At 41.4% G+C, this 72,089-nt stretch overlaps 1 protein-coding gene and 1 non-coding gene across 3 annotated transcripts; one reads left to right on the top strand and one right to left on the bottom strand.

Annotated features, from left to right (window-relative positions):
* Nucleotides 1–34,989: 34,989 nt before the first annotated feature.
* OLIG3 (oligodendrocyte transcription factor 3) lies at nucleotides 34,990–40,482 on the bottom strand. 2 transcript variants are annotated; one of them, XM_012805451.1, is made up of 2 exons: nucleotides 40,358–40,482; nucleotides 34,990–35,875 (listed from the first exon to the last, which is right to left on the bottom strand). In XM_012805451.1, the coding sequence occupies exon 2, from the start codon at nucleotides 35,854–35,856 to the stop codon at nucleotides 35,086–35,088; it is 771 nt and encodes a 256-aa protein (XP_012660905.1). In that variant the 5' UTR covers nucleotides 35,857–35,875; nucleotides 40,358–40,482; the 3' UTR covers nucleotides 34,990–35,085. The 2 variants fall into 2 exon arrangements, with proteins under 2 accessions (XP_012660905.1, XP_012660906.1); XM_012805452.1 differs by lacking the exon at nucleotides 40,358–40,482 and adding an exon at nucleotides 36,005–36,131 and having other exon boundaries at nucleotides 34,990–35,872.
* Nucleotides 40,483–54,712: 14,230 nt separating this feature from the next.
* Nucleotides 54,713–54,817, top strand: LOC111725506. Its single transcript, XR_002773558.1, has one exon. It is a non-coding gene; the product is annotated as a U6 spliceosomal RNA (small nuclear RNA).
* The last annotated feature ends 17,272 nt before the right edge of the window (nucleotides 54,818–72,089 follow it).

The raw sequence follows: 72,089 nt of genomic DNA, 5'->3' as shown, positions 1-72,089 counted from the left end.
CTGAGTTGCTTTTAGAATAAATATAGCATTAAGATTAATTACCAAAAGATGGACCTTTTTTTAAATTTCAGGTTAATTTGAAGATACAAAGAAATAGGTTACAATGTTTGCATTTGTTAGGTAGAGTCCCTCTTATAATTGTGTCCTGCCCTTAAGACGTGAGTCATACACCCTAACATTGTGCCCATAAGTGGAAACACATCCATCCTGTCCCTCCTCTCTCTCTCCCCCACCCCTCACCTGGAATTGATTTAAGTTTTTCTCTTATGTGGGCATGTATTAGATTGTGTACTGACTTCATATTAGTATTGAGTACATTGGATTCTTGCTTCTCCATTCTTTTTTTTTTTGAGACAGAGCCTCAAGCTGTCCCCCTGGGTAGAGTGCAATGGCATCACAGCTCATAGCAACCTCCAACCCTGGGCTCAAGCGAGTCTCCTGCCTCAGCCTCCCAAGTAGCTGGGACCACAGGCACCTGCCACAACCCCCGGCTATTTTTTGGTTGCAGCCATCATTGTTGTTTGGTAGGCCTGGGCTGGATTCGAACCTGCCACCTTAGGTGTATGTGGCTGGCACCTTAGCCACTTGAACCACAGGTACCGAGCCAGCTTCTCCATTCTTGTGATACTTTACTAACAAGAATGTGTTTCAACTCCATCCAAGTTAATACGAAAGATGTAAAGTCTCCATCTTTTTAAAGGCTGAATCGTATTCCATGGTATACCTATATCACAGTTTGTTAATCCATTCCTGAGTTGGTGGGCATTTAGGTTGCTTCCACATTTTGGTGATTGTAAATTGAACTATGATAAAGAATCTAGAGCAAATGTCATTATTATAAAATGATTTTTTTCTTCTGGATAGATGCCTAGTATTGGGATTGTGTAAGTACAAGAATACAAATTCTGCTGCAAAGAAAAACAAGTATAGGAGAAAGCTTGTTTCTCCATCCTTTTGTGAGGAATGCTGTCTTGTGGAGGAGGCTTTATCCTGTTCTATGTCAGAGACACACAAAAGGAGAGAAATTGTGGTTATTTTTTATTTATGTGAACCAAGTGTCAACTAAGCCAGGCAATCCCTGCCCTGAAGTAGAGGTATGCTTTTTAATCTCAAATAACTTGAGGTGTATATTTTTTAAATAAAATTAGCTAAGTGATTTATAGATGTCTTCATTTGTTTTTTGCTGTTCATTCATTATTTTATTCACTTATGCATTGCTAAATTATTAATTGATTGGTTCATTCAGTCATGTGATAAATAAATATATAATGAATACTATACTAGATAGATAGTATTTTCAAATGGTTAAGAACATGCATCATTGAACCAGACAGCCTGGAGTTATAGTCTCTCTCTACTTAGTAGCTTTCTGTCTGAATTTCTTCTTCTATAAAATTAGGATAATTTAAAAATTAAAAATGGGAAAATAATGGAACCATTATGTATGGGTTCATATATGTTAAGGGATTGGTCTTCCATGGGCTGTTATTGTCAGTGTACTTAACAGCTATTTTGACGTGCTAAGTTGTGTAGACTCAGATAGTACTCACTACTCAGTAAAATACTAATTCAAATTTTTAAAAGGCATTTTCAGTCCACCTTATACATTGTAAATTTGTAAAGATTTCACTTATTCATTATTAATCATTCTCATGTTGTTTTTCTCCCATAAATTTATTCCTGTCTTCACCAAAATGCATGGATTCATTTTATAAAAGAATTTTTTTATCATTCTTTTCTACTAGATTATGGATTTTTTTTTTACTTTCTTCGTTCTCCATAGTTGACCATCTCCTTAAGTAGACCTAATTTTCATAGACCAGATCAGAACTTCAATGGAAATTTCTTAAGTTGACCACCTCTGTATGTTGACCACTTTGTTACAGTCCCTTGGGTGGTCAATTTATAGAGGGTCTACCATTTCAAAAACATCATCTAAGAATGTTATTTTTAGTATGTTCATGGTTTTATTTTCTCTGATTTTCCATTTTCCTTTACTATGATTTTCAAACATCTGCATGTCACTTTAGTATATTTGGCATTGAGCAGATTCCATTTTAATAAATATTCCTTAATTTGAAAATGACTGTAAGAAAATTGATGTTACTCAGTTGGACACCCTATGGAATGCTTTGAATCAAAGAACAAACCAAAAATTATTCAAGAATGTTCTGGCTAGGTACAGTGACTCACACTTGTAATCTCAGCACTCTGGGAGGCTAAGGCGGGTGGATTGCTGGAGCTCATGAGTTTGAGAGCAGCCTGGACAAGAGCAAGACCATCTCTAAAAAATAGCTGGGCACTGTGGTGGGTGCCTGTAGTCCCAGCTACTTGGGAGGCTGAGGCAAGAGGATCTCCTGAGCCCAAGAGTTTGAGGTTGCTGTGAGCTATGATGCCATGGCACTATACTGAGGACACAAAGTGAGACTCTGCCTCAAAAAACAAAACAAAACAAAACAAAACATTCTGAATAACCAAATAAAACTAGACTGATATGATAGTAGTTTGTTCCACTCATGTTGTATTTCTAAAATGTAGTGATAGTTGTCAAGAATCTTGCTATTTGATGAGGTATATTTTAGAGGGAGTCCATGTGAAACTTTCCAATCTTCTTATTAAAATGTTGGTAAAGAAGCCATGAATGACCATTATACTGAGACATTCATACTATTTTTGTGGAGGTACTCTGTGGTTCTGTCTCATTCAGTAAACTAATAAACATAGTATTAAATGTGGTTGGCTAAAGAGTTTCACTTTCTGGAAAATATTTTAAGATTAGTAGTGAATTAGTCAGTGTTCTCCAAAGAACCAATAGATTATCTATCTATCTATCTATCTATCTATCTTTCTATCTATCCATCAATTGTGTGTGTATGTATAGAAAGAGAGGGATTTATTAAAAGTTATTGGTTCACATAATTATGGAAGCTGAGAAATCATCTATCTGCAATCTGAAGACCCAGAGAGCCAGTGTTATGGTTCTAGTCCAAGTTCAAAGCCCTGAGAACCAGGAGCACTGATGGTATAAGTTCCAGATCAAGAGCAGGAAAAAAACTAATGACCCAGTTTACACTAACAAGCAGAGAATAATTGTCCCCTCCTCTGATTTTTCATTCTATTTAGGCCTTTAAGAGATTAAACAATGCCGATCCATGTTTTGAAGGGCAATTTTTTTACTCAGTTTATTGATTGAAATGGTAATCTCATCCAGAAACATTCTCAAAGACACATCCAGAAATAATGTGTAGCTGAATACCTGGGTACCTTATGGTCTAGTCAAGTTGACACATTTACTCAGTCATCAAAGGCAGATAATAATAGATACCTTGACATTTGCAAATAAGCCTTTCAGTAAAAGGCTATTAAGCAGGACATCAGATAAGGAGTACATTTTATTTGTAATAACATCCTGATGGGAAAGATAGATTGAACTAATCATTTATCTTGAGTAATTCACAGAAGTGTTGGAAAATAATTGAAGAATTATATAAAAAGTAGTCTCTCTAAATATTCAGGTATGCCTTAAAAAGATTACTTTTGCACATGGGAGGTGGATCATTGAGGGGATCAATTGTAGAAAGAAAGAAATCAATTAGGCAACTCTTGAAGGTCACCCAGGCAAGAAATGTTTGAAGCATCATCCAAACATTTTCACTGAGGTTGGCAAACTTTTCTGTAAAAAGCCAGATGGTAAAGATTAGGTTTTTCAGGCCACATAGTCTCTGTTGCTGCTGCTTAACTCTACCATTGTGATGTGAAAGTAGCCATAGACAACACATAAATGAATGAGCATGGCTGTGTTTCAATGAAACTGTATTTATAAACCCTGAAATTTAAATTTTATGTAATTTTAATGTTTCACAAAATGTTCCAAAAATTTTTTTCAACCATTTAAAATGTAAAAATCATTCTTAGCTTTTAGGTCATATGAAAATAGAAAGTCAAATAGATTTGGCCAATGGTTACAATTTCCTTTGGATCTGAAAGTATGGCAGCAGTACTAAAGAAGAGAGAAAAGAAATTGAGTGATATTTAGGAGATAGAATATATAGGATTTTGTGGCTAATTTAACACTGGAGGCTGAGGGAAAGGCCAAGGTCTTGGATGGGTTTCTGTATTCTGGTAAAATAGTGATGTTATTCCTTAATACAGAAATCAGAAGATGTAAGCTGGGCCATAGAAGGGAGCTAAACTTTGCTAAGTTGACATGTCAATAAGATGTACAAAGGGAAACACACTTGAATTTCTTCACCTTTTGCTCATTGGCTGTGAAGTAAAAGAGAAGTAAAGTCATAGAAAGCAAACCTCAAATTGTGAACTTTTTATTAGAATGACTCACAAACATGTAGGTAAAATCTAGAAATTTTATAATCCCTCTAATGATATGTTTTTGATGTCCACTATCACAAGTTGAAGCTTTCATACTTGAGCTGGATAAAATCTTAATAATGAAACCACCATATTTGAAGACAATAAGAAACAATGCTGTATAGCAAATGATGTCATCAGTTTATCTAGGGAGAAACAGAGAACAAACCAGGGGAACACAAAGGTGTTTTGCAAAGGAAGGCAGGACTGGCATACTATTGCTATCAGATGACCTAGAGAGCAGACAGACATGTGGCAAAACAAAAATCACCTGTGGCATCCCAGACCAGGGCTACCACAACCCTTTCCTAAGCAAGGTTTGCAGGCCAAGGTCAGTTAATAGCTGGCCTTTCATTACTTCCAAAAGCTCTCCAGAGCTGCTGTTAGTTAATTAACTATGGATTAGGTTATACTATCCTTGTATACCTAGAAAGAATTTAAATTGTTTTTTTTTACATATACATGTGTTTATTAAGTTTCAAGAATTTAAATTGTTTTATGTATTAATTTATTTATATGAAATATAAATGACTCTTTATATCAGAATTTACATATCTGTGATTGGAAGAGAGCATGATCACCTAGTGAGCTAGCTCAGTGATATATATGTATGTGTGTGTACATACGTATGTACATAAGTACACATATAGTATCAGTAGATTCAGATGACTAATTTTTCATCTAAATTTATAAGTAAAATAAAACTATCATTTTTCTTTCTAAGATTCTTCTTATTTGGTTTTCCCATCAAGGTTTACCTCACTCATAGAATAAATTGAGGAGCATTACCTTTCATTCTATTCTATAGATGAGTCTGTATTATGACTAGAGACAGATTTTATTTGAACATGTGGAACAATTCACCAGAAAAAGCAAACTGATTGGATTATTTTTGTGATTGAATTATTTTACCAGGCCAGAATATGAAAAACCAAAACAGAACAACTCCCCCAAGGGACCATAAGGCAGAGACTGCAAAAGACTCCACCTATAATTATAAACTATTGATTGAGCTAATGATCTTTACAATTGCTTTTTGAGTGAGCTTTGGTAATTTATATATCAAAGAATTAAAAAGATAAAAAAAATTAAAACCTTATAAAGTAGAAAGGGCATAGAAAGCTAAGGTCAATTATTATTGAAGAAAGAAAAATTTTTAAATTTCATGTGCTCTAAGTATACAGTGTTTATAAAGTCTACAATAATATACAGTAATGCCCTAAGCCTTCACTTCACATTTATTCACTGCTCACTCACTGACTCACACAGAACAACTTCCAGTCTTGCACGCTTCATTTGTGGTAAGTGCCCTATAGAAGTGAACCACTTTTTATCTTTTATACTGTATTTTACTGCACTTTTTCTACATTTAGATACACAGCTGTTACCAGACAAAGTGGTCCAGCCATCTGTCACTGTCAGCAAATATGCAGAGTCCAGGATAGGTCCACCACACTTTTTCAGAAGGGCAGTCATTCTGGATGACAGTGAGAGTAACCTCTCCAAGACTGTTCTGGTCTTCCATTTCTGAAATCACAGTTTTATACATAAAGTTAAAAGCAAGAACCATACTAACCCTTATCTTAAACAACAGTAATTAACACTTATCCTAAACAACAGTAATCTCCATAATCCATGACCTATAATAAACAATAACTGACATACCCATGACCTAGAACAACATTTTTAATTCAAAAGTTAATCTTCTAGGAGGTGGAACAAGATGGCAGACCAGAAGGATCATTCAGCTGATCTCTCCTAGTACAACTGAGGAAAAAGAGAGAACCCAGCCATACCTGGTGTGAGGACCTTGCCCAGAGTTGTAGCTCAGGGAGCACAGGAAGGAGGTGGTGAGCTGGATACAGCATGTGATCCAGAGCAATGGAAATCTGATGCATTAGAGCAAGGACTCTTGTATTTTTGGTCATGAGGAAGAGTTTGGCTATGCTCAGGCTGCTCTGAGACAAGGTAATTTAAAGCAAAGGAGGAAGCAAGAAGGAAAAAGGAGGACAAGGAGGTGAACAAGTAGAAAGAACACATGAGGAAGAACTAACAGAAAAATTCAGGCAACATGAAAAACCAAAACAGAGCAACTACCTCAAGGAACCATGAGGCAGTGACCGTAGGAGACTCCACCTACAAAGAATTAATGGGTTTGGCACAAATGAAATTTAAAATATGGATGATAAAGACAATAAAAGGAATGGATGAGAAAATGGAAGGACAGAACCAAAAGTTGTATGAGAGATATGTAGACGTAGAAAGAATATGGCAGAGTTTAAAGAAATGAAGGAGATAATCAGGGAGTATAAAGATACAGTGGAAAGTATCAAAAATAGGTCAGACCATAGAGAAGAAAGAACCTCAGAGCTAGAAGATAAAGTTTTCAAGTTAACCCAGGTAGTCAAAGAGGCAGAAAAGAAGAGACAGAAAGCAGAACAGGCACTTAGAGAACTATAAGACTCCATGAAGCATTCAAACATATGAGTAATAGGGATCTCTGAAGGGGAAGAAGATTGTCCCAAAAGAATGGAAGCCTTACTAGAGACTAGCATAAATGAAAACTTCCCAAGTTTTGCTAAAGATACCAACTCACTCCTTTCAGAAGGTTTTCAAACCCTGGGTCATCATAACTCAAACAGAGCTTCTCCAAGACACATTGTAATGAACCTGTCCAAAGTCAAGATGAAAGAAAGAATTCTGCAAGCAGCCAGGAGTAAGCGCCAACTGACCTACAGAGGCAGAACCAGTAGGATGACAGCAGACTTTTCAACTGAAATTTTGCAAACCAGAAAAGCATGAATATCCACCTTCAAATTCTTAAACAAAACAATTTTCAGCTCAGATTTCTGTACCCTACTAAACTAAGCTTCAGAATTGATAGTGAAACCAAATCGTTTGCAGATATACAAACACTGAGGTAATTCACCACAAAAAAGACCATCTCTACAGGAAATACTTAGACCTATTCTCAACACCAACCACCGCAATGGACCACCAGCAAAGTAAACATCCAGAAGCTAAAGGTCAAACTTAGCTTCCACAATGGCACACAGGATAAAACTATACAACGGACTTTCACAAAATAAGATGAATAGAACCCACCACACTTATTAATTCTCTCAGTAAAGGTCAATGGACTGAATTCACCACTGAAGAGGCATAGGCTGGCTGATTGGATAAAAAAGCACAAGCCATGTATATGTTATCTCCAGGAAATACACCTAGCCTTGAAGGACAAATCAACTCAGGGTTAAGGGATGAAAAATAGTATTTCAAGCAAACAGAAATCAAAAGAAAGGAGGGGTTGCAATCTTATTTTCAGATACAATCATATTTAAATCAACTAATGTTAAAAAAGACAAAGATGGACACTTTATACTGGTCAAAGGAACAATACAACCAACAGACATTTCAATTTTAAATATTTATGCACCCAACTTAAGTGCTCCCAGATTTATGAAACAGACCTTGAGGGGTCTGGACAATATGATATCCCATAACTCCACAATAGCCAGGAACTTTAACACCCCTCTGACAGAACTGGACAGATCCTCTAAACAGAATTTAACAAAGATACAAAGGACTTAAATGTGATCCTAGAACAAATGGGATTAACAGACATATACAGAACACACCATCCCAAAGCTAAAGAACTTACATTTGTCTTGTCAGCCCACAGAACATATTCCAAAACAGACTATATCCCTGGATACAAATCAAATCTCAGCAAAATTAATAGACTAGAAATTACACCTTACATCTTCTCAGACCACAAGGCAATCAAGGTGGAATTCAACTCCAACAAAAACATTCACCCACACACAAAGACATGGAAATTAAACAATCTTATGCTGCATGATAGCTGGGTTCAGGAAGAGATAAAAGAGGAAATCATTAAATTCCTCAAACATAACAACAATGAAGACACAAGTTACCAAAACCTATGGAATACAGCAAAAGCAGTTTTAAGAGAGAAATTCATTGCTTTAGACACCTACATTTGAAAAACAGAAAGAGAGAACATCAACAAACTCATGAATCATCTTATGGAACTGGAAAAAGAAGAACAATCTAATCCCAAACCTAGCAGAAGAAAATAAATTTCCAAAATTAAATCAGAGATTAATGAAATTGAAAACAAAAGAATCATTTAGAAAATTAACAAAACAAAAAGTTGTTTTTTTGAAAAAATAAATAAAATTGTCTCAGTGCCTGTGGCTCCAGCGGCTAAGGCACCAGCCACATATACCTGAGCTGGCTGGTTTGAATCCAGCCTGGGCCCACCAAACAACAATGATGGCTGCAACAAAAAAAATAGCCAGGCATTGTGGCAGGCACCTGTAGTCCCAGCTACTTGGAAGGTGGAGGCAGGAGAATCACTTGAGCCCAGGAGTTGGAGGTTGCTGTGAGCTGTGATGCCACAGCACTCTACCCAGGGTGGCAGCTTGAAGCTCTGTCTCAAAACAAATAAATAAACTTGATAAACCTTGGGCCAGATTAACTAGAAACAGAAAAGTAAAATCTCTAATAACCTCAATCACAAATGATAAAAGGGAAATAACAACAGATGACACAGATATACAAGAGATAATTTCTGGGTACTACAAGAAACTCTATGCTCAGAAATTGACAATGTGTAGGAAATGGATCAATACCTAGAATCACACCCTCTCCCTTGACTTAACCAAGAAGAAATAGATCTCTTGAATAGCCTAATTTCAAGAACCGAGATCAAAGAAACAATAAAAAAAACTCCCAACAAAAAAATGCCCTGATCCAGATGGCTTCACCCCAGAATTCTATCAAACCTTCAAAGGAGAGCTTATACTCATTTTTCAGAAATTATTCCAAAAAATTGAGAAGGAAGGAATCCTCCCCAACACATTCAACAAAGCAAACATCACTCTGATACCAAAACCAGGAAAAGATCCAACTAAAAACTTCAGACCCAATTTTACTAATAAATATAGATGCAAAAATTCTCAATAAAATCCTAGCCAATAGATTACAGCTGCTTATTAAAAATATCAATCATCACGATCAAGTAGGTTTCATCCCAGGGATACAAGGCTGGCTTAATATACACAAGTTCATATATGTAATTCACCATATCAACAGAAGCAAAAACAAAGACCATATGATCCTCTCAAGAGATGCAGAAAAAGTATTCAATAAAATTCAGCATCTTTTTCTAATTAGAAGACTTAAGAATATAGGCATAGATGGCACATTTCTTACTGTGAAGCCATCTATGACAAATCCACAGCTAATGTTATACTGAATGGAGTAAAACTGAAAGCGTATCCAATTAGAACTGGAACCACACAAGGTTGTCCTTTATCACCACTACTATTCAACATAGTGCTGGAAATTCTATCCAATATAATCAGGCAATAAAAGGAAATAAAAGGCATCCAAATAGGGGCAGAAGAGGTCAAACTCTCACTCTTTGTTGATGATATGATCTTATATTTACAGAACCCCAAAGACTCAACCACAAGACTCCTGGAAGTGATAAAAAAAATACATTAATGTCTCAGGATATAAAATCAATCAAATCAAATCAGTAGCCTTTGTATATATGCCAATAATAGCCAAGATGAGAAGCTAATCAAAGACACAATTCCCTTCAGAGTAGCCTCAAAAAATAAAATACCTAGGAATATGCCTAACAAAAGAGGTGAAGGACCTTTACAAAGAAAATTACAAAGCCCTAAGAAAAGAAATAGCAAAAGACATTAACAAATGGAAGAACATACCAGGATCATGGCTGGGGAGAATCAACATTGTCAAAATATCTATACTTCCTAAAGCATTCTACAGATTCAATGCAATCTCCATTAAAATACCATCATCATACTTTCAAGATTTGGGAAAAACAATTCTTCATTTTGTATAGAACCAGAAAAAAACTCATATAGCCAAGGCAATTCTTAGTAATAAAAATAAAGCTAGGGGTATCTCCCTACCAGACTTTAGGCTATACTACAAGGCCATAGTGATCAAAACAGCATGGTATTGGCACAAAAATAGAGACATTGACATTTGGAACTGAATAGCAAACCATGAGATAGAACTAACCTCTTACAGCCACCTGGTCTTTGATAAACCAAACAAGAATATACTCTGGGGAAAAGAATCTCTATTCAATAAATGGTGTTGGGAGAGTTGGGTAACCACATGCAAAAGACTGAAACTGGACCCACACCTCTCACCACTTATAAGAATTGATTCAAGATGGATAAAAGATTTAAACATAAGGCATAAAGCATTAAAAATCCTCAAAGAAAGTATGGGGAAAACACTTGAAGATATTAGCATAGGCAAAGATTTTATGAAGAAGACTTTGTGGCATTTGCAACAATGACAAAAATAAACAAATGGAAGTTAATTAAACCAAAAAGCTGTGGTACAGCTAAGGAAACAATAACCAAAGCAAATAGACAACCTTCAGAATGGGAAAAAGATATTTGCATATTATGAATCAGACAAAAGCTTGATAACTAGGATCTAAGGAGAACTCAAATTAATCAACCAAAAAACACCCAACAATCCCATATATCACTGGGCAATAGACATAAACAGAACCTTCTCTAAAGAAGACAGACAAATGGCTAATAAACATATGAAAAAAAATGCTCTTTGTCCCTCATCATCAGAGAAATGCAATATCACCTAACCCCAGTGAGCATGGCCCACATCACAAAATCTCAAAGCTGCAGATGCTGGTGTGGATGTGGAGAGAAGGGAACACGTTCACACTGCTGGTGGGACTACAAACTAATACAAAACTAACACAACCTTTGTGGAAGGAAGTATGGAGTATCCTCAAAGAACTCAAGGTAGACCTCCCATTTGATCCTGCAATCCCATTACTAGGCATCTACCCAGAAGAAAAAAAATCATTTTATCATAAGGACATTTGCACTAGACTATTTATCACAGCTCAATTTATAATTTCCAAAAACAACCTAAATGCCCACCAACCCAGGAATGGATTAACAAGCTGTGGTATATGTATACCATGGAACACTATTCAGCCATTAAAAAAGATGGAGACTTTACATCCTTTGTATTAACCTGGATGGAATTGGAACACATTATTTTCAGTAAAGCATCACAAGAGTGGGGAAGCAAGATTCCAATGAACTCAATTCTAATATGAAGGCCGCAGATGAGCTAACATAAGAGATGGGGTAGGGGAATGAGGTAGTGGGGAGAGGGGAGGAGGGAAGGAGATGTGGGACACTATGTTTGGCACGCCTCTTGGGTAGGACACAGTATAAGAAGGACTTTATCTAACAAATGCAATCAGTTTAACCTAATTCTCTGTACCCACAATGAATCCCAAACAATAAGGAAAAAATTGCTCAGCTCTGCACCCATAGCTTAGTGAATAGGGTGCTGGCCACATACACCAAGGCTGGAGGGTTCGAGCCCAGCTTGGGCCTGCTAAAACAACAATGACAACTGTAACCAAAAAAAAAAAAAAAAAAAAAGCGGGGCATTGTGGTGGGTGCCTGTAGTCCCAGCTACTTGGGAGACTGAGGCAAGAGAATTGCTTAAGCCCAAGAGTTAGAGGTTGCTGTAAGCTGTGACACCACGGCACTCTACCAAGGGTGACATAGTGAGACTCTGTCTCAAAAAAAAAAAAAATTGCTCACATCATTCGTTATCAGAGAAAGTCATAAAAAGACAGGCAATGATGAGTTCTGGGAGGATGCAGAGAAAGAGGAATCCTCATACACTGTTGGTGGGAATGGAAATCACTGCAACCACTGAGGAGAACAGGATGGAGTTCTAAAACTAGAATTAACCTACGGCCCGGGAATCCCACTGCTGGGTATGTATCCAAAAGAAAGGAAGTAAGTATATTGAAAATATACCTGCACTCACATACTTATTTTAACAGTATTCATAATAGCTGAGATATGGAACCCACTTAAGTCTCCATCACCAGATGAATGGATGAAGAAAATGTGATACCTATACACTATGGAATATTACTCAGCCACAAAAGAAGGAAATACTGCCATTTGCAACAACATGGAATAAACTAGAGAACATGATAGGAAGTGAAATAAGCTAAGCATAGAAGGACAGATCTCTTATGTTCTCACTAATATGTGGGAGCTAAATATTAATCAATTTATCTCCTGGAGACAGACAAGAGAATGCTGGTTACCAGAGGCTGGGAAGTATAGTGGGAAGGGGAGGATAAAAGTGGGGATGGCTAGTGGGTGCAAAAATATGGTTAGATGGCATGGGCAATGTTTGATAGCATGACAAAGTGACTGTAGTCAACAATAAGCTTTGGTAGACTTTAGAATAACTAAAAGAGTGGAACTGGAATGTTCCCAACACAAAAAACGATAAATTCTTAAGGTGACAGATGCCCATTACCTTGATTAACAAACACCGTATGCCTGTAGGATAACACCACATGTATCTTATAAATACATATAAATATTGGGTGCCCGTAATAATTAGAAGAAAAAATCAAAATACAAAAAAGAATACACTCAAAAAAAAGTTAATCTCCTAAATCAATTGCCCTAAACTATTCAAGATGTACATTTTTAGGTCAAAGTTGAATTTACAAATAAAAGGAATGGGAGACACAAGGTGAAGGTCATAAGACTTACACCAACCAGACCAGCTGTGTCATGTCAGCCCTAGCCTGACTGACTCCATCTTATTCTCACTACACGTAGTGACCATTGTGCTACAAGTGTCTACAGTATTCATTATGGTAACATGCTGTACTGGGTGTGTAGCCAGGGAGCAATAGACTATACCCTATAGCCCAGGTGTGTCACAGGTAGGCTGTACTGTTCAGCTTTGTGTAAGTACATCCTACAATGTTTGTACAATGATAAAATTGCCTAACAACGCATGCATTGGTATAATTAAATGTTTTTTGTTTAAAGTCACCAAATGTTGGGATAGTTTGTTCCATAGTCATAGATTATTGGAATAAAAAGTATGGCTTAACACACTGCTTGGAAATACTGTTTCTATAAGTCTTCCATAAATTCTACTTAATTTTCTTCACAATTTTAGAGTTACCTTCTGTTCTTTTTGGTGAGTACTTTAAGAATTGTGGTCCCTTAAGTCCCTCTGTTAAGGAGCTAATGAACTGCCAACATAAGCTTATGCTCATTTGGGAGTTCTGCACTGAAAAAGCAGTAAAATAAATATGTTTTTATTTTAAAAATCTAAAATACAAATCTTCCTCTTCTCTTTTATTCTCACTTGCGTTCTATCTACGAAATAAAGCATTAACATTCCTGTGTTTTATAGTTACAAGGACACGTTTCGATTTTGCAAATTTTTTAAAGTAGGAGGGTAAGCCCCACAGTGGCTGCACTCCAAGCTTAGTCCACCTAAGGCGGACTGGTAGAGTGGGGGAAGCTATTTGTGCATCTATAAAGCATTTGGGCTCCTCCTGGGTAAAATGTGGCATTTGAATTATAATACCATTATCATTAGCAATTGGCAGGAGGCTGCTCTCCTTCCTCTCCAGAGAGGACAGGGCTTGCAGGTGGTTTCCTTTAATGGCCAGGCTGACCTCACCTGAGAAAGGCTTGTGCTACTCCAATGGGAGCTCCCCCCTCAGCCCCTGAGTCCCAGGCATCCCTCTGCTCGGAGGGGCAGGAATAGAGTCCAGGAGGAAGAAATGAAATTCCTTTGCCAGACAAAATAGTTACGGCAGCTGGTGAATATTACCCAGAATACTGCTTTAGGAGAATTAAATGTGAGAAATGTCATAGAAGGGAAAAGAGATGCAGTTAGGTCAGCTTCAGCCATCAACCTATCCAGCCTGCGCACACACCCTGGACATTCTTGGTCAGCATGTATGAGCCACTTTTGAGTTGGCTCAATCTCTACCAGTTTTTAGTTATTTAGTAAACTACAATGACTATATATTGCAGAATGACTGTTGTGTGCTGGGCACGTTGCTATTCTTACCCATCTATACCCTAAATTGATACAACTGGCTTGGTATTCACCAGCTTAATAATAATAATAATCAACTAGAAATGTAAAAGTATTGAAAGAAAAATATTTTGCTATGATGAAGGTACTAAAAGTGGTATTTACCAGTAAAGAGACCATGATCTAACACTGAAACCTGTGACAAACACAAGAGCAGTAAAGAATAAAAACACACTCCGGTGGAATGCTCACTGTGTAAGGGCTCTTCACCGTGCTCACATAGTAACTTCATCCTCCACAATGGTCCTATGAGGTGGGTATTGTGAATAGATCCATCATACACACAAGGAAACTGAGGCATTGAGGGGTTAAATAACATGCCCAAGTTTACACAGCCAGTGTAGCAAAGCCAGATTTTATTATCTGGAACCTGACTTCTGGGTTTAGCCCCTTAATATGGAATGGAATATATTGGTGGGAGTTAGAACCCTGGTTCTGCCACTTTCTAATTTTGTGACCCCAAAGATACTTCTTAACGTTTCAGAGCTGTGTTTTCCTCATCTATAAAATAGGAATGATGATGTCCAGCTTAGGGGATTGCTATGGGAAGGACACATATGATGCCCCGCCCATAATAGGTTCTCAGCAAATGTTAGCGCCTTCTAAATTCCTGGCTATTCCCCTCTGTCCCTCCTGTCCTTTCTCTCTCATTCTTGCCCTTCTCTCTTCCTTCACTCTCTCCCCCGTTGGTTCATTAGTTGCTGCCCCGTCTGCCTCGGGGCTGGTTGCATCCACAACTCCAAGGGCTGGCATCTTGCCCTCTAGCTGGGGTTGGTGCCAACAGCGGTCAGGGCAGTGCAGTGCTACGCTCCACTCTCCCTCCTCCTTCAGCCCCGGCACTGCCACAGAGGGTCACTTCAGGATGGAGTCTGACTGAGGCCCTGGGATGAGGAAAGAGCTGTTGCTCTAAAGATCAAAACTAGGCCAATGGAGAGTTCAAGGAAGTCCCTGCAGGAAATGCTGGTACCAGAAATGGGGTTGCTCCAAGACTGTCTATTTGGTGACAACACCATTGTCATAAAGTCCGCTTTTGGATTTGTCTGCATGAAGCCCATAGAACCAGAGCCGAGGAAACATCAGCTGGGCTGGCACAGCCCTTATTTCTTTCATATCCCCCTTGTCAACAGTTTGAAAGTGAGATGGCTAATTTTGTGCCTGACAAGAGAGGATGGATCATTTTCTCGGATGCTGTTATCAGCAGAGTCAGAGCTGGTACACTCTCCAAGGGAGTCCCTGAACCACAGGTTACTGGCAGGCAGACAAACACTCGCTGACAGCCATTTGTGACCAACTATGAAACACCATCTGCCGTGGTCGGGGGAGGAACAGCTCCAGCAAGTTGACAGAGGCGTAGTGCCCTTTCTCTGTGTTGACTCGGGGCAGACTTCAGGTAGCCCTAAAAGAAAACTGATTTTATACTCCTGATTATATCCATCACCCAGATTTGCACATATATAAATTTTAGAATGTTGTGGTTTTTCTAGAAGTAAAAAGAGTTAAATTCACCTTCATAATGAAATGCAAACTTTAAACCACTGCATCTGGTAAAACAATATTGTTAAGTATTCTTACGGACTGAATTGAGTTTCTTTAGAGATTTGAATCCAACACATCATCAAAAGGACAACAAAGCATGGACTGATATGTCCTTGATCTTTTAATATGAGATTTGAAAAAAAATCTTATTGTTCATCTACTGGGGATGGAGCAAGTTTGGAGTAGAAAGCGTTCTACTTCACAATTCAAGATGGTTGTCAAGAAAAGTACTGTTATTTATCATGAATAATGGAAACATTATCCAGAAGCAAAAGACACTTCAGTAGAAGAAGGGCATCAAGTCTTTAAGATACTTAGAAAAAGGATCTTCTTGCTCATTAACTTTAACAAGGCACACAGCCGAAGGTGTATGCCAACCCTGTCCCTCTCTGGTTTGAAATCTGGGCTTTCATTTTTAGGAGGCTTAATAGTCCTATCTCATGATTAAGTAATGAGAGCTGGCATCAAATATCTGAAGTTTAGCTGATCTTGCATTTATCCTTATAGGCCTAGGAAAGATCGTAAAACAAATGTTTTAAAGCCAAACATATAAGCAATTAGATAGAGAGAAAGAGAGAGACAGAGAGACACATGCATGCTCTCGCAGCAGAAAAATGCCAGCGTTTACTGACTCTCTGCTTGAACTCGGGAGGCCTGGCAGGGGTTGCATGGTTGGCTAGAGGGAAGTACTTAATACAGTTTAAAATATCTGATTTCTGTAATCCTGCGTTTAACTGAAAAGTCAGCCCATGGCTTCATTCTGGCTAAAACCTATCGGAATGTTCATACTTGTCTTTTCCAAGCTAAGATGGAAGAGATCGTGGATGTGTGTCCTTGCATTTTAATCTCCTAGAACAGAAGAGGAACTGCTGTTCTGACACTGAAATCCAATAACCTCCAGTGAAGACTCCAGATCGTCCCTGAAATCTGTGCCTGGGAGGGTGGGGAGGGGAGGGGCAGAGGTGGCAGCCCAGGCCTTTATGAACCCCATTACACCAAAGTATGGGTATGACCTGCTCACAGGAACATAACACAGCCGGTGACGGAGGATAAGGAAAAAAGATGTAAATGTGCTTTCACTTATGACCATGCAATATGAAAGGCAAATCTAAACATTTGTCTGTAGAATCAGGTGATGATTGGCTGTCTGCTGTCTCAAGGGGAGCAGGGAAATGGTCCGTGCACCTGCCACCTAATTCAGTTTAAAACCTGACACATTTACCAAGAGTGGGCCGGCATAATGAAGTTCATTCAGGCTGTCACTGGAGTCAATAACTTATCCCCAACTGCTTTTGTTTCAGCAGCGGCAGCGCCTCTGATCGGGCTGAGGTACTTATTCAAGTAAAATTTATTTTCAATTGCCAGCCATAATGCCACGGGCATAAGCCTGGCTTTGACAGGACCTTTTGCTCAAGGCTGTACTATTGTTAAAGTTTGTGGCCATTGTCTAGGGTCTTTGATCTGTCAAGGCCGCTTAACAAGCTGGTTAAAAACTGTTTCAGATAACAGGTGTGTCCTTTGAGGACACAGGGACATTTTTCAGCTCCTTTAAAAGACTAGTTTAAGGACTGACTAAAATTTACAAGTTGGTTGGTGGTGATACGTAGAAAGCCCTTTTAAAACAAGAAAGTGAGATTTAATTTCTTTCCTTCCTTGGATTTCTACAACAAGCAGTCTTTTTGAGTGGGAGAGTTAAGAGACATGTTTGTTTTTAAAATCAAGTCAAGTGTTAAATTATTTGTATGGAGATTTATATGGAATTAGGGCCAAAGCTTAATGCACAGCAGAGTGTGAGAGGCCAGGGCAATGCCCACAGAAAGGCCAGTGGTCAGCTGATGGGCCACCAATTATACCTGAAAATTTGAAAGTCTTCTAACTTCCAGAAAGGGCAACTTGCCAGCAAAAAATGTTAGGCATACATGGAGATGATGGGAAACGTCCTCCCTTTCCTACCTCTCATGCCAGAAAAACTAAAATTAGATAATACAGAAGTTCTCTTGGAGGCCAAATAATTTCTTGCTATTAGTCTCAGAACACACCATGTTTATCTGAGAGAAATACACTCAGCTGCCTCTTTTCAAGTCTATCGCAAACTGTCTTATTCTCTCTTGTCCGTGGCAGTCATTTTGTTTTGGCTGAAGATTAATGGGACTAAAAAGAGGCAGGGCTTGAACCAGGGGACACAATTGGGTCATTTACACAATTCATCTGCATAAAGCTGCTTCCAGTTCACCAAAGCCTCTTCCTGGGGAAAGAGTAGAAAGGAGAGAACGTCTTAACTCTGATCGCAAACCTTGGCAAAATGCCTTTCCCTAAGCCCCTAACTTTCTAGATCTCTTTAACTTGGGGCAGAAACCAGAAGGTTTGAGGTTAAAAAGTACCTTTTTAGTTCAAAACCGTCGAGGAAAGAATCAAAAGGATTAACCGAAAATAATTGTGTGCATTCAATTTCTCCCTAAAACGTTGAGTCGAAATGCAGCTATTACATCTAAAAGAAAATTTCTTGAATGATCTTTAAAAGAGGTTAAAAAAGAAACAAAGTAGGAAATTTATATTTTCAAAAAATCTTTTACAAGGTGTTTCTTATTCCCCACAAAACAAATCAGAACGGAACAAAATAAAGAGCCCAGTTAACGTGTTTACAACATGTAAAAAAGCGCTTACTACATACAAGAAGGTTCTTACTACATATAAATACTGAATATGTTAGAGATGTCCTTGATCCACAGGAAAGGGAAGGGAGAATCAACAAATTTGGGGGGAATGCGGTTAGTTATGAGGCAAAAAGTCAATTTTGGTGTTTACCTTGCACCATACTCAGAAATAATTCCCAGGGAGAGGGAATTAACAGAAGTATTGGCAGAATATTGGTATCAGATTACCTCAAATCTAAGTGGAAGCTGTTTGGGCAAGCTATTTGCTTCTCTAAGCATCATTTATAACTGTTAGTCATTCATAAAATGCGAACAATTATCATAGCTACCTTAAGGGTGGTTTGAGGATTAATTTTTATTTTATTTTATTTCTTTAATTTTTGAGACAGAGTCTCACTATGTTGCCCTCGGTAGAGTGCTGTGGCGTCACAGCTCACAGCAACTTCAAACTCTTGGACTTAAGTGATTCTCTTGCCTCAGCCTCCCAAGTAGTTGGGACTATAGGTGCCCGCCACAACACTGGCTATTTTGCTGCTGTTGTCATTGTTGTTTGGCAGGCCTGGGCTGGGTTTGAACCGGCCAGTCTCGGTGTATGTGGCCAGCGCCCTAACCACTGAACTACAGGCACTGAGCAGAAGATTAATTTTTAAAAATCTGGCCCTCGGTTAGTACTAATTTTTTTTTAATTAAGTCTCATTATATTTAAAAAATGGATATTAATTGTCTTGGTTGTGGAGGCCTTGATAAAAGCATGAAAGTAATGAAGAACAAACAAATTCTTGACTATAACTATATGTAACTGTAAGTTTTCTATGTATTAAAGAAAATAACCAATATTAAGAGACAAAGGAAAAATTAGGACAGATATTTTTAAGAAAACATTTACCACTTTTTACCTGAATATTGCACGAATTAATTAGTAAAGTACTAGGATTCCAATAGACAATTCAGTAAAAAAACCTAAATCAATAATTTCTATAGAAGGGAAATACAATTTTTTGATAATCACAATGCCGGAGTCTCACCTCTGTAGAGCTCAATATTGTCAGGATTGTTCACTGTGGCATCTCCAGCATCCTTGACACAGCCCAGGGCACAGCAGATCCCCCGCCAATACTTACTTCATTATTTAATAGAAAAACACTCCTCTTTGCTATCAAAGACATACAATTTTAAGCAAGTAGAGAAGAAAACAACACTAGGTATTTAAAAAACTTGTATATGCACAATTGTTTATTCCAGCTGATTTAGATCATGGAAACACTGAGAAAAGCTAAGTACACAAATATAAGAGGAAAGACAAGTGTTCATCTTATAACAGGAAAAAATAATTTTGATTTTTCTCCTTCCAACATTAGTTTTAAAGACAGAAAAAAATGGTTCTGATTCAAACATTCTTAGTTAAATGTCTATAAACCTAAAAGTATAAAACACCCTACATGCGCTGCATTGCTATTTTCTTTTCTTTTCTTTTCTTTTCTTTTTTTTTTTTTTTTGAGACAGTGTCTCAAGCTGTCATCCTTGGTAGAGTGCTGTGCTGTCACAGCTCACAGCAACCTCAAACTCTTGGGCTTAAGTGATTCTCTTGCCTCAGCCTGCCAAGCAGCTGGGACTATAGGTGCCTGCCATAATCCCCAGCTATTTTTTGTTTTTTTGTTTTTTTGTTTTTAACTTTATTTATTTTACTTATTTTTTGTTGTTGCAGTTTGGCCAGGGCTGGGTTTGAACTCACCACCCTCGGTATATGGGGCTGACACCTACTCACTGAGCCACAGGGACCACCCCCCCAGCCATTTTTTGGTTGTAGCTGTCATTGTTGTTTGGCAGGCCTGGCCTGGATTTGAACCCTCCCGCTCACATGTATGGTGTGGCTGGTGCTTCAGCCACTTGAGCTACAGGCAGGCACAGGCCAGCTTTGCTATTTTCATGAGAATTGGATTTAGGGCGAAACAAAAAGAGGTGTCAGTCAGGGACTTAACAGCAAGTTTTTTCTCTAACCCTTTTCTGTCTCAATAAGAAGTCAGAACTATGACGACCTTTACTCGAATCCAAGGAGTGTTGAAGTTTTTTTTTTTTTTTCGATTGTTGAAGTTTTAACCTCCCTGTTTAACTTTCTCCTCATCCCTGTCTCACTCCTTGCTGCTCACTGAATACTCTCCACTAAAAAGAAAGGGAAGGAAGGAAAGAAGGGAGGGAGGCAGGGAGAAAGAAAGAAGGGAAGAAAAAAAGAAGGGAGGAAGGGAAGGAAAGACATACAGAAATCAGTTCACAGAGAAGGAGGCCAAGGGTCCACAAAAATATTAAAGGGCTTCTGAGCAGAGTGGAATGGACAGATGTCCTATACTCTCAGGTGGCCATGATCCTCTGCTCAAGTTCTCAACATCTTCCTTCCGTGAGTGATTGGTGGAGGAAGCCTATGTTAGCCAGAAGGCTAAAGAACAGCAGTGTGAGTGGTGATATGGTTTAATGTGTCACCTCCAAAATGCATATGGAAAAGTAATCCCTACTCTGGTTGCAAAGAGAGTGAGGCCTTTTTGGCTGGACATGGTGGCTCATGCCTAGAATCCTAGCCCTCTGGAAGGCTGAGGTGGGTGGATGCTTGAGCTCAGGAGTTCCAGACCAGCCTGAGCAACAAAATGAGACCCTTTCTCTACTAAAAATAAAAAAATTAGCCAGGTGTCATGGCAAGCACCTGTAACTCAGCTTCTCAGGAGGCTAAGGCAAGAGGATTGCTTAAATGCAGGAGAGTCTGAGCTTGCTGTGAACTAGGCTGACACCAGGGTACTCCAGCCTGGCAACAAAATGAGACAATATCTAAAAAAAAAGAAAGAAAAAAATGTGTTTGCTATTTGTATTTTTGTATTTTGTCTTGTGTATTCTGTAACAAACAAGTAGTAAAGGATTATGTATTCAAAAAAAATTGCACAGCTCTTGTTAAAGCTATATTGATAGGTACTTTCTATTTTGGTTGCTGATACAATGCTATCTTTCTTTTTCTAATATTATTTAGTAATTCTTTTTTATATAGGAATATAATTGATTTTGTATAGTTATTTTGAAGTTAGCTACCTTGCTGAATTTTTCTATTGTTTTTGGTAACTTGCAAGTAACTTGGTAACTCGGAAGTAATAAAATTTGTATTTTTTTTACAAACCATTGAGATTTTTAAGTTCTCATAATTGTTCTAGCTAGGCTCTTCAACTTTACTAGGAGTGGTGGTAATGAGTACACTTATCTCATAATTGATTTGTAGATAATGCTTTTGTTTCCTCGTAAAATTGATATATTTGTACCAATGTTATCTTCAATGATTATGTCAGTGTCTTGCCTATAGTTGATGTTCTGTAAATATTCATGGCATAAAGGAGCCTGCAATTTAAAAAAAAAGAGAGAGAAGAAGAAAGAAAAAAGTGTGGAACCTTTTTGGAAGTGATTAAAGCCTGAGGGTTTTGGCTCCATTAATGAACGGATTCGTCCCTCATGAAAGGGCTGGGGGAACTAGCTTAGGTCTCTCTTCTTGCCCTTTCATCCTCTCTGACCTATGAGGGTTCAGTGATCATCCCTTCTGAGGGTTGAGCATCAAGGCACTACCTTGGATACAGAGACCAGGCTTTCACCAGACATCAAGTGCCGATACTTTGATCTTGGACTTTCCAGCCTCTAGAACTGGGAGAAATAAGTTTCTCTTCTTTATAAATTACCTAGTCTACATTATTTTGTTATAGCAGTACAAAAAGACTAAGGCAAATACTGTCCCCCTTCAAAATTCATTTCTACCTGGAACCTGTGACTGTGACCTTCTTTAGAAATGGGGTCTTTGCAGATTCAATCAAGTTCAGATGAGGTCATACTGGATTACAGTGAGCCCTAAACCAGTGGCTAGGGTTTTTTATAAGAAGAGGGAGATTTGGACACAGAGACACACAGGGGAAGAAAGCCAGGTGAAGATGAAGGCAGAGATTGGAGTTAAGCTGCCAGGAGACCACGAGATGCCTGGAGCCACCACAAACCGAAAGAAGCAAAGAAGGATTCAGGTATTTCCCTAGAGCCTGTGGAGAAAGTATGGCCCTGAACACCTTAGTTTCAGACTTTTAGCTCCAGAATCATGACAGAGTAACTTTCTGGTTTTCTAATCCAGCCAATGTGTGACACTTTGTTACAGCAGTCAGGTCTAGTTCTAGGACAGAAACTGACACTGTGGGTCTCAAGGGAACACAGACATTGTGCAGACCTGCTGCTCATATCTGGGTCCTCACCCAGAAGCATCCTGGAGCTTGCACTGTTGGGAGACTTGATGGAGACCTAGACTGGAGCAAGGTCCTAGCTGTGGATGACACACTGGTCTGGGTCCTCTCCCCGCCTAGCCCTCAAGAACCCCACTGAAGCTGGCAGTGGCTGAAGGTCAGCGTGAGGAGTTCAAGGATCCTAGTGATCTCTCCCATCCCTAACCAATGAAAACCATCTTCCAGGGCCCCATTTCTTGCATTTGTTGCTCTCATCACTAGATCGGGAACTATCCATTGTCCCTATCTGTCTCAAAGAATGGCGGGTGATTAGAACACACAAGAGCCTTAAGAACATTTATTCTGACGGCCTCATTTCACAGAGAAGGGAACAGCCTCAGAAGAGTTGAGTGTGTCGACCCAAGTCGCAGCTCTGCTGGGGCAGGACCAGCACTGGAACCTTGTTCTCCTGACTCAGATATCACTCTCTCAGCTGGCAAATACTTTCCCCATGTCGCTGGTGTTCAGGGTAATGATCCCATTGCTCAAGGAGATAGAAAAAAGAATAAAGAGACAGGCTCTATCCTTGGAATAAATTCCTTTGTTTCACCATCTCTCTGTCTCTCTCTGATGAAGCTTTGTGCGGGCAGGAGTCGAGTCTTTCTGTTTCTGTCGGCATTCCCAAGAGAAACAGAAGGAGCAGGACACGTAGGGAGAGAGAGGGAGAGACGGGCATTTATTTTGAGGAATTGCTGGCAGGCTGGGAACTGAGGCAGCATTTCTGGGTTACAGTCTTGAGGCGGAATCCTTCTTTTCTAGGAACCAGCAGAGTTTACTCTTAAGGCCCTTAACTGATTAGATGGGATCTACCATGTCGTGGAGAATAATAATCTCCTTAAAGTCAACTGATTTTAATATTAATCATGTCTATAAAATATTTTCACCACAACATCTAGATAGTGTTTGATCAAACAACGGGGCTCCATAGCCTCACTTCCTTGACAAATAAAACTAACCATCTCCCATGTCCAGCATTTATGCATATATTCTAGTTCCCGTAGTATGGATTTCTCTGGCTTCCAATCATTGTTCAGGTCACAGTTCATTTGTCACCCCTCCGTGGAGCCCTCCCTGATCCCCCCTGCTAATTAAATAAGTCAAACCCAAGTCATGATGTGTGGTTTTCTTCTTACCTCTTATCACCTCACCATTCTGTTCATGTATTTTTGGTTCACTTGGTCATTTCTTGTCTCCTTCCTACAATGAGAACAGGAACCTTGTCTGCCCTGTTTATCACCTTATCCCCAGAAGCAATTGGCTGAAAGGGTTGAGAGGGTGAAAGCTGGAGATGGGCTGCACCAGTTAAATCTCAGCCTTGTCACTTAATAGCTGTGTCACTTTGGGAAAGTTATCCCACTTCTCTAGGCCTTGGTTTTCTCATTGTCAAATGTGGCATGAGAGTATTTAATGTCTCTCATTAAATCACTGATTATTGTGGTGATTAAACAAATTGACAGATGTAAAGCCAGGAGAGGGCATGGCAATGACTGAGTGTGATGTGAGCGATCAACTTACTATTATAGTTGGAACTTAAGTACATCTGTGTTGGAAATGTGTCTGGATCGCAGTGCCTCTTGGCGCCTGGCTCCTGCTCGGCCCCCCTGTATCTCATTTTGCTCCACTGGAATCCACTCACACAGAGGAATCCTCCTGCATAAAAACATCTTTCAAATCCTCTCTGCTCCCTTTTGTGTCCAGGCCTTTCTCTATATTGCTGCCTGGTGCCCCCTTCTTCATATGACAAGCAGTTCAGCTGATATGCTTTATAATATTAGCATGCAATTTTTCAAAAATTATTATTCTAGTTAGAATGTATTTAACTTGGAGACAAATATTACCTCCTGAAAAAGTAAAAATGTATTCTCCCTGGATTCCCCTGACCAGATATTAAAACTTAATACTTATGCATGGTAATAACAATATGCTGGTTCTGGCACAGAAACAGGTTAAGGCACCAAGGGTACAGAATAGGGAGCTCAGAAACAAATCTATGACTAGAGGACCTTGATGCAGGATAAACAGGCCACCACCAGGTGTGACAGTCAGTGTTGGGGAAATTGGTATATAGACACTAGGCTGGGAGAAGATGGTTATTGCATCTAAAACTTTTAACATCTAAACTATAAAGTAGAGAAACAAAAAGAAAAAGATACTACCCTGATAGAAAAATGATCAGGACATGTTGGTCCTATACCCTAGAGGAATTCTTGGGCAGGTACAAGAGGAGTTGTACATACAGGATGACCATAAAGTTTGTGTGCAATGTAGATAGACAACTATTTTAGATTGTACACCAACTTTATGGACGACCTGTGGTTTGTCCATAAAGGTTTCCATTGCAGTGTCATCAGAGCAGGGAGCTGGAGGGAAGCTAGTGACCATCACCAGGGAAATGATGAATGAAACATGGTGGACACACAGTATGGAATATTCTGCAGAAGTGACAAATGGGAACAAGATTAACAAATGGCTAAGTGGATGGATCTTGGATGGATCTTAAAACCTAACACTGAGCAAAAAGAAAGTAAGAAACCGAAGAAAGGTTGTCTCACAACCCATATGTAAGTTAAACATAGGTACACAAACAAACAACACTATTTACTAAGATTCCTGTACTTCAGACATAGTCAATGATATGTGTAGAACACGTCTGAAGCATGACTATGTGGGAGAGGGGAATGGTGCTTACTAGACCCTAGTCTTGGACCAAAGACAGCACGCCAAACCCTGATGACTATTCTCATCTCAACTCTCTGCGCTGAAACAGGGTGGCACAGACATCTGACTTTTCTGCATAACTTGTGGTCAGAGGCAGTGGCATGTTTACCTATATCCAGGTACTCTCCTCATAGAGTTGTTCTGCACTGTCTACTCAAGGGCCTTTGTGTAGAGAACAGTCTTAGAAGATGGGAGATAGTGTCTCCCTCTGGAGCAGAGGGCAGGTATGTTTGCTAGTACGTTAATATTTTAAAATGAGCAAACCTTTGTATCAAATTTCAAAGGAATTTGATTATAGAAAAAGGAATTTTGGCTCAGCGCCTATAGCTCAACCGGCTAAGGTGCCAGCCACGTACACCTAAGGTGGCGGGTTTGAATCCCCAGCCTGGACCCGCCAAACAACAAGGATGGCTGCAACCAAAAAATAGCCTGGCGTTGTGGCGGGCGCCTGTGGTCCCAGCTACTTGGGAGGCGGAGGCAGGAGACTCGCTTGAGCCCAGGAGTTGGAGGTTGCTGTGAGCTGTAATGCCACGGCACTCTACCCAGGGGGACAGCTTGAGGCTCTGTCTCAAAAAAAAAAAAAAAAAAGAAAAAAAGAAAAAGGAATTTTAAAAGGTCAAGGAAATACTTGTTTAAAAAAGCATCTCGCCCCTCACTGTTCTCTTAGATTAACTGTAGAATCTACATAGTGGGTGCCCATGGGAACCACAATTTCAAAAAGTAGCACCATCTTATCTACCTCTCCTCCTCCTCCTCTGGCCACTCCAGTACTGTCAGCATCAGCCGGTTTAAGGACAAATGAGAGTTTGGCTGAAGTTTAAATAAAATTGTTCTCCCCCAAATATTAGGTCTCTCCATTTTTAATATAGCCCCCAAAGTTTTTATTATTATTCTTGTCCCTCAAGTTGTAGCTCCATTGTGAATTCCTTGTATTGATACCTAGTATTTACTGTGAAAAATACAATAAATATTTTTTATGCTACTTAAAATCCTGCTTGTATCAATTGTGATCGAAAGTTACTCGTCTTAAGTCAATGTACTCTCTGGCCCTGAAGAGAGCAAATGCCTCAGTTAAAAGCCTGGCAAACACTCCACGTGGTGAAGGAAAGGTTAGAGAACCAAACGCCTCAGAGTGAAAAATGAAAAACCTCCCATATTCAAATGCCCTCTGGGAGGGGACATTGATACCTGGGAGCATTAATCTCTGCAAAGAAGAGAGAAAGAGACTAATTCACTTTTACATCATCAGACAGTATAAGTTTTAGAACTGTACTTTAGTCAGTCTTAGAATCTAATTTACTGATAATCTAATTTAGTAAACATGGGTAACAAATGGATTCCTTTGCTTCTATTTCCCCATGGACTATTTAGAAGGGAAAATGACTTCTAATTTTTCATGTTTGTCTCTGTATAGCCCTGTGGGGAAGTCAGATCTTGAGAACATAGATGTATAAAGATGGTCTTTAGTACAGCAAGAGGGACAACCCTGTTTGGGCTACACAGGGTACAATGTCTGTACATCTGTCTGGGTCCTATGTCTCTTATGACTGGGATGAACAGTTGGATGGACGTAGAGAACTGAAAATCCAGCATTGCATAGGTAGGGGGTCAAACTGAGTTTAAATGATGAGTCTCATTGATTTTCTAGATTTTTTACTCTTCCAATGAAAGAAAAGTGTGTGTTTCTTCCATTCTGTATGAAGCACAATTGCATCACAATTCAATGTCAATCACCTGTGAGCTGGCCACCCTCATGTCCACGTCTTATACTGGACTAGCTCATGTACACTATCCGGTACGGCCAACTGAAGTAAGGAAGGCAACAGTTGGCTTTCATCAACACCTGACCCTTTGGGGGGGCACTTCCTTAAGAAGTGATTGTGGGTGTGGCAAACTGTTTGGCTAGACAGACTCTTCTGCTATTACCTAGTTCAGCTGGAGAACTATTTCCAAAATGGATCATATCTACATCTTGATCACTTTCATTATACCCATCTGTATACATACCAGATTTCTCCTTTCTGCAATAGTTTATTTATATGGGCCTACAAAGGCCAACAGTATACTAAATTGAAACCAGTATTTCGTTAGTATAGAATGTGTTTAGCTGTGTTTTTTCTCCCCTAAGGAGGAAAAAAAAATGCATTTTTCCAATTAACTGTTTCTGATGCCCAGTTAACTGTTCAATTTTGCTTGGGCTTTGATAGAGCCACTTAGGTTTTAAATTTAAAAAATATATTTTCATTACATCATGTAGTTGTTACCTTAGAGATAAAAAGGAAAGATGAAAAGACACTAACAGCCCAAACCTCGCCTCTATTTTGATTCTTGACTCTGTCCTTTCTTACTCTGACACTCAAAACGTGTCTTCTTAGAATCATTATCAGAAAAACTGGGAAAATTGAACCATCCAAAAATGTATTCAATGAAGACACAAACTGTCATCAATACCAAAAAACAAAACAAAAAAAGAGTGGATAAAGGAATTACCATTAAAGTTTCCAATTTGAAGAGAAAGAAATTCAATACAGAAGATAAGGGAAGAGAGAAGGCAAACAAGCTCTTTTTCAGCTTTTGTGGAAGAACCCCTGGCCTCAAGCTTTAAAGATTACCACCGGAAGCCCCCGAGGAGCTCCCTCTGGCCTTCTCTGAGCATCCTGCAGACCCCACAATTGAATGCTGAATCTTTGTGTTCTAGGTAGGATTATTTATCAGGGATTTTGTTTTGTCTGGGTTTTCAATGGCCCAGTCCCAGCTGTACATTTGGGGACAGACCACAGCTTCAGTCAACAGTGGGTTTGTAGCTATCCATTGGGAAGCTTCCCTCCCCCTGCAGGGATGGAGTAATTAACAGACCATTAAGTCACTTCTACTTTATTGAGGGGGATACCGTGCAGGTCATTTCTTTGAAAACTTTTGTTCTGGAAGGAAATTACAGGATTGTTTTATGTTTAGAACACAAGCCTGGTGAACTCTGGAGTCCAGAGGCAAGTTTCTGCAGCTTGGGGAGCAACGGGGGGCAAGGCAGAAAAGGACTCTAATTCCATTAAATAAAGATTTCCTCCAACCCACCTTCTCCTTTTATTTTTTTCGTTAAAAAACCAGTTAAAAGAGAAACAATTTGCTCATTTGCAAATAACTAATGGCGACGTGAATTATGGAGATGCCCCAGACTGAAGTTTATCTCTGTGTCAATAAATCTCTAAACTGCGACGAAACTAAGTACTGCCACCCTTGCGTCTTTTTATTTTCCTATCAATCAAAGGCATCTGTTCCTGTCCTCTCTAGCAGAGGTAATGGGCAGTGAGTTTTCAAGCATCTGAAAAAGCTTCTGGAAAGACGTGCGTGCAGAGCTTGTGTTTTGTGCGGAGTTTTTACCATCTGGTTGGACTTAGGGGACTAAGGTGACCGGTGTTCTCCTGCGAAGCTCTGAGGGCCCCTGAACAGGGGTTGTTTCTTCTGCATTTGAATGTCTCAATTCTCTGTTTTACTATCTTTTTATTTTCTTTTTACCCTCTGGTTCCTTCACAGAGCTTGTTACATCAGAAGCACTAAGAAAACGTTTATTGCTGAAGTGGAGGAAGATTAAGCGAGGGCCCAAAGGAAGCAACGCAAGGTTCACCGGAATGAGGGGCGCTGAATAACTAGAGGAGAAAAGAGTCTCCCTAAAATGTGTGGACTCCGATCTCTATTTCCTCCTGTGGAACTAAAGAACAAGCTTATGGCAGGCACTGCAGCCTGCCCGGTGCAGGGAGAGGGGTCCCTCTGCACCCAGCTTCTGTAGTTTTCCAGATGCAAGGGAGGTGAGGGGTGCTTGTTTATAAAACTGTGGTGCCTCCAGAATCAGCCGTCCCATCTGCGGTCCTGCACTCTCCGAGATGTGGGTCACAGTCCGCGAAAGGTCCCTGGGGGCAGCCATCCAAACTTCCTCGGAGACTCTGAGGGCTCACCTCCCTTTCGCCCCTACTCTCCTGGGGCTAGAGAAACCCAACCTTTGCTTCCAGCCTAGCCTAGGGTCCACTAACCAAATCAAGGTTTGACATTGAATTCCCAGATTTTCGAAAGCCTCCCTCCCAGCTCCCTGGGGACTAGACCCCAGTACCTCTCCCTGCGCCCCCCACCCCCACAACCAGCCTTTCTCTAGGGTGTTAAACTTTCTTTAGCGACAGAGGGACTGATAGTGCCCCGGTGCAGTGCGGAAGCCGCGGGCAGTTCCCGGGCTGGGGTTGGAAACAGACTTCGCACAGGGGCTGTGGCTCGGCTGGGTCGTGGACAGCAAGGCGTCCGGATCCCGGGCGAAGTCCTGGGCAAGGAAAAACCGCTGGGGAAGGCGCAGCCACCGCCCCTCTGCGCGGATCCTGACCAGCTTCCCTTAGCGCAGTTTACAAACTCTGGAAAGCGTCCACCGGGGCTGCCCGGATAGGCCAGAGCTCCAGCCACCGGGGGTCGAGTCTGGGTTTATTGGTGCTTATTATTGTTTTTGTTTTCCCTTCTCCCAGTTTCCATAAATGCTTAGGTATTTCGAGGCTTTCTGCAGATGTCTGCGCAAAGTTGGGCATCGCTCCGTGGAATCTCTCTCCAGTGCGTCTTTTCTTTTGTCCTCCGCGTCCCCGCCTCTCTGTCTCTGTCCTGCAGGGCCCCAGAGCAGCGAGGAGTCGGGGTCGAGGCCTGGAGACTGACTCTTCCCACGGGACACAGCCCAAAGTCCGGCACCCGCAGCCGGGTGAGGAGCTGGGGTCTCACTCCCGGCTCCCGCCGCCTGGAGCAGAAGCCGGGCGAGAGGCGCCCAGCACCCAGCGGGTGGGCGGCAAAGGGAGGGGCGCCGGGGGCCACAGCGCAGACTCCAGCTGCCCTCCCGAGCTGCCCTCGGCGCTCCCTCCGCCCCACCCTCTCCCGGTCCCTTGCAGCCCTGCGGTCCAGAGAGGGTTTCACTGAAAAGGGAACATTCAAGTAAACAGCGACTCCGCAGACAGGAGCCTTCAGACTTTGACTCTTATAGGCTGCTTTTAAGGGCACTGGGTACATCCGAGGCCTCGATCTTGGCAGGAGTGGGGGGAGTAGGGGTGCTAGAGGCGGCTGAAGAAGCAGGTGCAACTCTCTTTCCCACGGTCCCTTCCTCGGCCTGGCTTTTTCCACGGACACTCCCAGAGCCCTTTTGCAAAGATGCCTCCTCTCTCTTCTTAACTTGAGGAGCCTGGGGACCCGGGCAGCTGTAACTAAACGGGGCTGAAATCCCGAACAGTCATCTGGGCCCCGACGAGCTCTTTCCTTCGCAGCTCGCCTTTCCCGGCTCCGATCCTGTGCAGGTGTGGGGACGGACGGTCCTTGGGTGGCCTCGGACCTGTCTCCCTCCCCACGCCCCGGCGAGAGATGCCCCAGAGACAAGCTGACTCCCCAGGTCTGTCAGCGGCAGAAAAGTCCCGGAGGGCTAAGACTGAACGTCCGTGGGGGCATCGTCAGGATCGTGGAGTCTCCGCGGGTCCGGGCCTCAAGGCCAGTCTGGAGTCCCACATCGGGTGGGGGCCAGCGTTGCAGGGAAGTCTCAAGAGCTTTCCGGTCTCGGCCGGGGCCCCAGACCCCTTCCCCCCTTAACCTGAGAGGTGGGAACGGTCATCCCAGCGTCCCAGCAGCAGGCAGGACGATGACAAGAGGGGTGCGGGGAAGACTCTGGAAGGAAGCTGCAAAGTGCAATTAAATCTGGGGTCTTGAGCTGGGGGGTGGGGGATCTACCGCCTCCCTAAGGGAGGGGCTTTCTCTGTTTCCTCTGAAGGGATCAGTAGAGGAACAAAACCTTACTGGACCCAGCAGCTGGAAAAAAAAAAAAAAAAAGAAGAAGTTTGAGAAGACACTTTAACTTCCAGTTTGGCCACATTAGGCTGCGTTTCTCCGCCCTTTCGTGGACATAAACCCAACTCCGGGGCGGCCAGGGAGAGGGTGGAGTGCCCTTAGGAACAAAGATCTGATGGGCCCACAGAACCAGCCTCGCTTTCCCTGTCTCAGTGACTTTCCTCTACCCTTAAAGATCCGTGGGGGAGGAGCAGGTGGCAAAAGGATTCTAGTGTGGGCTTCTCAAGGGGTCTTCGCCCACAAGTCTTTCGCCATCCTTTCAATATAAATCAACGTTTAATCTGAATGAAAGGATCCTCGTCGTCTTGCTTCTAGATTAAATGAAAAACGACTTTAAACTTTCTAACTTTCGAGAAAGTGAGACATTTACAATGAAAAAAAATCCGTCAAGAACCATTTTCACCTTAACAGTCATGAAATCTTGTTTCTGGCCTTGATAAGTTGAAAATTTAACAGGAACTACAACAAAAATAAAAGCCTGCTGGTAAACTCCCATCCTCAGCGGACCGCTCCTACCCCGGGCTCCATGGAAAGGCTGGTGGTGATTGCTGCTTCTGAGAAACACAGACACTTCAGACGAACTAGTTCCTAAATCTCCTTTCTCCCTGGCGTCCTGTCCTGTTCTTAAAGAAATCCTCTCTCCTAGTCTCTGGGTCAAAGGAGTTTTTATAATCCTGGAAAGATCTCAGCTCATTGAGGGGATCTTCCCAAGGTTAGAAGCAGTGTCTGTTTCCCATTTAAATTAGGGAAGTTGAGGCAGAGTTTCCAAGGCCAGAGATTCCTTTTAGCTCATGAGAGTGGACTCAAAACTCTTTAAGTTGGGTGGCACCTGTGGCTCAAAGGAGTAGGGCGCCGGCCCCATATGCTGGAGGTGGCAGGTTCAAACCCAGCCCCAGGCAAAAACTGCAAAAAACAAAAACAAAAAACCCAACTCTTTAAATTGACCACTGCAGGTAACTCAAGGAATTTCTGTCCCAGTAGCACAACTCAAAAGCCACTACTTCCACGGTGTAAAGGGTGACCCCCAAGTTAAACCTCAGCTCTAGAGAAAGGAAGAACCCCATTACTGGGCCACTCGTAAGGTCCCCGGTCTCTCCCCTGAACCAGGTCTTTGGAAACAGGACTTGAAAGAAGCAAGTGGTGCAGGAGAAAGTCGTTTTCCTGATTGATGAAACTTCTCCCTCCCCTCCCCTTTCTAAATAATAAACTCCGGGAAAGGCTGGAGGGCTGCCTTGTGTTCATTTCAAATAAATCCTCAATAGGCTCTTTCCTCACCCAGAGAAATGAATCACCCTTGGGAAACAGACGATTATTCCCCCATTTGTCTGCCTAAAAACAGAGAAAATAAGCACCCTCCACTGTAGACCCTCACTTTAGGTCTTCTCCTTGGCTTGGGGGTGGGGTGGTGGTGGTGGGAGAGTGACTGTGAGATGGAGGGGAAAGCAAGGGAACCCCCAGAATTGCCCTTCAGAGCAGAGACTGAGGAGGTGAGAGTCATGCTGCCAGGATGGTGCTCTCTTTGCTGGAATCCTGGAAAAATATGAGCCTCCCCCTCTTGAAGAGGAGCATGGGCCTCAACCCACAGTGAGGTGACCTTTTACATCTCATTCAGAAGTAAATCCTGGGGTAGTACATTTCAATCAGGGTTCTGTTTTCCTCCGAGGGAAATAAAGGCCTGTGTCGTTGGGGTTATCCTCACTAGAGCGCAATTTCTTGTCTTCTTTAAATAGATAAACAAAACCCTCTGGTTTTATACAGACTATTTGGAAGTGTTATGGGAAAGGGTGAGTTGCTGAGGAGTGAAAAGTAACTGATTTAAATGAATGACCCAAGTTATGGTTGACATTTATGTAGAAGACACCCAATGCATTCAACTAATCTGACCAGCAGGCTTCTACAGGAAGAGAGAAGACAGACATCCCGCTGGAAATTTGCAACAGGAGCAGCTTTGGGTGGGTGGCTGCCCGGCCCCTGAGCTCTCAGGGCAGAAAGGCCTTCCCTTTCTCACTCTGCCTGGGGGCAGGCAGACCAGTTAAGTATTTTTATTTTCTGGAACCGCTCTGAGTTGACTTTTAAAACATATACTGGATTTTAATTTGAGTCAGGGGCAGGGGAGACCATGAGGTCAATTTGAACTGAAAAGAAGTTAACTTACTGCTTCATTCTTGTCTCTTGTCAACACAGCCCGGCAGTCACCATTCTGCCTCTCATTTCCTGCCACTTTGAGTTTCCAGATTACTTTTTTTTTCCCTTTAAATCTCAGTTGCTGAGTTTATGAGGGTCTGATTACTGCAGAGAAATAAGGAGCTAAAATAGCATGAGACTATGAAGGTGGACCCTGCCCCATTTGAAAGATATTTAGTTGCAGTAATTAGCACCCATTTACCCATCCTCTTTACCTATGGTCATCATGGAAAAGTCTTCCCATCTGCTCACCCTTCCAAGCCCCTCACCCACAGCCAGATTCACCCTACCCACGTTTCCTTTCCCACTACCCACATCTTTTAAGATTTTAGGCAGAGGCAAAGCCAGATTTAAAGGTTCTTTTTTATTTGAAATCTCATCCAGAAACACTGGTTATTAATAAATATATCATAGTTATCAAGAATATATAAAAAATAAAGACAGGTATTGTCTTTGAGGCCCTAACAAAATAGTTCAAGCAAATGTCCAGGAAAATCAAAGCGGCACCCCTCCCCAAACCACACTAAATTTTCAAAGCTGATAATAGAGAGAGCCAACCCCGCATGCAGAATAACTGAGCAAGGCGGGTGGGGCAAGCTAGTAGAGGGAGCCCAGGGTCTGGCAATCCTGGGCCCCTAAGACAGCCGTGGGAGGTTTGGAATGAAGTTTGAAGGGGTGGGGGTGGGGAAGAAGCGCGTGTGCGTGAGTGTGGGTCTTTGCACTCTGCCCCTTTTTCATTTCATACAACCACAGACAGATATATGGAGTACTTCGGAGAATTCACTAATAAATCCTTGTTACAAGGAAAACGGCACCACGGCCTGCACAACATGTTTAGACAATATTCATTTAGAAGCGTGCATGCATTCTTTTGACCTACACTGCATTGAAAGGAAAACACACGTAGGTGTCAAGACCTGGATCCGAGTTGAGATTCAAAACTTGGGTCTTGCTATCTCTTCTCTCTCCCTCTCTCTCCCCTCTTTATTCTCTCTCTCCATTGTCTCTAGAAAAACTATGGCGAAGACGGAGACAATCATATTTGCATCCATCTCCAGGAAGTATTTACATTTGTTTTGCACAAACAGGATGGCTATCTTTTTCCAAAGTGAGAAAACAGAGCCAACCCCGAAAGTCCCTTTGCAAGTTTTTAACTACACCGATCCCGTCTTTATACAACAAATGCAGTTTTGACAAAAGCACATGGCAGTGAGAAATACTGGCGCTGCAAGGGGAAAGAAGCATGCATGCAAAACACACGACCTCTGGTTCGAGTCCCCCTTCTCCACCACCTAGAATTGCAGTTTCGTTTTGGTCCTTTCCCTCCCGGAGTCAAGTAGGGCCGGGGATCTCTCAGACAGCGTGGGAGGCCGCGGGGTCCCGCGCCCGCTCTCCGGTGGCCCGAGCCTACAGCCTCCCCTTTCCCTCTTGGCCCGGCCCTGCGGCCCCTCCCGCCGCTCTCCCGCGTCCTGGCAGCCGGGCGGGCCCGCTGCTCACTTGAGCAAGTCCTTGGACTCTGCGGACAGCCGGGCCATGTTGGCGGTGGAGAGAGCAGACAGGTGCGGCGGCGGCGGCATCTGGCAAATGGTGCAGGGGCAGGGCAGCCCGGCCCAGTGCTGGAAGCCGCTGCCCAGCTGCAGCGCGGGCGGCGTGGAGGGCGCCTTGAGCAGCGAGTGCGGAGGCCGAATGGTGCCCAAGCCGGGCAGCGAGGCGGCCGACAGCGGTGACGAGGCGTTGCTGGACGAGAGCGCGCCACCCAGGATGGGGTGCACCGGGTGCACGGCGTTGGCCGCGTGCGCCGGGTGGCCGGCCGAGTGGCCCACGGTCCCACAGTGGAAGGCCGAGTGGTGGCCCCCGTAGATCTCGCCAACCAGCCTCTTCATCTCCTCCAGGGAGCTGGTGAGCATGAGGATGTAGTTTCTGGCCAGCAGGAGAGTAGCGATCTTGGAGAGTTTGCGCACCGAGGGCCCGTGCGCGTAGGGCATGACCTCGCGCAGCCCGTCCATGGCGAGGTTCAGGTCGTGCATCCGCTTGCGCTCGCGTCCGTTGATCTTCAGCCTCAGCTGCTGTAGGTCCTGCTCCGACAGCTGCTTCTTGATTTTGTACTTGCTGCTTTCTCCCGCGGCCTTGGCGCCAGCCCGCGAGAGGCTTTCCCCGGGCATCTTCTGCACCATGTCGCTCTGCGTGGACGAGACTGAGTTGAGACGGCTCTCCTGGTGGTGGTGGTGGCGATGGTGATGGTCCCTCAGGTACATCTCATCCATGTCCGGAGAGGAAGCTCTGCTGGAGACAGAGCTCGAATCAGAATTCATTTTATTGCAAGGGATAAGGCCCTACCGTGGGGAGGCTTTAGGCGGGAAATTAAAGAAAATCTTGAATTAAGAAAAAATTTTGCCCAGCCGAGCAACCCACTTCTCAGCAGCCACACGTGAGAAGAAAAGCTGAGATAGTCAGAGCCTCTCCCCGCCTCTTTCCCTCCCCACTCCCCTCTCTGGGGTTAGGCTGTTTCCTGGACAGCTAGTTGGTGTGAGCTTGAACTAACCTCTCGCAGAAAAAAGAGGGGCTTTTATAGAGCTGCAGCGGAGAAAAGAGACAAAAGGAGCCCTCCTATCTATCCTGGGCTGGTTCGGATGACGTGCCATCATTCAGGGCGGTGCGCTTTGCTGTCCCATTTAGCAAGGATTCCTATTCATATTCATCGTGGGGCCGCCCAGGGACACCTCTGCTCCGAACCGCTAGGAGCCCCCAGGCACAAAACCTTCTGATTGACACACTCACCGCTCCAGCTCACGCCTTCCTGGTTTTTTAAAAAAATACTTTCTTCCACCCCACCCCACCCCCTTTCTCAGTTTCCTTAACCAAATCACACACCAGGAACCGAAGGAAGGGCAACGAAGCCGGCCAGGAATGGGAATATTCTCTCTCCTTCCTTTCATAGCTGCTCCCAAGTTTAGAGAAATATGGGCAAAAAGAGGACGTAGTAAAAAGGTTTGAGGGACAGAGGTGCAGATGGAGGGCAGGTTCAACGCCGGGGTGGAGGGGTTGGGGGACTGGATATTGAGATTGGCTGTCTGAAATTTTTCTTCATTAGTTAAGAAATGTTTGAAACACTATCATTCTGTCAATTTTGTTTATTAGATCCTTCTGGTATAGTTGTAAGTGGATGCCCCTATCTGGTGATGGGTTTGCCCTTGACACTACTGTGGGGAAAGGTCTCTTTCTTTGCCTCCTTTTCGGTGTGAAAACAAGAATTACTGAAATAATTTCAGTTCTTCACAATTCTCTAACTTCTTAGCTCTACCACTGAGACAAAAAATCTAAGGCTACGTGAAACGCAATTTGGGAAGAGGGGGAGAGATAGGCGCGGGAACAGGGAAGTTAGATTGTTGGGGATTGGAAAGGTTCCTGCGCTCTCCGGAGAGACTGTTCCCGCTACAGGCTTCCAAGACCTGAGCACTAGCGGGAGACGGTGGGTGCCCGAAGCTGTGCAGCCTCTGGCCACCGTATGGGAGCGCCGCGAGCATCTGCAGCTCAGAGCCAGCCGGTCCAGCGCGGGCCTATCCACCTGGATGGTGCTGTCCCACGCCGGTGGACAAGGAAAAGCGGAAGCTCAGGGTCGAATAACAAACGATGTGGGGGTTTCGTGTGGTGTGTGTGTGTGTGGTTCGACAATGAAGGGACCTGACCAGCCCCTTGTGTGTACGCGCACGGGCACTGCGATCTAGCGCAGAGTCGTTTCTGAGAATAAAAGGAAGGCCTGGAATGTGGAGCCTTCCGTGGCGCAGATCTTTCTTCCCCTTGCTTTTTTGTCCGTCAAGGTTTTAGCTAAGCAGCGCGAGGGTAGGAAGGCAGAAACCCCCAGCAGGGAGAGAGAGAGTTGGGTGGAGGGTGGCCTCTAGGAGAACCTGGACACCACCTGGCTCCCTGCTGGGGGGAACCAGAGACAGACGCTAGCTCAGGGCTTGAATGCCTTGATGGAAAGTTCGAAACTGAATGAGTCCCGGAACCTCGGGCAGTTAGAGCCTCTGCACAGCATTCACTGGGAGCCCAGGAAGGGGAGGACCCACTTTCCATTGATACAAATCGATCAGCAGAAGAACAGTTGTGTCCAGGTCCGCAGTTTGCACTCTCCACAGGCTGTGCCTCATTGACAGGCGGTCAGGCTGTGAAAGCCGCCCGGGCAATTCCAAGCGGATGCGGAGATGCAACATTGTAATGAATGCTTTTTTACATCTAAGTTTGCTTTTCTGTAAAAGAAAGAAAATGACCCACAGCCCCTTGTCAAAGCCAGGACGTTAATGCTCTTGAAGACTCTGACACAAGCCTCTTCTAACACTTCCACCTCCGTGGAAGCAAAGTTTCTTAAAAGGAAGGCAGGAAACTAGATTGGATGCGGAAAGATTGATGTCCAAACGCACTCCCAATATCCAAGCACAACGAATGTTTTTTAATTCATTAGAATCACTCATTTTACCTAAGAAAGTGACACAACTCTTAAGCAGCTTAAGGGGAAAAAAAAAAAGAGTTCCAGAACTTCTGCAGGCCCAGGTGCTGGACAGAAGCTGGGGGAGCGGCTAGTACACACCACAGTCCTTTGTGGCTCCCCAGCTGATCTAGTGGGAGGAGGACTGGGAGAAAGAGGGGCTTCCCTGCCCTGGGGCAGGACGCAGGCTCAGGCCCCAGCATCTCCCAGCCACCTTCCTGACCCCTGGGCTTCCGCATCTGTCTTCCTCCGAACTGAAAATGCACCTGACTTTTGAGTGCCGGAAGTAACAAAGCATAGTTAGAGCAGAAGGGCTGCAACGAAGGAGTGGAAAAATATACCACTGCGAGGGAATTCACCTTTTAAAGGAGCCCCGATTTTCTTAGTGGACAACGTTAAAATGAAGTTTAAAAATATACTCAAATTAGTCGAGCAGGTGGTAGGGGTGAGTAGTCCTCGAAATACAAGCTGAACATCTCACTTGCAGGGCTGGAGAGACAGGGGCTGGGGCTGTGGGAGATGGAACCAGAAGCCACTATCCCTCTACTTGGCCCTTCCGAAGAGAGGGGGGCGTCCGCGGGCCGCGCTAGGCTGGGAAGGAGCGCCAGAGCCTTTGCCGGACTCCTCCGCGCTGCGGCCCCTCTGCTTTCTTGGAAAGGCCGCAATGTGTGAGTGTGGGATGGCCCAAGGCTCATGGCCCGAGCCCAGTAACGCTTTTAAAAGTTGGTTCCCCCATTCCCCCTCCTTTGGAAGTGTTAACAACTAGAAAAGGGCGAGTGAATAAAGGTGCCACAACTTTGCCTGCCATAAAATGGGTTGATAGTCTCCAGGGCCCGAGGCTCACCGCAAACCCGGCTCGGTGGTTGAGCTCACCCTTATCCTCCCTATGAACACTCGAACCGAGAAGAAGCGGAGCAGGCCCGAAGCTCAGGAAGGCAAGGACATGGATTTCTTTCCAAGACTGTCCTTGCCAGCACCCGGCCGGGGCATGTGCGCAGAGGAGAGAGTAAGGGAGCCTCCGCTGGGCCTCGACCGCATTAGCCCAAAGGGACTTCCGCCAGAGACGCGCCGTGACCTTGGCCCTGGCTTGGAGCCCATTCAGAGGGCTTAGGCAGGCGAGGAGCTGGAGCTAGTGACCCTGCGGTGGCGCGGGGATGCGCACTCTCCAGCCACACCCAGCGACCTGGCGACGGGGGAGGGCTGCGGCGCGGGGACTCGGGTCCTTCTCTGGCAACAGGTGGGTCCCAGGGCAGTCGGGCTACTTCCTGGCAAGCCTGCCTCGGCTCAGGGAAGAGCTTGGAGTTCCTCAGCCTGCCTACAACACCTGAAAGCAGCGGGTTGGCGCGTGGATCGGGTCGGAAGAGCTGCTCTGAGGTCCCCGCGCACCCGGGGCGCACAGCCCCAGTTCTGCAACCTCGGCCTCGGCAGCTTTGGAATCCCGGGAACTACGCACTTGGGAAGCTGCTCACCTCTCTCCGACACCCCCTCCGCCCCCAAATCGCCCTGGATCTTCTCTTACCTGCTGCCCAGCGCGTGCCACTAGGTGCCCGACGCCCACCGCTCCGCAGCTTTAGCCACCGAGTTCCTCTTCAGTAGCTGCAGGCTCTGCGGAGGCCGCGGCAATTTTGGCTCGGGAGCGAACCCCCACGCCCCGCAAGAGTCCAGCAGCAAATGTTGCGGCGCCTGACCTGCCGGGAGGCTTCTGTGAGAAGCCAGGCAGTCAGCAACGCCCGGGGGCTCCTCTCGCTCGTCAAGCTTCAAACTCGACCCGCAGAAACTGGCGGAGACCTCGTGGGTTTCACCTTTCAACCCAGCCACCCTCCAAAACAAAAAAGAGAATTTTTTGTTTTTTCCTTTGTGCAATCAAGGAAGAGCCTAAAAACTAGTTGACCATACGGAGAACTTAAAAAGAACTTTCTTTAGCAGAGTAAAACAGTAACGACATAGTAACCCTGGGGTCGGTGGAGTCTTCAGGGCTATTGGGTTGATCCAGGAAGCCAGTACACACACACACACAAAAAGACAATTAAAAAAATCAAATGTCAACCTAAATCGCAGTCAAGCAGGGATTATCTCTTCTTGCAGCCACACATCCCGGGTGACAGAATGGAGTGGGGCTAGTGTAGTCAACTCTGGGTCCCTGCATTAGGAGATGCCAAAATCAAAATTCCAACAAGTAAATAGTTGCTCCAGGGCAGGAGAGGATGGATTTGGATCGGCAGTCTAGGGTCATTCAGTTTTCTGGTTTTCTCCGTAGTTTAAATAACATCTTGAAAACGTACTGATCTGCCCATTATTTTCCATCATTTTTAAAAGTCTGGTTTTCATACAAGAAAAACAGCAGAAGTTGAAGAACAGCAGTATTTGAAATAAGGCTGGTAGTAACTGCTTTTCACAATGTAGGATGAGAGCTTGGGAGATGCACGAGTGTTCCAGAATAGCATAAAATGATGAAGTGCTAATTATGTGAATATATAGACAAGTCCATACACTGGCGGCGGAACTAGAAGTTTGATTTTAATGATGCATAAGCAGCCAGGCTTGCTAGAACTTACAGATTAATTATAATTATTTAAGGACTCGCTAAAGTCAAAGGAGATTATGAACTTCTGGGCTTCAGTTACAGGATTTTGCTCAATTAGTGAGCATTCTTTAGTATTCTTTTTTCCCCCCTTTCTAGTAACATCTGCTCAATTGCCAAACCTCGACTGAGTTTTTCCCTTGTAGAAAGCCTATAAATTGAAAACATTTTTTTTTCCTTGAGATTGGAATGTTTAGGTTGATTTAAATATCACTGGTGATCAATCATGGAAATTGATGAGTGATATAAAAATTTGCATACTTTTACACACATTCTTGGCATGTGCCCTGAAATTCTGAATTTGTGGCTCTATTAATACCAAAACTTTAAAGACCACTAAGCAGATGATTTCTTAATAGTGTTTTATTGTTATTAACTTACTTCTTTTATGAATTGATAGTTAAAGCTGCTGTATACAATTTGATGTCTAATGTAAAAGTAGCACAGGATACTAAATTCTTCTTTTTGTATTTGGAGCTTATTAGATAATCTCCATGCTATATTCTATCAGAAAGCCAAAGACATATTGCTGTACTTTTTGCTGAAGCCCTTAAGGAATGTGGTTTTATTTTAGAAATAATTTTCTCATGTACCATATGTGCATTTTCATTTTTAGTTCAGTAATGTTCAGATTTATACACAAAGTACATAAATAAATAGATGCCATAAGGAGATTAGGATGTAAGAATTTATGGAAAAAGGAAGCGCAGATTAAAAGGATATTTACATTTATTAACAATGACTTAAACTGTCCTTTTATTATACCTGTAAGTATTGGGATGTACATGCACAGTTACATAAAGTCAAATACATCAAAATATTTATTTGAAGCCCTTTTGTTCTAAATAAAAATGAAAAAATTATTTTTCAGAGGCTGTCGAATAAAGACAGGTTTTACTAATGCACCTGCTTGTAAGTAGAGTTGGATTAGAAATGTTCTCCCACCGGCTTGACTCTTAACAAATAATAGATCTACGAACATTATTTTGAGAAAATTATAATTCTGTTATTGAATCTTGAAATGTGAAAATGGCAGTTTTCTAAAATTGCCTTTTCAAAGTTGCCTTGATTTTTATACCCAATTTGTAGTATGAGCCAGGTGGACTCTGCTTCGTCATTTCTAAAAACAAATGAAGATGTAATAAGTGCTACATATCCATTAGTTCATTGTGTTTAATATTTTCCTATCTATAGATTTTTGTTAGCATAACACCGACAGTCTGAACATGAACTATGTAAAACCTAATTATCACCACCCATAATACCAGCTGAATGTTCATTGTCATCTTTATATCATATTATAACATACAATAAAATTTAACAAATTACCCAGGTAATTTAGACATTAGATCCTGTTTTTCTTTTACTTTGTAGACAGGACGGAGGCAAGGTGGGACACGAGGAAGCAGGCTGGAAAGAAATTATCATTCAATATTTCTAGATGTGTAGCATCCTGTATTTTATTTGTGGCTGTCTCTTATTTAATAATTGAAATTATATTCTCAACTCTACTATCAAGAGTGTGTCCTAAAACCTCTTGTAAGTTTTAATATGTTAATTTTATCACAGAATAATGGAAATTAATATATTTTCATAACATGACATGACTTAAGCTGCCCGTGAAAAAACATTGATAATTGTCCAGTTCCTTGCATTTTTTTAGTAATTTTTCTTATCTACTCTATAACCCTGGATAATAAGAAACAGCAGAATATTGGAGAATTTATGTCCACAGATGTGCATATTTCCATTGCATACTTTAAAACAACTTAGGTTTTTCTTTTTTATTGCAGTATGTGTAATACATTTGAGTGGACTTTTAGAAAAATAAAACTTTGTGATGAGGGAGAAAAGAAAGAAAGAAGGCATGAAAAACGCTAAGTATATATCCTTTGTTCATAATAGATAAATATAATCCAACTATTAAGTGCATTTTATGGAGTTGTGTGAAAGCACTCCCGAAATATATGTTCACTTTATGAAGTCATGAAAATTGTAACATTGATTCTAATATTTTAATAGAGAACCCACTGGTGGCTGTTTTCCAAAGGCAAGTTTGCCCATCTTGTTTCAATCCCCTGCGGACTTTACGGTGGTCTGGTTCCCCATTCATATGCTCTGCAATATGCTGAGCTAGTCAAATGGCCTGAAATAAAGCTGTGAGAAGAATGGAAACACTGAATAATCCTGCAGGGATTGTCCTTCTGAGTATCAGGATGGCTCAGAAACTGCTGCCAGGGCAAAGCGGAAAACAGAATACTATTGGGCCGAAACCCTCCAAGATGCAGAATTTTTAAAAGTCAATACTATGGATAGCTTAATGCTGCTGGACAGTGTACTCAAATAAGTTCTTAATTTTCTCTGTTTCTAAAAAAGAAAAAAGAGAGTTTCAGCTTTATATTGAGGGATAACTTAAATGGCACAATGCATCCTTCCGTATAGATATCTTTTTTCTATCTATAGACAGATTTTTATTGCATAACACCAACAGTCTGAACATAAAGTCTATAAAACCAATACTAGAATATAATACTAGATTTTTAAATTCAGAAAAAGATGAGTTTTCATTTCATTGACACAAATTTTTAAGCCTATTTTTAAATTCAGCCCAGAGTTGAAATTCTTCTTACCTGGGAAAAGTTTTTATAAGGAAATCAGTTGCCATTAAGTATATAATTTTCTTTCTTTTATTTTATTTCTTTTTTATTTTTTTTGAGACAGAGTTTCACATTGCAACCCATGGTAGAGTGCCATGGTAGAGTCACAACTCACAGCAACCTCAGACTCTAAAGCTCAAGTGATTCTTTTGCCTCAGCCTCCCAAATTGCTGGGACTACCGGCGCCCCCCACAATGCCAGGCTATTCTTAGAGATGGGGTCTCCCTCTTTCTCAGGCTGGTCCTGAACTCCTGAGCTCAGGCAATCTACCCACCTCAGCCTCCCAGAGTGCTAGGATTCGAGGTGTGAGCTACGGCACCTGGCTCTATGTATAGAATTTTCAAGTATACTTGCTATAATTGTTCTATCTCTTCATCTCCATCAAAGTTTCACTTCTTGTGAAAGTGAAGCAGAGGATAATAGCTCTTTTGCACCCATTAGATTTATTAATTGAAATAATTACATTAAATGGGAAGTAATGCCTTTGGGGAAAGTAATGCCAAGAATGGACACCCATTAGAAAAGGGTTGCTGAAGATACGTGTGGCAGGAATGATGTTGACCAAGAGTCTACAATCAATTAAACTTGAGTTTTAAGGAGATGTAGAAACTAAAAACTAGTGGGCACATGCAGCGTGGGGTTGTAAACCTTTTAGAAGACAGGTCTAGAACAACAAGGATGTAGTTCCCTTCCTGTGTACAGTGCCCCTCAAGTCCCTGTTGGGGAAAGCTATCTGTAACATGGGAACAGGGTTATAGTCAGCACAGAAATATTACATATGTTTGTTTAATAAGTTGTCTTCCTGTCAAAACTTGCAAATACCATGGGATCATAGGAAAGATGGGCTCTTGGGGAGATATAAATTTTGTTTTGGGATAATTCTTATATTGTAAAACATAGAGATGCCTCTCCCCCACTGGCACGAGTTCTCTCCCTCTGGAATGAAGGGCAGAGACACGTACTAGACAAGGAAAGACTTCCCAACCCATTGGAATTCCTAGGAAGGATTTTCTGCTTACTAGCTACACATACTCACACAAGGTTCTTACCATTTCTGAGCCTTTGTCGTCTTCATAATGAAAGCAACGAAACTCACATGACACGAACCATTGTGAGGATTCAATCACAGTGTTTTGTGAACGTTTAAATCTCATGCACAGATCCATCCAGATCAGACTTAAATTTCAAGAACAAAACTTTAACATGTTTAACAAGAAAACATTATTTTTGATTTTGAATTCTAAATTAGACAAAGCCAGAACTATCTGCAGAAGGAAAAGGTTGAGAAATGTGACTACATTAAAATTCTGAACTTTTCATCAGAACTCAACTGTCAAAGAATGTGAAATGATTAAACTGGGAAAAGATCTTTGCAACATAAAGGATCAATAAAGCATTTGTAACATACATATATAAAGAACTTTGATGAATCAATATGAAAAGGACAACAGAAGGATAGGCAAAAGATGGAAGAGGAAATACAACAGGGGAGGAAACACATATTTCAAATAAACTTAGGAACAGATTTTTAACCTCATTAAGTAAGAAAACACAAAAGACACAAAGAGGTAATATTCCATATCCACTCAAATGGCAAACATTAAGAAATTTGGTAATAGTAGTAATGAAGGCACTGTTGCTTACCAACCTCTCATATGTATTTCTTGTGGGAATATAAACTTGTATAGCCACTTGGGGAAACAGTTTGATATTATCTTATAAAATTGAACATTCATGGACTCTGTGACCCTGCAATTCCACTTCTACAGTTATATGCCTTGCCCCCAATTTTTAAACTCACACACCTAAAGACACGGACTGCAGTGGAATGTTCACAGCCTCACTATTCACTACAGCAATAGTAATTAACATGATCAGTCCATTGGAGTACATGCACGGAATTATCCAGCATTTTTAATGAATGAACTATAAATGTGTGCAGACAGGGAGGCGCCTGTGGCTCAGTGAGTAGGGCGTTGGCCCCATATACTGAGGGTGGCGGGTTCAAACCCAGCCCCGACCAAACTGCAACAAAAAATAGCTGGGCATTGTGGCGGGTACCTGTAGTCCCAGCTACTTGGGGGCTGAGGCAGAAGAATCGCCTAAGCCCAGGAGTTGGAGGTGGCTGGAGCGACTCCACTGCACTCTACCAAGGGCGAAAAAGTGAGACTCTGTCTCTACATAAAAAAAAAAAAAAAATGCATGCAGACATAAGGACAAATCCTGGCTCAGTGCCTGTAGTCCCAGCTAAGGCAAGAGAATTGCTTAAGCCCAAGAGTTCAAGATTGCTGCGAGCTGTGACGCCACAGCACTCTACTCAGGGTGACATAGTGAGACTCTGTCCCAAAAAAAGAAAGAAAAGAAATAAGGACAAATTCTAAAAACATAAAATTAAGAGGAATAGTGAGAGCCCCAGAAGATTACATGGAGAATAAGAACAGTTTTTTTTTTTTTTTTTTTTTTTTTTTTTGAGACAGAGCCTCAAGCTGTTGCCCTGGGTAGAGTGCCGTGGCATTACAGCTCACAGCAACCTCCAACTCCTGGGCTCAAGCGAGTCTCTTGCCTCTGCCTCCCAAGTAGCTGGGACCACAGGCGCCCGCCACAACGCCCGGCTATTTTTTGGTTGCAGCCGTCATTGTTGTTTGGCGGGTCTGGGCTGGGGATTCAAACCCGCCACCTTAGGTGTACGTGGCTGGCGCCTTAGCCGGTTGAGCTATAGGCGCCGGGCCATAAGAACAGTTTTTTAAAGTTAATAGCAACTAAAACAATTAAAACCAACATACTTATTAGGAATTCACAGAGAAGTGAAGGAGAGCTAACTTTGAAAAAGAAAGAAAGCAAATGAAGGGTCGACCCAGATTCAGGATAGTAGATGCTTCAGGTGAAGGAGGAAGAGGTCATGGATGGGAGAGGGCCACAGAGAATTATAGAAATTATAGTCAATATTCCTGTATTTGGATGGGCATTCACAGATGTTTATTCTATTATTAAAATAAACATAAGTATACACAAACCAACAACGAGACTATGTTCTAAACAAAGAATTATAACTAATCAAATGTCCTGTGCCTTGGCCCCCCCAAACAAAACAGAAAATAAAAATGTGCTTTGAAATAGATACCTTAGTACTTATGAAGAACATGCAACTGGTATTTATCGCCTTCCTGTAATGGTACTTGCCATACATCTTTGAGGTTCATGCTCCTTCCTCAAAACAGAGACCTTCTAGGTGGGCAATTTCTTGCTCTCCACACACCCTGTTCGCACTTTCCATCCTTTTGAATACAATTTCTTCTGTTCTGCCTACTTCTTTCATTCACCTTCACCCATTCAAATTCTACCCTTGTTTCAAAGTCTAGCTAAATTCTATTTCCTTCAAGAAGCCTTCCCGGTGGCTTTAAATCCCTGTCATATCTAATATCCATACCATAGAATTTAGTTCTTAGGCAGATATTCTTTTAGTACTAATTGATAAGTACATATATTGCACAGTATGATATTTTTGGTTATGGGCGGACATAAAGTTGATTCATACTTGATCTCCATTTACAAAGACTCTTGCGAGGGCACAGACACATGCACAAATCTCTACCACACTTGGTTCTAGAGATGTTTGCTAGAACTTTTGGGTGGAGAAATTGAAGGAGGCTTCACAGAACAGGAGGCATCTCTGTTGGACTTTGAGGCCAAAATGGCAGGAGAAGGTTAAAAATAGTAAGATCTAATATTTTCTAAGTATTTATGTGCTCAGCCTATGCAGAGTGTCTTACAAGTTTGTATCAGTAAAGTTTGATTTGGCTGAGAATCTCAGATACCCAAAAGAAATAAGATTGTCTCAAAGATACACTTGTTCTTATATGTGGAAGAAGGCAGTACAGGGCTGAGTAGTGACTCTGCTGCATAATGTCTTCAAGGACACTTGAAGGTCCTTTTTTGTAACTCGAGGTTACTCCCAGCTTATTCTAATGTTTACTTCTAGTGTGTGACCCTCACGCCCTTGGCTCAAAACGGTAGTCACACCTGAATCCCAGGAAACAGGACGGAGAGATAGGTAAAGAAGAGACAGACAAACATCACACACGTATCTGTGTTGGCAACAGAAACTATTATAGATATTTTAAGCAAGATGGGATTTAATATAGGGGATTTCCTGCTTTAAAAATGTCCTGGAAGGACCAAAGGAGTGGGCTTAAGCGGGGTCTCCAGGAATGACTCTCCGAACAATACATATATATCCTCACGGGTTGCAGAGGGAGTTATAAATTCAAGAATACAAAGCAAAAATGGATCCAGGAGGCAGGAAGCTGGAGTCAAGAAGAAATTGCTGTAATTGACTTAAAAACCAGAAGCGGGAGACTGGCCACTGGGGCACTGCTAAAGAAGTGTACGTACATCTCTCTGACAAGGCTAAGGAGGAGATAAAATTTTTGAAGGGGGCAGGAAATGATTTCAACTTCACTTCTTGTTTCCTAAACACGGCATGAGTGCATCCCATTGAAAGACTCTACTTTATATCCATTTGTAAGGTGACTGATGGAAGGAAGATTTAACTTTTCATTCTTTCTAGTTAGAAAGAGGATAGACTACAAATTGGAAAGGCCAATCTGTTGTGCCTACCATAGTTCACTCCTTTGGTTACCTAACCTCCAGGTACATTCCCCTACCCATGGCTGAACTTCAGAATAGCAACTATTACAATATAAACATACTCACATCTGATATGATGCAATCCTCACTCAAACAGAGAAATGAACAACAACAACAAAACGTACTTGCATTTTTTCCTCACAGGGAAACCTAATATCCTACCACTTACTATAACTATGACTGGGGAATTTCTAGTCTACTTCCAATTTAGTCAATTCTACTTGATATGTAGGCAATCTAGAGATTAAATCATTCATTTAAAAACACTAAGACAATTTATGTGAAATAGTAGGGGGAAGGTGGAAAAGAAAAAAGGAAAATTTGTTTAATGTAGTCATATATCTCATATATATTGATAATGGTTTGGCTGTTTGGCCCCTCCAAATCCCATCTTGAAATCTGATCCACAGTGTTGGATGTTGGGGTTGGCAGGAGGTGTCTGGGTCATCCATGTGGATCCCTCATGAATGGCTTGGTATTGTCCCCTTCGTAGTGAGTTTGTCTCCCTTTATTAGTTTACTGGAGAGCTCGTTGTTTAAAGTACCTTGGTCCCTCCTCTCTCTTTTGCTCCTTTTCTCCTATGTGACACCCCTACTCCCCCTTCCACCCTGACTAGAAGCTCCCTGAAGCCTCACCAGAAGTAGATGCTGCTGTGATGCTTCTTGTACAGACTGCAGAACCACGAGCCAAATAAACCTCTTGTCTTTATAAATTACTCAGCCTCCTGTATAGCAGTGTAAGACCACCTGCTACATATATTAAATAGAGTAAGAAAAGTTGTGGACTACTACTATTGATGAAATTATAGTTATATTTTTAAATTTCTTTTCCAAATCCTTTGGATCATATCTCCACTGGCCAGGGTTCCTGGTGAAATGAGCCCAGCTAACATTGCCTGGCTGTCCAGCGTGTCAAGTGTTGGTATGATCTTCCACGGACTTTCACTAGTGTCCTTGGAAGTGATGGTAGGGACCCACAGAGTTCCCAAATTGTAGATAGGCTCTTCTTTTCCCCATAGTTTTGCAGCAAAACTATTTGCTCATGGTAATAAGCATAAAAATAATTTCAGCCAACATAGTAACATACTTTTTTCTTCCCGTGCTTGAATGGTGTGAAGACTCCAAAATGGCCAGATGGTAGTCTCAACTTCCAGCTCACTGGAAATCATGTCTTTTTGTGGAGGCATTTCTTCCTTGGTAACTAGTACTAAGGATAGTTACTTAAATAAGCATAGCCCAAAGTAATGACAGAGATTGCTACAGACTACCAAAACCTGTGCATCCCTAACCAGTCCAAGATCTCCTTACTTTTAGAGGTATTAAGTAACTATATAATTAAGTCACCAGTCAGGCAGGTGAGTGTAACTTATGAGAGCCAGATCCAGGTCTGAGAGTTAAGACACTGGGCACGCTCCTTCCATATCGTATTTTCTTCCCTTTGTCTATTTTCTGGAACCAGGCAGAGGATAGCAATACCCTAGGTCTTTGCAAAGCAGTAATTTAGAAAGATTCTAGTCCCCCAACTCATAGTATAAAGCAGAACTGCTCCTATTGCTATTAGAACTGCTACATCAACAAGAATGAAACATCTCTGTTCTATAAGTAATTTTATTTTGGGCTGTCTTTGTTAGAATAGTCTTGCTTTATTCCACTTTATGCTACAATTTATTTAGACAAATCGCAAATCTTTTGCACGGAGGTGACTAAATGCAATAATGAGACATGTTTGAGGGACTAAATGATGTCAGAGAGTTAGAATTAGGGTTAGCCTAGGCCTGAAGTAACAAATGTGGATGATTTCTGCCTCTTCCAGGTCAAAGTGAACTGTGTGTTCTGCTTAGTTCAAATGCAAAAAAAATTCACAAGATTGATACCCATTACCAGTGTGGGGGGAGAGGCCACATTGGTATGCTAGTGTGAGACAGAACATGTGCCAATGGCTGTACTTTCAAGGAGACTGGTGAGGTCATTGTTGTCCCCAGTGTGAAGTAGTCTGCAGATGACTGGGTTTGAGGCTTGGCAACGGTAAGCACTCTGACATAAAATGTTTGTAGCATGTGTACTCCACTATGATTGGCTTAAATGATATATTAGCAACAGAGCTCAGCAGAAAGAACCAGGCTGAGGAATATTTGGCTAACATGGCTTCTTTTGTCTCATCTGTTCTTTACAGGTGACATGCTTGGATTGGTTGGTGATGATGGTCAGCCCACACAGGGAAAGACTCTCATCATGTCTTGGAAAGCCCCAAGTTGAGGTTGATGTAGGCTCATACATTCTACAACAGCATGCTGCAACTTCAGGACGTTTACCTGCTGTGCACCGGATCATCTGTGTCTAATATCTGGGCTCTGGGATCCGGTTTCTTACTGGGTCACCTGTATCGTCCTTCCACAGTGTTCACAGGTTATTTCATAAAGGAAAAAAGGAATTCATTCATCCAAAAACAGTAAGCAACAGCATCATACAAGGAATTAAAAAATGAACCAAATAACCTCACATCCCTTCCCTCAATTGCCTTAAATTATAAGGGAAACACATAAATGGGTAAAAGGCACATTTTTTTTTGCAGATGGTGACAATTGCTATAGAAAAAAATTAGAGAAGAAAGCAGGGGGTACTAAGAGAGAAAGAATAAGTTACTGGTACTTATGAGAGTAAATAATATGGTTAGAGGAGATTAGAGAAGCTGGGTTTTTTAGGGGGGGCGGGGCTGGGTTTGAACCCACCACCTCCAGTATATGGGGCCAGTGCCCTACTCCTTTGAGCTACAGGCAATGCCCCTAGAGAAGTTGATTTTTGAGTAAAAACTTGCAGGAGATAAGAGACCAAGTAATTTAGAGACCTCGAGGAAAGTATTCCTGACAGAGGGATCAGCACGTGCAAAGAGGCTCTGAGGCAGGCCCACGCCCGCATGTGGCAGGACAATGCGGCTGAAGCAGAGTGAAGCAAAAACAGGGGAAAAGGATACCAGAGAGAAATCTCTTTTGCAGTGTGGATGGCAGTTGAAGATGCAGAATATATGGGGTTCTGTAGGACATTTCCAGTTATACTTGTAGTGTAAGGTGACCAGATTTTAACATTGGTAAAGCGGGACACCATTGAGGGGGGACGGGGCCTGACAACAATGCAAATTTTGATAAGCAGTTTTGATAATCAGTTCCACAATTATTTGTTATTATTAAAGTTTAACATTATAAAATTAACAAAAATAATATAAAACGCATATCCTGGAGAAATAGCCACATGGCAGCCGAAAACCGTATATTCCCTTCCTGTTCTCCCGTGTTCCCTAGCTTGTCCTGCATTCTTTCCAAAAATCAGGGCTTTTTTAAAACCACAGGACACAGGACAAATTGTTAAAAAGCAGGATGTCTGGTCACCTTACTCTGGGGGGGAGGGGAGGAATACTTGTTTGTTGCAGACAGTTTGGCTTCTTCCGAGCTAGTTGTCCTTGCCTAGAAGCAAGGGAGGGAGCCAGTCTCCTTCTGATACCTTGCCCAGGAGGGGAGTAGGGAGTTTACATTAGCCTTTTCATTTCCAAATGGAGTTACATTAACCTCTTCATTCCCAAATGGAGTTATATAAACCTTTTAAGCAGCCAAAAACCCTATATTCCCTTCCCATTCCCCCACTGTTCCCTGGCTTGTTATGCATTCTTTCCAAAAATTGGGACTTTTTTAAATACTGCAGGACATGGGACAAATTGTTAAAAATCGAGACTGTCCCGCCCAAAGCAGGACATCTGGTCACCTTATTGTAGTGGGAACTTTTGGCTTTTACTTTGAGTAAGGATAGCAGCATGAGAGGGTTTTGAGCAGAGAAGTGATTTCAGTCTATTATATTTTAAAAGGCTTAGTCTGTTCCATAGAGAAGACACAGAAAAGGGCAAGGTCAAAAGCAGGGTGACCCATCAAGAGGCCATTGCAAAAAATCAGGCACAAAACGATGATGGCTTGTGCTACGCGTTTGGTGAAGGGGGTGAGACGGGTCAGATGTTATTGGAAAGCCAAGCCAACAGGATTTGCTGAGAGATTGGAAGTGGGTGTCACAAAAGGAGATTAAAAATGACCTCAAACTTTTTGGCTTGATACCTAGAAGGATATTGGTGCAATCAGCTGTGTCAGGAAAAACTGGGAAGGACTTGGACATGGGAGCAAAAAAGACGAGAAGATTAATGTGTGTTCTAACTCATTTATTTAGGCTCTCTGAACGTTTATTGGTTTGAGGGCGTTTTGCAGCTCTGTAAAGTGTAGAGAACGGATAACACAACTTATTCTTGCCCATAGAAAAGCGCAGTGTGTTTAGTAGAATGTCACTGATCATTGCCCGTAGAGAGACCATTTTAAGCGTACTCAGAAATTCATTTCAGAATTTCTTATTCCCTACATATGTCTCTGCTCTTAGAATCCTTCCTTGAACTTATTGTAACGTCTTCCTGGTTTCTCTCATAAATTAATGAGTTAAATAAAATCTTTGACACAAGTTCATTTAATATCTGCATGGGAATCATGATTTTATTGGGTTTTGACAATAATCTCTTAACAATGGAGACAGCCAAGACTGAGGGAGGAGATCATTTGGATAGGGTGAGTTTGAGAGGCCTGTCCTAATAAAAGTATAGTATCGTATAAACATATCTGCCCTTCAGGGAAAGACATGAAGGAAGAGAAATAAGCTGATCACAAAAGGACAAATACTCCATGATTCTGATTCTATACGGTATCTGAAGTGGTCAGACTCATAGAATCAGAAAGTAGACTGGCAGCTCTTGGGATGGAGAAATGCGGAATTGTTGTTTAATGGGTAAAGAGTTTCAGGTTTGCCAGACAAATAAGTACGGAAGATTGGTAACATGACTACGAGAATCTACTTAATGCTAATGAACCATATACTTCAAAATGGTTAAGATGGTGAATGTGTTGTATATTTTGCCACAATTAAGAATAACAATAAAAATATTACTGAGCTACAAGATTAGGATAACTCACAATAAAGCCATAAGGCTAATTGAGAAATAAAGGCTCCATGAAAATCAAACATACTATAGGGAGATTTTGATCATGGTATGATTTCAGCACAAGTTTTTTTTCCTTTTTGTGAAATTATTCAATTGTGTAAGATAATTAGAGAACTTCAAGAAGGTAGGAAAGTAAGAACAAGTCAATCTGAAGGCTTGTGGGGTGTAGTCCAGCGGTTCTCAACCTGTGGGTTACAACCCACAGGAACTATATTAAAGGGTTGCAGCATTAGGAAGGTTGAGAACCACTGGTGTAGTCACCGACACCAGGATGTAGCTTTCACAAATGTATCATATCTGTACCACATCTAAATAATTTTTAGAAAATAGAATTGCTTAAGAAAAAACATGGAGGGAGGATAGAGCTGTGACATTTTTATCCATTAGGAGACTCAAGAGGGGTGCACGTTATGGCGTGTCCTTTTGCAATACACTAACTCTTCCATTGTAACTTTCAGTACTTTATATTTGTTGAACACCTACTTTGTGGTAGGCTCTTCACGTGTAGTCTTTCTAGTCCTAGAAAGAGGCTGCCAAGGTATCCATGATCAACTCTGTTTAGAGATGGGAAACTGAGGTAAGTTTCTGTAGCATATCTGAGGACACACAGTAAATATGAGTAAGCGGAAACCAAGATTTAACTCTGTTGTCTGCCTCTGAAACCTGACTCTTATTTTCCATGCCATTCTGAATGATTGTCATCAAAATATGATTATGGGAACTGGGAGCCTGGACTTACATCCCTTCCCAGAGGTAAAGAGTTAGTGCCTTTCTTCCCCCTCCCAGAATGATTCCCACGGAGCCAGCTAATACAGGATATTTAAGTAAGATCTAGAGTCTCATAATATCCTAAATGTCTAGAACACATAAAACATAACTCATTATATCATCGACAAGGAAAACCTCAGATCAAATCAGAAAAGATAATCTACAGATGCCAACATCAAGATAACACAGATGTTGAAATTACCTGACAAGCATTTTAAAGCAGCCATCAAAAAGATGCTTCAGACAGCACCTGTGACTCAGTGGGTAGGGCACCGGCCCCATATACTGAGGGTGGTGGGTTCAAACCCAGCTCCAGGCAAAATTGCAACAAAAACATAGCCAGGCATTGTGGTGGGTGCCTGTAATCCCAGCTACTAGGGAGGCAAGAGAATCACCTGAGCCCAGGAGTTGGAGGTTGCTGTGAGCTATGTGACGCCATGGCACTCTACTGAGGGACGGTGCCTCTACAAAAAAAAAAAGATGCTTCAATGAGCAATTACAAATACCTGAACTGAAGGAAGGAAGAAAAAATCTCAGCAAAGAAATAGGAGATATAAAGAAGAACCAAACGGAAATTTTAAAGTTAAAAAATAAGTAACCAAAATTAAAATCTTATTAGATGCCCTCAAAAGAAGAAAGGAGGTGACAGAGAAAAGAGCAGTGAATGAACCTAAAGATAAAATGATAATGTCAGCCAGTCAGAACAGTAGAGGGAAAACAGATTGAGCAAAAAGTAATTATAGGGGGTGTAAAATGTAAGTTGCCAGCAAATGAGCGTTGGGTATTTGAGATCTCATCTTACCGAGATGGTGCTGCTGCACTGTGGTCTGTCCCTACAGAAAACATAAATGGCTTTCTTTCACAATGATTATTGAGCGAAACATAGAATGTTTAGGCTCAAAAATACTTAAAAAGTGTAAAAGCAGATACAGAGGTAGGGATGGAAGCTATTCATATTTTAGCTCACGCTCACTTCAGCAGCACATGTACTAAAATTGGAATGATACAGAGAAGATTAGCATGGCCCCTGAAAGGATGACACGCGAATTTGTGAAGCGTTCCATATTTTAAAAAAAGAAAATTTAGCTCAACCCTTCATTTTATCCATGAGGAATTCCAGGCCAAGAGAAAACAAGTGATTCACTTAAGGTTGCTATCTAGTTAATGACAGATTTGGGGCTGGGCTCCAAGGTTCCGTAACAACTAGTGGAAATCTTTTTCCTATCTATAAAAAGAATTTTAACAGAGACATCTATCCGTAAGAAAAGAAATGCAATTTTTAGCGTCAACTTTTCACCGAAAGTAATACTCCAGAGTGTATGATAAATTAATTTTTAAAAAATCTACAGCCCTGGGCAAGATGCCCAAGTACTATCCAAATACATGAGAAGAGAAGCTTATAATCAAGGTTCCCTACAGCTAAATAAAATAGAAAACACATTGTCACGTGGGGCAAAACTTTCCACATTAGCTAACGACAGAGTTAGTGCAATATAACCTAAAATGATGGCTGGTGTGTTCCATGAATATTTTGTTGTTTCATAAAGGAAGAGAAGGCTTCATGAAAATGGGAGCTGGAGAGAGAAGAGAATGAGTTGTTCTATGACCTGAAAACAGAAGTGATAAGAAAAATAGTTGTGCTGTGTGAACGAGGAGGAGGCGTCTACTTCCTTCCGCTTCTACAGCATGTATGAGAAACCATCCCGCTATTTCAAACAACTGTGTTTTGGACTTCAAATGGAGTGCGACATTTTCCTTCACTTTTAATTACGTGCTAGGCATGCTCCCTAACACCCTGCACAGCCGCCATCACTGATAAATGCAAACAAATCTCTGCTGTAAGTCAGCGCTCAGCAGCCGAGTTTCATTGTCACCCCGCACAATCGAGTTATGAATGTTTTGCAAGGAAGGTCCTGAAGAACTGCCTGTCCATGAAACAGTAAGTAAATCACAACTGCCAAGGGAACTGGCTGCAAATGAGCTCTCCGCTGTATGCCATTTGGAACAACAGCAATCGCCGAAATGCAGAAGTTTGTGATTTTAGCGCCTGGGAGCGCTGCTATTTGGTTACCCAGATGAGAGGCTGTGGTATGTTGGACTGGATTAAACCAGAAGAGGAATCTGTTTATCCCCTCTGCTTTAAACACCAATAAAAAGCACTGTTCCTCTCTTGAAGGTGCTGAAATGCAAAGCAAGCTCTCTGCTCCTTTTCTCTCTCTTGGTGGCATTTGAAAGTGTAAAGCTTTGAATACCAATTGCTTGAACTGGACATATGTGAATCTCTTCTAATCCTACTAATCCTGTCCCCAAGTGCTTCTTTGTATGTAGAGGCAGCACACATAGATCTAAGTGAAAGTGGCCATAATCCTGGAAATGTGGAAAAATGTCCCAGTGTGAGAGATGCAAGAGGGAGAGCTCCCTGCCAGAGGGACCTGCTGAAGAAACTATTGTGTCAGTTCAAGGAAGAAAGGGGGGGAAGCGGGGCCCAAGAGAAGATATGAAGGAGCCCTCTCACCTTTTCTGAGCTCCCGGGAGCAGAGCAAACCCACCCAGCTGGAGTCCTCCCTTGCAAACAGCCTCGGTACACTTGAGCAAACTCACAGGACTGAGACAGTTTCCAAAGGCTGGGAAATTCCCCCAGCGGCTGCTTTTCTGTGGCTTGAGCCCAGCAGGCCAGACACGGATGACAACAAGGCGGGCTTCACTGTGCTCCAGAATTTCCTTTAAAACAGCCGGCCTGATTTCTGAGCCCTCCCTCTCTCTCCAAGGAGAGGGGAGGGAGTGAAGCCAATTTCGGTAGAAAATCCAAGAAGTAAAATAATCCTACAGACTCCATCTTGTCCAGACTTTTCAGACCGAGGCAGAAGATAGCCAGTCGAGTTTCTAAATTACTCCGTTTTGCTGAGGCAACTTGGGAGACTCCTCCAACCATCTCAGCGGCTGCAATTGTTAGGAAGGAGGTGCTGCAGCTTTTGAACTTTCTAAAGGAAACGTAGCTGTGTTCTCAGCCTCCTGAAGAATGCGTGAAGCCACCCATCCACAAATAATAATTCTCTCAAACAGACTGTTTTAAAGTTTGTGGAATATTTAATTACTGATTGTTCAAATCTTGCAGAGATTTTTTTCAAATGGGCAGAGTACTGATAAACAATGAAGGTGTTGCATTTTTCAGAAAACACTGAGATTTTCAATTTTATAATTCCTTGTGGGGAAGGTGATTGATTGTAGGCATTGCAAATTCCACTTGATGGAGAAAGTATCAGAATTATATCAAATAAAGTTCATTTACCTGAATAGATATATTTTTCAACCTAAATGAACCTAAAATATTTGAAAAGAACCATCAGCATGATATCCCATCCACGTGTTACTACAATGTAAATACGTATCAGGAGATACAGTGCAAACATATTTATGTCTTCTACTCTGTGGATTCATTTTTGTCATTGTCCATTTGTTACTTGTTAGTTTTTTAAAAATAATTAATTGCTATTAAAAACTATATGGAAAATTTTAGGTAGATAGTATTTTCATAATGCAGGAACTAGTACGGAAATAATCTATTTTAATATAGAAAGAGAAGGCTACTAGTGCCTAAATATAACTGAAATAGAGTACATAATATAAATATAATAAATAAGCAATCAAAAAAAGGCCCAAATTCTTCCATACCTAAGAGAGAAATTGAGATAGTTTTGAAGGAAAAACACATCTTTGATGATGTTTAAAAGAAAAACCCTCCCCAAGGAGACTTATTTTAAGGATCTTAATTATTTTACTTAACAAAGGTTATTGTGTATCAGGGATTATTCTATGGATCTTAGAAATAGTAACTCATTGAAACATCATTATAGCCCCTGGTGGGGGGGTGCTGTGTTCTAGTTCCCATTTTACAGAAGAGGAAAATGGGGCCAGGAGGGACATGGTCATTTGCCTCAGGAACATGGCCCCTGAGTGGCACTGGGACACATCTAGGTGGGCTGGCCCCAAGCCCTGCTCCTGGCCTCTCCCCCAGAAGCTCTGCTTCTGACACACCTCTTCCAAACACATGCTCTCTAGGCGGCTAGATCTCATACTTAGAACAATGAAAAAGAAAAGAACCCATAAAATGCACTTTTAAAAGAACTTCTTGCAAGATAAAGAAAAGTAGAATCAAGACAGTGATCGGCTACATTTCCTGGTAACAAACAATTTAGCACACATGAATCTCAGTGAACTAAATTACTCCCTGCATGATTTGGCATGACAGAATTCTAGGAAAGTTTCTAATAAAATTGATGACATTCCAATTCCATTTAATTCTTCTGTGTGTCCTAGAGACTTAAGACACGTTTCCTAAATGTGTATTTTAAGGGTCTCCACACAGTGAAGTAGAAAATTGTCATCCTGAATAGATGTGCAACCTAGGGACAGCTGTTTCCCCAGTCTGTGCCTGTATATCTCTACGTCTCCATGGTCCAGTCTATCTGTAAAATACGTTGTGACTTTGTGACTTTCACAATTTCAGACAACAGCACCAATAAACCAAGTAGTACATAAATAAAGGGCTTATGAAGTGGAATATGACTTGTCCTTGGTATTTAGTTACCTGAATCTGACACCTTTTATCTCCTCCTCAAATCCTCTCAGCCCACCTTTCCTGACAGTTTTGCTGGTAAGCAGCTTCAGCCCTGGGAACCCTCATCTCTCATGTCTCCTTCTGTGATACCAGAGTTGGTCTTGCACATGCATACTCTTGGAACAGTGAGGGACCCAGCAGCTCATGGACTCACCCTGAATCACTGAGCTTCTCCTCTGTTCCTGGCACATAATTCTGACATGTCTTCTATACAGCTCTTGGGAGGATTGTGGCTAGGGAGAACCCCTAGTACCCACAGCAGTGAGCAGTTGGACAATGTACCCTTGTGTTGGGGCTTATGACATACCCCTCCGAAATACGACTGCAGGAGACCTGAATAGGCTGCCCTCAAACACACCTCTTTGGCATATTGATTATTGGAAACTGGTTATTTTTAGGAACTGAAGACAAAGGAGTAGCTCTGAAAAGTTCCTCTTTTGTTAAGAGAAATTTACATTCATAAAGGAAATTTTTGTTAGAATGGAGATTTTTCACAACTTTTTATTATCTGCATAGCCAGGCAACCCTCCACTTCCTGCCTTGACCCTTCTATAATTTGCCTCCACTGCCCTCCAGGACCCCAGCTTCTGTGCCTGTCTGTAGCTCAGGATGGTAAATATGCCTCAATCAACCGGCCACCTCTTTGACTTTCATGTTACTGTCTTTTTCCCCTGTTAGTCTGTCTTGTGTCAATTTCATCCTAGCCCAGCCAACCACCCAAAAGGGTAGAAAGAAACATTTTTTTCGTCCCCTGCACTTGCATTGGTTTTCCTTCATTCTGTTTTAATCTTTTCATTCCTTCTTCCTATTTCTTGGTTCTACATTCCCAAATATACTCTCTGCACACACTCTCTTATCTTTGTACTCCTCTGATCTGAGACTCTTTCTTGGGTGAATCCTGGCTAAGACATTGGGAACATTCTTGAAAACAATAGGGGTGTGGTGTTCAGAACTAGAGAGGGGATTGTCACTTCATAAACTGCTCAGTTCTCACGTAAGACTTGTCCTATTGGCAACACGGCTGAGGAAGGCTTTGACAGGCAGCATTGGTTGAGAAGGAAGCAACTGGAATTCAGAAAAACTGAAAGCTGTATTATGGAAACTACTGGGTTGAGTCTGCAAAATAATAGTCACCAGAGAACACAGTTTATATCATTAAATGTTAGAAGGATTTTTCTATGGCCAGTGGGTGGAAGCAATTTTAGAGATGCAGTTATAGAAGAATATTTTTTAATAGTTAGAAACTTTTTAAAAATTGCTTTGTCAGGTAGCATGCAGTCAGAGAGAACTGAGCACCTCTTGGCAGAGAGCTTCCCCCAGGGAACTCCTTTTGATGGGCAGGACACAGCACTCAGGATGAAGCACCCTTGATGGTGTTGATGTAGATCTGGCCTGTGTTCTAATGTTCTTTCATAGAACATACATGAAGTTTGTAATATCCTCATAAATCGAGAATCAAAATGAGCAAAACTTTGACCATGAAACAAAACAAGGACAATTAATTTCTGAATGAGTTAAATTTGTACTTGCAATAAATAGCAGGCGTGGCAAGAATAGTCAAATTTGATTCATTAATGAGTGGAATTTTGGATTTGGAAAAGTTATTTGCCAAGTACTAGACTACAATTAAGACATACCCACCCGTAGTTGGCAGAGATTTGTATAGAACACTAGATTACAGAGGGGATGCTTCAAGAATTAAAGGGCAGGAAGGGGGTCTGAAGTCCACCTTGTCCAACCTCCTCTCCTGCAGGTAGTTTACAAGCAGCCTTGCATTGTGAATAGATGAGAAAAGATACTTAGCTCTACAGTCTGGCCTATAATTTAATTGGTGGTGGCCTTTTACTATGCTGACGTGTATCTGCATTCCTGTTAAAATAAATGTGATAATGCTACCTTAAAAATAAAACATATTACTGTTTAATTAGGCACAGTACAGCCTTGGAAAAATGTAATCAGCAGGAAAGTGATATTGATTTTTTTTATCACCTTAATTTTTGATTCAAATGGGTTAAAACTGAAGCAGTCTTCCAGCTGGAATGTCTAATGAATTCCAAGATCAAACACAATCTTGCTAATTACTAAGTTAATGAGGACACGTTCACAAGCAGAGTGATGACCATAATTATATGTTTCAAAGCATCTTGAAGTAAAATAAGATCACAGGTTGTGGCTCTAACACTACGTACATGGCCCTTCTGCCTTCGGAATGTATCAGGAAGTACATTTTTAGTGTTAGACACTATCAATAGCGTACGATTTAGCAAATTAAGAGCCTTACTACAAGTAATGTAGAGCAGAAAACTCAGTTCATCATCACCTGTGTAAAACATCTTTAAAGGAAGGAAAACATGACATTTTATGAAGAAAATGTAATGAAAAGCCACTGAGCATTTATCTCCCCCCATCCACACTCTGTTGTGTTTTGTACACAGAGAAAAATGAGCTCAAAGGGGACTTGAAGTTACCCCACCCCCTTCTGCATCCTGTTTCTGCATTTTCCTTTGGTTTTTCTTATAAGAATAGGAGAACACTGACCCTCATCCAAGCAGCTTAGTTTTTTGTGGGGTTTTCCCCCTTAAGCAAAAACTCACCAACAATCTGGAATGGTTTAACACCCCTCTTTGGTGTTATGTGGGTGTTTCTCAGAAATGCTAATGAACAATTCACCTTGACACTTTAGACAAACACAATCTGGTGGTGTTACTGGGCGTTATCCACACTCCTAGTAATGGACTCTCTCTGGCTTTTATATGCCAGAGCCAAACCCATGCTGTTGTCGGGAGCCTGAAAGACAAGTAACTGGCTCATCTCAGGTGAAACCCCTAAGTTCATCAGCTTGAGGTTTAAACTGGTGGCTGCTCAGGCACCGCCTACTCAACTCCACACGACTTTGCTAAGTGGAACCAGACAGACTCCAGCCACCCTGGGTCCGTGCTGCTGCCTGGATTGCATGCAAGCGCTTATCAGGTCTGTGCTTTCCGGTGGTGCTGTGTTACCTACATTGCCAGGCCAGGGAAACAGACACAGCCCTTGACCTTCTGAGGCTGATACCCTATAAGAATAGGGCAGCAGAGATACACATACTGGTCCAGGGTTTTGCAGACAGAGGAGCGGAACATCTTTCCTCCTTCCCCGAGCACCTGAAACCAGAGTCTACCTGATTTTTTTTTTTTTTTTTGGGAAAAGGACCATAAGCAGTATATTTCTCCCCCTCCTCTGTTTTTTAGATGAAGAATTTGGCTTTTATCAGTTGTATTGAATTAATTCCAAAGACCCTAGGCTCTGACACCACAGCTGTATCTCCATAAATGCAGAAGTCAATGACTATGTAAGGTTTCTATAAGGGTAAAGTTATCATTAGATTTGCTTTAAAGGCTGCGCTATCCCAACCTTTCAACTGTCGCAGAAGGACACCCCCTCCCACTCTCCCCTCCCCCTTTTATTTTTCTCCCTGAGGGGAATGTGAAGCTTACAGGCATTTTACCTCAATGGTACTTTTGTACTTTGGGCATTTTTCACCAGGAAATTATTCTAAATTATTCTGGCGAAATTTCAGCTCTGGAAGGGTCAGCTGATCCTGCCCTCCTCTGCCATGGTGGGGGTGGGGTGGAGGCCTCAGTGTTCTCAGATGTAGAGGAACCAGCAGGGGGTTAATCCCCTCTACAAACATTATGTCCTCTCCTGACCTATGTACGAATTGGAATCAAGTGTAAGAAGTTTCTTTTGAAGTTTTCCGTTCCCTGGTATTTGTGTACCTCAGACCATAGGCTAACCTGAGCTTTGCAAGGAGGGATTTCAGCCTGGCCAACGGGGAAGATGATCCATGGTGGTTCATTTCAGTACCGGGTCTCCCCAGACAACATGAGAACCTCAGCTGCGTGTGAGTTTATGAGAGCCTAAAGTTTGGGATTGTGTATCCCTGATATATATATTTTGTTGTTAAAAAGGCCAGTTTAAATAAGATTGATATCTAGCCAAAATAATACTAAATGTCAATTAAAACATCAAATAAATATCATTTGGCAGGTGACTTGTGGAGTTTCTCCTTATTATATTAGAATATTAATTATTGAATTCTTTTTTATTTTATTATACCACTTAAATTGGAGCAATAGGGGTAAAGGCCTCAGAGCGAATCAAGTTTAATAAATCTGGTTATAATGGAATGGCCATGATCAACTATTTCCAAGCAGCCCAGTGAATTTCCCAAAGTTTGATCACAACACTTTCAACCAAAGAGAAAAGGTGTTTTATCACCAAAGTCACTTGCTTTTCAACATATTAGTCCAATTTTCTTGTGACATTCCAGTGTACACATATGTACCACGTAGCAATTTACTAATTGTTTGCAAACTCTAAACAAGCTGACAGAAACTACTGTGGCACTGGAGAGGTGAAGCATATTTGTGGAATAAGAAGTAGTTTGCTCTGGTTTAAAATGTAGTATAAATTTCTGTAGATTGTTATGTCTTCATGGTGCATTTGGTGATTTGAATACGCTCTTAAAACACAGTGAGTGTATTAGGATGAATGCCAACTGTTTTTCATCAGCTCCGTTTCAGATGAGGAAACTGTAGCCTGGGAAGTTACTTGATTCAAGTTTAAAGCTGTTTAAAAGAAATATGGTGAACATGGGCCGAGATAACGTGAGTTCAGATGCATTCTAGCTGAGATATCCACGGAGGCACCTTCCTTCCAATTTTGCCTGCTGAGCATATGCAGATGCTGAAAGGGGCTCTAAAATGGTTTTGTGGTCACTGATGGAACTCTGAGCTGGTAACACAATAGTAGCAAGTAAATAGTAGCTTAAGCCTCAGCCACCAGGTCATAAAAGCAGTGTGTGCATGTCAGTCTTAATTCATCCTGCTCATTTTTTAAATCAAATAGATGTTAGAGTGGACTCTTCCTCCCTTCCTTTCTTCCTTCCCTCCCTCTCTTTCTCCTCCTCCTCCTCTCTGTCTCTCTCTTTTTCTTTCCTAGACTCCCCTCAGCTTTCATATCTTTGTGTGCTTTTTCCCTACACCCTCCCAATAAGCTCCAATAATGGGAAAGAAAGAAAAGGTGAGTGGTTGTTTTTGTATGAGGTTTCTTCCCCTCCCCTTCCTTCCCCAAGAAGACAGAAGAGAAAGGAGAATTAGAAAATCAGGAGGTAGCGGGCTGGGTAGGCCTGTGCCTGGCTGGGCTTCTTACCCTCTCTGAGTAAGGGAACAGGATGGTGCATAATGATAGCTTGCTCTCTTGGACAGGCCTGAGGTTGCTGTGAGTTCAGCCCTGATTGTGTGCCGCTCCAAAAGAGGTGCTTCATGAATTACACATTAACTCTGTGCATGGAGGAGAAGGTAGCGGATAAAAAATGCAAGTGTTTCTGCATCCCAGTAGATTGAGAATCGCTCTTGATTCTGGCAGAAGAACATTTTAAGTCAAAGGGGCTTCGTGGGAGCCAGAGTTTTGTGGTGGACTGCTGTGGTGTGACCTTTTAATCATTAAACCCTGGTGTACTGCTAAGATGAGTAGCCATTGTCACGGCTATACCATGGCTCTGGTGTGGGGGCAGGGCACTAAAAAGGGGGCAGCTGGTCTCTCTCACCTCTTCTCCTTCCTGAGAGAGACCCACTTCCAACTTCCTTGGGAAGTGCTTTAAACTTTCTCTTTGTTCTTAAACAAAATTTCTCTTTGTTAGACTGAAAATGAAGGGGAGGGGGACAGCCTGGCTGCCCTGAGGAATTCGGAGGTAACTAGAGACATGCCTCACAAAGCAAAGGCAGCTCAGGTCAGTTCCAACTGCTGTTCACAGCAACACCATCATCCCGCAAACGTGCCCTGGCAGCGTGAACATCAGCGTTTTCCAGACGGCTGGTTCCCCTCTTTTGTTTCCTCACAGTGCTTTACTGGCTCGGCTTAATTTTTACTGTTCTTTAAGTGCAGGTTACTTCGAAAGCTGACTGGGAAGGGTATTTTATCCTTAATCACTTTCTACAGCTGTGGTAGAGCCATTAGCATTGCCAGAAGAAAGGCATTGCATTCAACAACCCCCTCCCCACCCGCTGCAATTGGCTTAACTATACAGTCTGTGCCAGCAAGTGTGGTTTATGGAAGAAATTGCCTCTAACGCCACTCTTGGAAGGCAGCCTGCATTTTTCTGGCCTCAGACTCATAGGCTCTCAACCATTTTTTCCCCTGAACATTTCCTGTGACTTCCAAGTTCCACTATGCTTCTCTCCTACAGTTTTCTATTAAGAAAGAAAAACACTAGATCTTTTTATATGGTTTTTTTTCTTTTTATTGTGCTAAAATACACGTGGCATGAAATTTACCATTTTAACCATTTTTTAAGTGTGCAGAGGATGGCACATATTGCAGTCACATATTGCACAACTATCCCCACCATCCATCCCAGGACTTTTTCATTTTCCCCAAGTGAAACTTTATCTCCATTAAACAACTTCTCCTTCTCCCCTCCGCCCAGCTGCTGGAAACTATCATTCTGCTTTCTGAAGCTACTATAGGGGGGAAAGGTGTGATACTTTTCCTCACGCATCGTAAGGGTCATAGCCAACACTCCTATAACAAAAGACAGAGCTCAACAGGTGAAAAATATAACATATTTATTTAATCAAAAGTTTTGGATGACATGGAAGCATTCAGAAAGGAAGACCCAACATCCAGGGAAAGCTGTACTTTTATGCTTAGATTCTGTAAAGAATGGACAGCCATGTAGAAATGTGATGGGACAAAAGGGCATGGTCTAATGGTAGGAGGCTGAGGGAGAAACCCAGCAAAGTCTCTCAGTTCAGACTCTTGTGGGCCTGTCTGTGTAGCATTCCTTCTTCCTGGATATTCCAAACCTCTCTGGAATGAAGGTTCGGAAGGGAGAAGGGAGAAAGTACCTAGATTTCACAGTATGCTCTGGGGAGGGGAGCTCTAGTTTCTCTGATGGACCTTGGCTAAAGGAACTTTGGTTTCTATGGCTTGCTTGGGGGAGAGAACAAGAGGAAGGAAGTAGGAGGATGGGGGATGGTTAGAGCTTGTTTCTGTGACCTTCCAATCTCCATTGGTTCAAAGTTTTCAGCATGCTAAGGTGCCATATTTTGGGGTATCATATTCTGAGCCCCAATACTATGATCTGCCTCATATGAGTGGAATTATACAATATTTATTCTTCTGTGACTGGATCATTTCACCTAGCACACTGTCCTCAAGGTACACCATGTTGTAGCATGTGCCAGAATTTCCTTCCTTTTTAAGCCTGAAAATATTCCATTATATGTACGCCACATTTCATTTATACTTTCATCCACAGATGGACACTAGAGTTGTTTCCATCTTTTGAAGGTGAATAATGCTGCTAGGAACATGGGTGCATAAATATCTCTTTGAGTTCTTGTTTTCAATTCTTTTGGGCATATCCACAGAGGGGCCTTACTAGATCATATGGTAATTTTATGTTTAATCTTTTGAGAAACCACAATACTGTTTTTCACATCGGTCCCACCGGTGGTATACAAGGGTTCCAATTGCTCTTTATCCTTGCCTGCATTTTGGTGTTTTTATGATGACCATCCTAATGGGTGTGAGTGATAGCTCACTATAGTGTTACATGCACTTTCCAGATCATTAATGGTGTTGCGCATCTTTTCATGCGCTTAGTGAATATCTATGTATCTTCTTTAGAGAAATATCTATTCAAGTCCTTTGCCTATTTTTGAATTGGCTTTTTTTTCTGTTAAATTATAGGAATTCTTTATATATTCTGGATATTAATCCCTTATAGGATATCTGATTCACAAATACTTTCTCCCATTCCATGGATTGTCTTTTCACTCTAATGATATTGTCCTATGATGTACAAAGATCTTCATTTTGATGAAGTCCGTCTTTTATCTGTTTTTCTCTTGTTGCCTGTATTTTTGTGTCATATTTAAGAAATCATTGTCAAATTCAATGTTATTTGTAAAGCTTTGCTTTTATGTTTTCTTTTGAGAGTTTTATAGTTTTAGCTCTTAAATTTAGATCTTTGATCTATTTTGAATTAATTTTTGTATATGATAAGGGTTCAACTGCATTTTCTTCCTTTTTAATTAGCATACGGGTATCTTTGAAAAAACTCCTTTTCCTATTGAATGATCTTGTATATACCCTTGTTAAAAATTATTTGACCGTATGCCCCAGGGTTTATTTCAGGGATCTGAAGTTCTAAAGGGATCTCAGTTCTGGTACATCTGTCTATATGTCTGACTTTATGCCAGTACCACACTGTTTTGATAATGATAGATTTATTATAAGTTTTGAAAGCTTTTATTTTTTGTTTAAGGTTGTTTTGGTTATTTGGGGTCTCTTGAGATTCCATAATAATTTTAAAATGTATTTTTCTATTTTTTGCAAAAAACATTATTGGAATTTGATAGGGTTTACATCGACTCTAGATCTCTTTGTTAGTAGTGACATCTTAACTATAGGAAATCTTTCAATCCATGAACATTGGATGTCTTTCAATTTATTGAAGTCATCTTTATTTTCTTTCAGTAACATTTTGTGGTTTTCAAGTAGTTCTATAAGTCTCACATCCTTTTGTTTAATACTAAGTGTTTGATTCTTTTTGATGTTAATATAAATAGAATTCTTAATCTTATGATTCATCTTAGTTTTTAATCAAGAAAAATAGAGTAAATTGGATACTTTTTCTTCCATTCTTGAAATACTTTGCTAAAAAAGAATATGTTTCAGCTCCATCCATGTAAACATGAAAGAGGTAAAGTCTCTATCTTTAAGCCTGCATAATATTCCATAGTTTACATAGACCACAATTTTTTTAAAGTATCCAATATACTCAGCCCTACTATGAAACTAATTTATAGCTTTCGTATGAAAGCTATAACCCAATTATAGCCCAAGAATATGGGGAAATGGAGGGGAAGGGAGGAGGGAGGATGGGTGGAGGGAGGGTAATTGGTGGGACCACACCTATGGTGCATCTTACAAGGGTACATGTGAAACTTACTAAATGTAGTATATAAATGTCTTAACACAATAACTAAGAAAATGCCATGAAGGCTATTTTAACCAGTTTGATGAAAATATTTCAAATTGTATATAAAACCAGCACATTGTACCCCATGACTATATTAATGTACACAGCTGTGATTTAATAAAAAAGAAAGAAAGAAAAAAGAAAAATAGAGAACTTTTACTGAATTTCTACCCAAATCTCATCCCAAAGAGAGTGGAATATTTAAGAATAAATAAAGAAGCTAAACAGAAACCACTCCCCAACTCCCACCCTCCCAACCTAGAAATGCAGATTCTCTACTTGATTATGCCTGGCTCCTGATGGAAGGAAGCAACTAGTGGAAATACAAAGTCCAACAGAATTTTTCTAAGTATGATAATATTAAGATATTGTTATAGCAGAAAGTGGTTTGTATTTACAGTACTCGTTAGGTTAAAAATGCAACATTCATCTTGAAAATGAAACATTCTGAAGTCAAGAAATTTCCAAGTAAAGTTTTGAAAGAAATCTAATTTGCCTATCAAAATTTTCAGTGAATGCTAGCGTAGCCTTATAGATAAGTGTAAAAATGTGTAGCTCATTTACTTTATACTTTCATTTGAGAAGGAATAGTGAAATGAATGAGATTTTTCCCCCTAGGCTTTTTTGTGGAGAGTGTCATATAATTTATGTAGATTTTATATTCCACACCAAGGAAAAATAGTTTCCTTCTTGCAAAGAAATCAGAGTATTTCATGACATGTAGAATATAGGTATATATGTCTTCGAGAGAGATATTTCTCCTATTTTGTAGATAGTGACCTGTCCCAGTCATAACCATCACTTGCTAAACTTAACAAAATATTGAAAATTGAAAGAAAATGGTCAAGTATCCTTTGTTTGTTTATTAATAATATTTTATGTGTTTACATCCTCACATTTCTTTTATGAGCTATTGTGCTTTCTTTTTGAAAAAAATTTTTATAAGTATTCTTTTTTTAAAAGAAGCCATAGAGAAAAAAAAATCTATCTTTTGTTAGAAAACAATAACCCTGAAAGGAAATTAGGCATTGCTTACTTTAGACCAGTGGTTCTCAACCTTCCTAATGCCACAGTGTATTTTCATTGTTAAAAAGGGGTCGCAACCCACAGGTTGAGAGCCAGTGCTTTAGACCAAACACAAAGAAACAACAAAAAATTTTAAGAGGAAGGTAGAAATCAGCAAAATATAGTAAAGATTTAACAAAATTGAAAGCTGATTCTGGGAGCTCAATGATAGGTAGGACTCTGAGAAGACTGACGAAAAGAAAAACAGAAGATGCAGAAAAATAAAATGGGAGAAATGCAAAATTTAAGTCAGATGCCCTTACGACAATCAGAATGACAAAAGTTAGTAAGGTAAATGAAGAACTGGCAAGGATGTGAGGAAATAAGGTGCCCAGTATTGCCGGTGGAGGCATAAAGTCATACAACTATTCTGAAAAACCACCTGGCAGTATTTATTGAAATTACACCAGAGAAATCCTTGTACAGATCTATAGTGAAATAAGTAAAATGTGATGGATAAACATTGAAGAACTAAATCTATGGACAGCAACATGGACACATTTAAAATATAGCGAGTGAAAAAGAGTAAACAACATAATGGAACCTTATACACCCTATACAGGTGCAGACTGCAACATGCTGTCAGTTCTGGCTGGTAGATTTCATCGTTATTTATGTTTTCTAACATCTTTCGTGATTTCCTCTTTAACGCAAGCGTTTCTTAGATTTTTGGTTTGCAGCTGTATTAATTTTTAAAGTGTCTCTTATTACTGCTTTCTACCTGTATTACATTGTGGTCAGAGAACACGGTTTACATGTTAACTTTTTTTAGTCTATATTGCTACTTCTTTGTAGCCTGGTACCTTGTCAATTTTGTGAATGTTTCCATTTGCGCTTGAATATATTATATATTTTCTGATTACTGAAGGTAAATTTCTCTATAAATTAAACATTTTCCTGTTTAATACATTTTATCCAAGTCAAAAAAAAAAAAAAAAGAAAGAAGCCATAGAAACAGATTTTAGCAATACTAGGTAGTAAATGACTTTATAAAACTCTAATTAGGTTACATTATCCTAAAGGTACAACCTTGTTGGCATGACGCTAGAAAGAAAACAAAAAACAGAAACACCAAAAATCTTAATAGAGAGATTGACCCAAGAGTTAAGTTCCATAAAGTACAACTCATTTCTTTGTAGGTTTTAATTTAAAAAAAGAAAAAGTATTAGACAGAAATTTGGTTTCACATTAATCCATAACATAAGTGACTTTTTGGAGTAAAGTACTCACTTCTAAAGTAGGTATTAATACTTTCTGGCTGTCCCAGTAAACTACCTCGAGGTACTTTATTTTCATCTTTGGGAAATTATTGCAATACACAGTTTTATTAAAAAGGACACATTAGTGCCATCTTAGAGAAAATTAAGTTAATAAGTATGCAAATGACAGTGTTTATAATGAAATCAGGGTCCTCTAGAATGTGTTGCCCTGTGCAGTGTACAACCTGCACAACTGTACCAAGATTACTCTATTCTTTGGTGGGTATTTTTAGGACAAAAATCTTGGAATCATCTATGATTTCCTTCATCCATTCATGCCCTAAATGTGATCTATTGTCACATCCTGTTAGTTGTACTTCAAATACCACCCAGGATCCAACTGCATATTATTATCTTCAGAGCTACCATCCTGTTCAAGCCCCTGTCATCTAGATTAAGGGTCTGCAAACTATAGCCAGGGCCATGAGAGGGACAAATCTGGCCATGTCCATTTGTTTACATATTGTCTATGGCGGCTTTCTTGCCACAATAGAAGAGCTGAGTAGTTGCCACAGAGACCATATGGTCTGCAAAGCCAAAAATATTTACTAGCTGGCTCTTTAAAGGAAAGGGTTGCTGACCCCTGACCTGGATGATTGCAGGGCCTCATAAATTTGTCTTCTTGCTTTCACCCCCATCCCAGAGCAGCCGGAATTGGGTTATGGTTCTCTGCTGAACCCTTCCAGTGACTTCTGTCACTCAGAGGAAAAGCAAGGCCCTGCACCAGCACCCCTCCCACCCCTAGTGCTGCTGATTGCCTGACTCCTCCCACCTTGTTCTCCCTTGCAAACTCTGCTGGTGACAGCAGTCCTTGGAAACATGTCTAGCATGCTTCCCCTACGCTTGCTGATTCCTTCACTCAGAACATTCTTCCTCAGAGATATTTGCATGGACTGGTCGATTCCAAAGTCACCTTTGCAGAGGGGCCTTTTCTGACCTTGCTCTATAAAGTAGCACCTCCCTCTGCCTTCTCTATCCATCTTCTAGGCCTCCCTTTTCACCACAGCACTTATTCCCATGCCACTTAGGTTATATTTATCTGCTGGTTTATCCCCTGTCTTCTGCTATTACAAGTTAGAGATGAATACATGGATACGTGTCTATTTTCTTTACTTGGAAATTTCTTAATATTGACAACTCACTCCTGATTTTCTGCTAGAATTTCTTCTCACCTTGCTTGGTCGGCAGGCCTATTTTCCTTTTCTCTGAAGGTTCGTTAAATTTTCTTGCATAGACAAGATGCCAGATGAGCACCGCATCTTGTCAGGCCTTACTCTATTCTCCCAAGTCATCGAGTCGTTTGGCTCTGGTGCCTTTACTCTCAGATGGGGGCTCTGGGGGACAAGGAACCTGGGTTTTCCATTTTCCTGGTTTTATCTCTTTCTCTCCAACCACCTACTCCCAAGAAAGGGCACAAGAAAGGTAATTGGGAGGGAAGTTCCCTATTCATAAGATTGACAGAATAGACACAGTTTTCCCAATATCTGCTCCTTCAAATTTTGTCTTTTTTTAAACTAAATTTCTACTTATTGCTCCAGTGAATATATTAATGCTCTGCTTCCTGGCATGAAATCGCTAAAATATTAAACTATAGTGTTCTGCTTTGTTTTCTCTTCTTTCTCTGGGTTTATCAAGGTGGTTGACTAGAAAATTCCGTACACCTAAGTGATTTCTAAGCCCCCTTCTTTGGCGGCTGCTTCCTCTTCTTAGTTTTCTCTTAGTAGCAGATTAGTAAGATTTCCCAGATTTCAGAACATCAGAGTCTTAACCTTCATCCTTCAGTGAGTAATGAAGTTTGTTGCTCCTGAGACAGTAACAAGCCTAGCAGGGGAGAATTTTGGAAATGTCTATCTCACGATTTCATTGGTCCCCGTGAGCTTCTTTGGTCTGATTTCTGATGGGATATTTTTCTATGGATTCCATTTTGTTGTCATTGTTCTATAGATCAGTAAGTTTTCTGAGAGAAAGCTATTTGAGATCTGATTCATTCTGCCTTTCTAAAGCCAGGCTAAGTCATTTTTTGGAATTGAGTATTTGCAATATTTTTTGACTTCATTTTTACTTTTACATGCATGTGCTTATATGTGAATCTATTGCTATATATATATATATTTTTTTTTTTTTTTTTTGAGACAGAGTCTTACTATGTCACTCTTGGTAGAGTGCCCTGGCGTCACAATTCACAGCAACCTCAAACTCTTGGGCTTAAGTGATTCTCTTGCCTCAGCCTCCCAAGTAGCTGGGACTACAGGCATCCGCCATAACGCCTGGCTATTTTTCGTTGTGGTTTTCATTGATGTTTAATTGGCCCCGGGCTGGGTTTGAAGCTGCCAGCTTCGGTGTATGTGGCTGGTGCCATAACCACTGTA

Source organism: Otolemur garnettii, unplaced genomic scaffold (genome assembly GCF_000181295.1).
Source record: "Otolemur garnettii isolate 467f Iridium unplaced genomic scaffold, OtoGar3 scaffold00042, whole genome shotgun sequence".
In the NCBI taxonomy this organism is placed as follows: Eukaryota; Metazoa; Chordata; class Mammalia; order Primates; family Galagidae; genus Otolemur; species Otolemur garnettii.
The sequence above is the reverse complement of the archived record's forward strand: the minus strand, read 5'-3'. Positions and strand labels throughout refer to the sequence as shown.

Coding starts and splice junctions, on each gene's coding strand:
- OLIG3 (XM_012805451.1), bottom strand. CDS start 35,856: ATGGATGAGATGTACCTGAGGGACCATCACCATCGCCACCACCACCAC.